The sequence below is a fragment of the Magnolia sinica genome, chromosome 19 (assembly GCF_029962835.1).
Source record: "Magnolia sinica isolate HGM2019 chromosome 19, MsV1, whole genome shotgun sequence".
NCBI lineage: Eukaryota > Viridiplantae > Streptophyta > Magnoliopsida > Magnoliales > Magnoliaceae > Magnolia > Magnolia sinica.
The window spans coordinates 13,675,867-13,747,955 of NC_080591.1; the positions used below are offsets into that span (position 1 = coordinate 13,675,867).

The 72,089-nt window shown below is 40.5% G+C and overlaps 3 protein-coding genes across 9 annotated transcripts in view; 2 read left to right on the forward strand and 1 right to left on the reverse strand.

Moving 5' to 3' along the window:
- The first annotated feature begins 15,353 nt into the window (after nt 1-15,353).
- Nucleotides 15,354-44,614, forward strand: LOC131234790 (O-fucosyltransferase 10-like). Of its 3 annotated transcripts, none has more exons than XM_058231745.1 (11): nt 15,354-15,954; nt 28,342-28,417; nt 32,988-33,055; nt 33,827-33,919; nt 38,231-38,424; nt 40,870-41,074; nt 41,186-41,353; nt 42,792-42,959; nt 43,069-43,170; nt 43,287-43,477; nt 43,946-44,106. In XM_058231745.1, the coding sequence occupies exons 1-11, from the start codon at nt 15,598-15,600 to the stop codon at nt 43,956-43,958; spliced, it is 1,635 nt and encodes a 544-aa protein (XP_058087728.1). In that variant the 5' UTR covers nt 15,354-15,597; the 3' UTR covers nt 43,959-44,106. The 3 variants fall into 3 exon arrangements, with proteins under 3 accessions (XP_058087728.1, XP_058087726.1, XP_058087727.1); XM_058231743.1 differs by having other exon boundaries at nt 15,362-15,954; nt 43,938-44,614; XM_058231744.1 differs by lacking the exon at nt 43,069-43,170 and having other exon boundaries at nt 15,371-15,954; nt 43,938-44,614.
- Nucleotides 44,615-53,132: 8,518 nt separating this feature from the next.
- On the forward strand, nt 53,133-58,233 carry LOC131235101 (pentatricopeptide repeat-containing protein At4g08210). 5 transcript variants are annotated; one of them, XM_058232216.1, is made up of 4 exons: nt 53,133-55,835; nt 55,978-56,135; nt 56,244-56,620; nt 57,613-58,233. In XM_058232216.1, the coding sequence occupies exon 1, from the start codon at nt 53,274-53,276 to the stop codon at nt 55,347-55,349; it is 2,076 nt and encodes a 691-aa protein (XP_058088199.1). In that variant the 5' UTR covers nt 53,133-53,273; the 3' UTR covers nt 55,350-55,835; nt 55,978-56,135; nt 56,244-56,620; nt 57,613-58,233. The 5 variants fall into 5 exon arrangements, with proteins under 5 accessions (XP_058088199.1, XP_058088201.1, XP_058088198.1 ...); XM_058232218.1 differs by having other exon boundaries at nt 56,244-56,287; XM_058232215.1 differs by lacking the exon at nt 57,613-58,233 and having other exon boundaries at nt 56,244-56,287; nt 56,407-56,755.
- Nucleotides 58,234-70,495: 12,262 nt separating this feature from the next.
- LOC131235167 (uncharacterized) overlaps nt 70,496-72,089 on the reverse strand; it is a 3,077-nt gene continuing 1,483 nt past the window's right edge. Inside the window, exon 2 of the mRNA XM_058232307.1 lies at nt 70,496-71,147. Coding sequence (XP_058088290.1) covers nt 70,546-71,147 — 602 coding nt within the window. The 3' untranslated portion in view covers nt 70,496-70,545. The remainder of the gene's footprint in view (nt 71,148-72,089) is intronic.

Sequence of the window (72,089 nt, forward strand, 5' to 3'; positions counted from 1 at the left end):
TCATGAGCCTAAAAGGAAGCAGATCCATATCTCAGGTCGACCCACTACAAGAAAAATGGTGATTAACCATTAAAATTTTATTGTGGACCACAAATTTTTTGGATCAAGCTGATATTTGTTTTTTCTCTCTCTTCATCCACGCCTATGTGACGTTATCAACAAGTTGGATGGGAAATAAACTTTACGATGGGCCCTAGGAATTTTTTAATGGTAGAGGTTCAATCACTGTTATTTCTTGTATTATGGTCCACTTGAGCTTTGGATACCCTTCATTTTTGGTTTCACACTCTAAAATGATCTGGAAAAATGAATGGATGGCGTGGATACACTACACATACATCAAAGTGGGCCCCACGGTTAGGGGTGCACTTAATCCGCTCCCAAAGAAATAAGGTCGGGCATCTCCGGCTTCATCGTTGCTTGTTAGTCCGCAGGTTCAAAGTAGTGGACCACACCTACATCTTTTCTCGTGGTCCGCAATACCCATCCCCATCAGTTCGAAAGCAATGGAAATGATAGTGGTTAGGAAATTACTAAATTGCCCTTAAGCAGTCCCTGGCTCTGCGCTATGAAACCCCTTTAGCATGTACAGGTTTTTGCAATTGGGCCTTCTTCTTTTTTTTTTTAAACACACATGCACTCACGCCGTAGCGGGCTTTCACCACCCATGGATACTTGAACCCTTGACCGGGTGTTGAAACTCCCAAGAGTCTACCACCCTACCAAGAACTGTCATTGAGGTCCACTATCTGGGCTAAGGCTTGAGTATTAAGGCTGATAACTTATTGGGTTTGACCTGGGCATTGTTTCATACCGTCGTGTGAATGCCCTCCCACGCGCAAAATGGGCACGGCATAAAGATGCCCTCATTTTATTTTATTTTTTTGGCTTTTTTAGTATGTTGGTTCTGATTTAATTTGACTGAATGTAAGGTTGACACCGAGGTAAACTTGGAGTTGTCATTAGTCAAATGAAACTTCAGAATTTATAATTAGCTGGAAACCATAGATTTTAGCTTGTATATCTTTTTTTTTGCTCATGCAATGCACAGTCTCTAATTTACAGAACTGTACGCTTTTAAAAAAATTTAAAGTAACTTTTAACATAATAGAATTAAGCCCTACTATGTTAGGCAGTGGGATAAGGGTAAGCAAGGTTAAGTTAAAAAATAATAATAATAATAACCCTACAAATGACATTATTAACCTTCTATCTTATTAGAAACCAAGGTTCAAATACCCAACGGGTATGGTCAATTTCGGGTATTAAAAGGTGAACATATTTGAAAGGACCCGAACCCGACCCCCAGCTAGACCCGTCTGCCTATGAATAATCATCAAAGCCAGGTCCTTCCTTACCTTTCATTTTGGTGCGGGACCACTAAATTACATGCTCTGGCAGGCATTCAAGGAATACATGTGGGATTAATGGCTGTTGTACGGTGGGGCCTTCGTGTCTCACATGGAAGGTCTTGCAACACCATTGATGGGCGCTTCTTTTAATCTGTGAGCTTTTGACCACGTCATTTTCGACCTTTTTCTGCTAAAAAGAAACTTCTACTCTGGCAGAGCGTGATGGATGATACGCGGGGCCCTTGGAAAATAATTTAGAAATTGTGTGCTCGGCGTATACGTAATTCAAATCTAGCTGTTCAGATTGAGAATCCCAGTTTAGATATTTCATTAACTAAAAGTTACACTCATTTGATTGTTTAACCATCCGGTTGGTGGACATTTATTGGACGGTTAAAAATGCAAAAATATCCAGTGGTCCTGTTTAATAATAAAAAGCTCAGCTACTCTGATTTTGGGACTGTGAATCAGCAACAGTGGGGCCTACAGTTTAGTAATTTAACCTGAGTTAAGGAATGCCACGTGTATAATTTATGAGTGAAAGGCGTATCAAGCGTCACCTCAGCCAAAGTATCAAATAACTACCCCATGCTAAACGACAATGATCACCTACCATGGTATATTTTATGCCAGCATGCCAAAAATAGGTGGGGCCCACTGTGATGTTTATGAGAAATCCACCCCGTCTATCCGTTTTTTCAGCTCATATTAGGGCACGAGCTTAAAATCGAGGCAGACCCAAAGCTCAAGTGGGCCACATTACAGGAAAAAAAGATGGGGGAGGGAAATGCCTACCATTGAAACCTTCCAGGGGTCCACTGTGATGTTTATATGCCATCCAAACCGTTGATAAGTTCATTCTCACTGGGATGAACTGAACGAAGAAATATTATCCTGATCCAGAACTTTCGTGGCCCCATGAATGTTTCAACGGTGGACATTCAATCCAACTGTTTTCTGTCATGTGGGTCACTTGAGTTTTGGATCTGCCTCATTTTCTACCTCATACCCTAGCATGATCTAAAAAATTGGGTTGGATTTCTCACAAACATCAAAGTGGGCCCCTCCTAGCGTCCAACGCAGATCGTAGGCAATTCGCTTCCTCCGCACGAGCACTTGTGCATGACATATACACACCATAAAGATCACCTGCCACAAAAATCAGGCCACTTTCCCTATCTTCGTGGGGCCCACAATGGATGGTAAATCCAGAAAAAAAAAAAAAAAAAAAAAAAAATCTTTACAGGAGGAATCTGATCAACAAATCCACAAAGAGATTAAATAAACCAATGGTCAACATTCAACAATGAAAACGGATAAATATCCTACGTCTGGGATCTTCCAATTTAGAGTAAATCAGGTGCATTAGGCCATCCACAGCAAATCCTGTTAAATCTATGGTTTGGATCGTCGAACCATGTGGCCCACTTGCACAAAGTGACGACATAATCTAAATCTACAATCTTTTAATTTGTCCGGAGCGTTGCACTGTAAAACGTGGTTGTTGAATGACCATTGAAATGTACCTGGATTCGTTGGCCATTAAATGGCGTATCTAATTTCTGGATGTCTACCCACCGTCCGCATTTATAGCAACTGATCTTCACTCATCTACGAATTTAGTTGATTGGATGACCTTCACCATTTGATCGATGAGGAAATTCAAAAATTCAACAGCTTGGATTCTCCTGTTCGTATGATTTTGGAATCGTGGCCAGATACTGCCATTATACCCAATACATGATCAGTTCGGATAACCAAAATTTTATTGGATTGATTCTATTTTTATGTATATATAAATATAGATAATTGGTTTTCTTTAGATGGGGTGATACAGTAATCAAGATGGTTGATTTGGAGGGTCCACCAAAATTCAGTGGACCATGGCTCAAACTCTTGTAGGTGGCCAGGTCTAACCCGGATTGCTAATGAGTCTTAGGAAAATAAATGCAGTAGCACTCCACATACAAACAAAAGATACCAATAGCCAGGATAGTCTGATTTCAAGAAATTGGGTGGGAATGGCCCATTCATTGTGTGACCACATTCAATCATGTGTGTATTTATAAAGATGGGTACGTAACAACATCAAACTAGCATTAATTGAATGGCTGTGATCTTGGTTTTAGACCCTGATGAGTCATGCAACTCATCCTAATTAATTCGGACTTAGTTGGTCTTGAACTTGTTTGACCTCACAAGTCACCCACATGAGTCACGTTGGATGAGTAATGCATTGGGCGATGAACACATCCGATTCACCAATAACTTGGGCAAGTTACAATTAAGATTTAAGGCCTGTTTTGTTATAAAATTATAATGGTAAATGGTTGTAAATAAGCTATGATTATTTACTCTTGTAACTGTGCTGTGACCTAACCTACATTTCATTGCAATAATAATTTTATTATATTGTTTATTTCACAAAAAAGAAATCAAGATAAAACTGGTAGTTTCGTAATGTAATGATTATAATTTATTTTACCTACTTTAAAAGTGAATTTGATTCTTTATTTAGGGACTATAATTCGTGCTTGAATAAACATTTGGAAATGATGATGGCTCATTTACTTTGCATTTATTTGGGAATTAAAAAAAAACTAATGTTTGAATTACAAATTACATTGATAATGTAATGTAAAAGCACAATCATTACTAGATTATCATGATTAATTAAGTTCATGATTTGGTGGTCAAATGTTAAATGTAGATGCACTAAGAGGTATGTCTTGTAATTTATAATTATTATAATTTTACATTGAATTAGAGTGGAATTTTTTTAACCAAACGCACATTGGCATATTTTTCCGTGAAAAAGCACCATTATTACTATTTTACTATGATAAACTAAATATGGTAATTGCTGGTCAAATTACATTTTTTAGAAGATATGTATTATAATTCATGATCATTCCGCTTTTCCAGCATGGATGTAATTCGCAATCTGATGAACCCTTAACATCGAACATGAAAATCTAAACTATTGAGTTCTTAAGTATGACGGAGTGATAGAAACCTTCTGAAAAACATATTTTCTTTATTGCATTTGGATCGATGGAAGAAATTTGTCGAATCATAAGTTTATATATATATATATATATATATATATATATATATATATAGATTGAAAGAAAGAAAAGAAAGGACCCGTGGCGTGGGGATACCTACATTGGCAATCCCATGGATTCAAAATACCTTGGATTTAAGAGTACTCCAATTATATATGGCACCCTCCAATCGAAATCCCCAATAATAAAAAATAATGATTATTTAAATTATTTAATATTTTAAGAGTTGGAATTTAATTACTAAATTAACTTTAATATCCTTAAATAGTGTACATACGTCCTATTTAACACAATGATTATGATAAGCACATCGAAATATATACCTTTGAAAAAAATAGGAGATTTCACATCTTAAATGGCCACAATTACAACCGAACAACTAACTAATTGTTTTAACCATTAATTTACATGGTTAATATTTGGACTGCTCAAATCATTCCATTAACATAGCTTTAGTAATGTAATTGATAGTATAATTGTTTTGGTATATCATTAGTGGGCCACATGTATAATATATTAGTGCACCGGGATGATGGGATCGGGCAGGTTTTTGGTCCAAACTTCAAACGGTCCAAAATAGGTTAGCGGTTATTTTCTAAATGTGAGTGATTTAATTTATTTATTTATGACATCATGGTGATGGTATGATAGTGTGGTTCATCCGATTCGACCGGTCGAACCGGTCTTGTACCGGATCTTTAAAAAAAGGCGGGTAACATAAAGGAAAAGAAAGGGTATTTTAGTAAATTTAAAGTCACCAGCTGTATATTGTGGCGCTGATAGCGGAGGTTCTTCCGTTGAGATTTCATGAGAAAGCGAGTCCAAAGATCGAGGAATAGAAACTCGACCTGAGTATATCGATAGTATCCTTGGCTCATCAGTTTTCACTCGTGGGCTCACGTTAGGGTGATCCGGACCGTTGGTTCTGAGGTTTCTTTCAGCTATGATCCACCCTCTGTGGGAGCAATCAGTAAACGAGCTGGATTACTAGACCATCAGCGGCCTCAGTTGAAACTAAAAAAACCGAGGATGATATGCAGATCTCTCGGTCGAGGATGGTTTTTTTACTCGTGTGGTTTTCCTTCTGCAAGTTAAATCCCGTTCCCGCCGAATTGTACGGCTCGGCTCAGCAGTCGGCCACGGTAGCAGCTCTACAGTTTTTTCTGTTATCCAGCTAGATGCTGACCGTGTGTCCGATGGACACAAAATACGTTTGTATTCTCGATCTGGAACCGCATGTTTGGAGGCACGTGTATGAGATATGGACCGTTCATCCACTCGTCCTCATCGAGAATGAGTGATGGAGTGAAATTATTATAGATTGGCTGATCTTAAACGAACGATTAGATGAATTTTGTTTAAACTATTAGTATCGTCCGATTAAATTAATTTTGGACGTAGGACATCTCCATGGTGGGTCACATTGGATGAAGGTGGGACGCATGATATGCAATTCTCGTGTACTGTAAACTCCGATCAACGGTGGGGTGGTGGGCCACATCTACACAATCATGTATGCCACTTGAAGAAGAGGAAAAAAGCTGATCCAGCGTTGCTAAACCCGGATGCGTGTGCAATAAGGCTCTGATGCCACACACGTACGCGGATTAGCCGTTGAGCAGCCAGATTGGCTACTGAAGTGACGTCACCTAGTTATGTGGGTCCCACTATGATGTATTTTTTTGTATCCACACCGTCCATCCATTTGGAGAGATCATTTTAGGGCATGAGATAGAATTAATCAGATCCAAATATCAAGTGGACCCCACCACATAAAACAGTGGAGAGAGTGATGTCTACCATTAAAAACTTCTATGGGCCACAAAAGTTTTCGATCAAGCTGATATTTGTGTTTTCCCTTCTATAATGTCTGTGTTAACTTATGGACAGTTTGGATCTCAAATAAACATCACAGTGGTCCTTATGAAGGTTTCAATGGTGGGCGTCACTCTCCCCACTATGTTTTCTGTGATGGTGTCCACTCCAGTTTTGGATCTGCCTTATTCTTTTGGTCATGCCCGAAAATGATATCTCTAAATGGATGGAGTAAGGGTACATTCCAGCTTTGGATCTGCCTCATTCTTTTGGTCATGCCTGAAAATGATCTTTTTAAATGGATGAACAGTGGGGATACCGTGGCAAGATAGTTCCAAGGCCCCATCTATCTGACCCTACTCGCACGTGAGCCACATGAAGTTCCTGTGGTGGTAACCTACGTGGGTCCCACAGATATGCCCATGACAAATTCACTCCGTCCATCAGCTTCGAAAGACAAGAATATGACAGTAGATCCAAAACTTAGATGGCCATACAACACAAAAAATGGAGATTGAATGCCTATCATTGGAAACTTTGTGCAGGCCATTGAAGTGTTGTATCATAATGATATTTCTAACTATATTTTATCTGAGTGATAATAACCCTATAAACGGTTTGGATGGTATATCAACATCATGGTTGGCTCTTAAAAGGTTTAATTATATGGTGTGGGCCACTTGAGTTTTGGTTATGTGAAACGGATGGACAAAACATGTGGGTCTCACATAGCTCTCGACCACATGAGTTCCAATGGCAGTGGGGCATAGGCAAGACGCGTCCAAATCCATCCACTGCATAAAGGGCTCCAATTGTGCAGTATAGAACACAAGACCGACATGGATACTTTATACATTGGTAAAACCATGTATGCTCCACCATCACGTATGTCATATACATATATTTTATTTACAATATTCATTCATTTTGTCGTATCATTTCATGACATGTCATAAAAAAGATATGTAAATCTAAAGCTCAAGTTGAATATATCACATGAAGCAGTAATCAGGATAATAATTATGACCAGAGCCTTTCGCGACGTTTATTTGCCATCCAACCTATTCATAAGGTTATATAGACATGTTAAATGAAAAACACAAATACCAGCTTATTCCTTTAAAGACCTTTCCCTTTAAACATGAATATTATATCGACCCCTAAAGACCTCTTTTTTAAGCTTTATTGGAGCTTATTGATTATCATAATGGTTATTTGCCATCTAACCTGCTCACCAGGTCACACAAAAAGGGAAAACACAAATACTAGCTTGACCCTTTAAGAGCTTTTCGCTGAAGTCTTATGGCAACCTATTATGATGTTTATTTGCCATCCAACCTGTTCATAAAGTTACATAAATATGGACAAAGTAAAAACATAAATGCCAGCTTGATTCCCTTGAGACATTTTTCATTAATGCCTTGATAGAGCCTATCATAATGTTTATTTATTTGCCATGTAATCTATTGATGAGGTTATACAGACATGGATAAAGGAAAAACATAAATACTGGCCTCAAGACCTTTTCATTGAAGCATTGCTAAAGCCCATGTTTATTTGCCATCCAGCTTGTTCATATACAAACATGGATGAAGGAAAAAACACAAATACTAGTTTAATCCCCTCGAAACCTTTTCATTGGTATGCCTTCCATCAATGTTGCTTCCTGTGTATTGGTCCACTTAAGATTGGAATTTGCCTCTCATTTTTTACCTCATGCCCTAATTAAAATGACTCTGGCAAAATGAATGGACAGCGTGAATAAAATAGATCACATCAGGGTAGGATCCATTGAGTTTTGCCACATATACACAGTGCGAAGCAATCTGACTCCATTTATTGATGCCCCGTCCTAAAAGTCAGGTTGATCTACTGGTCGGGTGGGCCACTGGCAAAACAAATGTATAGATGTGGAAAACATGGCTGAAGTTTTCCAGCCTGTCCACTTATTCCCAATATTGGAGCTAATATGCAGAATGGACCAAATTTATTCTTGAGAAAACATGTCTAAGGTCAAACCGACTTGATGGACGGATTAGATCTTACACCCATTTGCCATGCTGACCCTTATGTAGTGTGTGCATGATCTTTTATCATACACGTGTGGGGATGATGGGTGTGGATTTGCAGGTTCACTTTTTATAAAACTAAAAAAGAAAAAAAAATAAAAAAAAATAAAAGAATAAAGAAATCAGAAAAATCAAGGAAAAGAAAATTAATTAATTAATTAATTAAATATTTTTTTTTTTAAAAAAGACTGCGTAATGAATCAAATAAGCACATAGTGGACCAGTCTGCAAATATTATGCCTAAAAATCAATTGCAGGTTTATTATCTATCCAAGTCAACGAGCATATACCAAAACATAGTCCGAACTCATATACATTAAATAACCCTATTTTGAGTTCATGACTATCTAATTAAAGTGAAAGGATCAGATCAGATAAGGGGTGGCTCCAAGTATTAATTTAATGGGCCCACACCGCCATTATCAAAAGGCCCACTTAATTTATGTGAAATGATGCTGTTGTACGAAGGGATAGTTGGTAGAATAGGCATTTTCATCTTCTAAAAATACAAAAAGAAACTAAATAACTAAATAACAATGGCCTGAGATGCTAAGGTTAATGCCTTTATTACATCATAATTAAGAGTTATTTTAATTAATTTTCTCACCCCTAACCTGGAGCGGATTAGGGATAACACCTTATCAGGTGTTACCTTAACCATGTGGGGCCTACCTTAATGTATGTTTTATATATCTATGCTGTCAATCTGCTTTTCCATCTCATTTTAGGATGAGATCCCAAACTACAAGGAGAACCAAATCTCATACCATTGGAAATAGTGGTGAATGATCATTGAAAACTTTTTCTAGGCTACAAAAGTTTTTGGATCCGACTGATCTTTGTATTTTCCCTTCATCTATATCTTCTTTCACATTATCAAAAGGTTGGATGGAAAATAAACATTACAAAAACCTTAGGATGGGCCCTTTAAGTTTTTAATGGTGGGACATTCAATCATCACTATTTCCTGTGGTGTCGTCCACTTAGATTTGAATCTGCTTAATTTTTAGAATCACGCCCTAAGATGGACTAAAGAAATGGATGGACGGCTGGATATACAACACATCATTGAGGTGGGCCCCACAGTAAAAGCAATACCCAATAAGGTCGCTTCCTAACTTAGTGTCGTTTAAGTTGAGTTATAGCTTGTGTACTATTCCCAAGGGGAGCAGATTAGGTGAGACCCTGGATCCACTAAGGTTGGTGAGACCCCGGCTGTGAAGCTTATCATGCATCTTACATCGACCTAGTCCAACTGTTTTGATAGCTCATTTCAGGGGCATGATTCAAAAAATGAAGAAGATCCAAATCTTATATGGACCATGCCACAAAAAATAGCAGTAATTGAATCTCCACCATTAAAACTTTATGGGGGCCATTGGAATGTTTATTTGTCATCCAACATGTTAATAAGATCACAAAGATCTAGATGAAGAGACCACACAAATATCAGCTTGATCTAAAACTTTTGTGACCCATGAAAAGTTTTTAATGGTTGATTACCATTGTTTCCTATATTATGGTCCATTTGAGATTTGCAACTGCTTCATTTTTTATTTTTTTTAGCATCATGCCCTAAAATGAACTTTCAATGTGGATGGACGACATGGATGTAGTCGCATACATCACAGTGGGCCCCATAGTCAGGGGTCTCACCTACCTCGGTGGATCCGGGTCTCACCTAATCCACTCCCATTTCCAAGTGCCTACGTTTCAAGCCTCGAAGGCAACCGGATATAGTATTGAATAATTTCCTCGTGTGTAAAAATGAACTCAGATTATTTTAAACCGAGTACAATGATTCAACGAGAGTCGTGGAGTGAGAGATACATGCGGACAACGCTCGTATTAGGGATCTCGGTCATACATCAGGTTGGGTTAGAGCTGTACACGAACTGAATTAGATCGATTAGCTCACTCATCTTGACTTGAAAAAGCTCGATTCAGCTTGGTTCGAAACTGAGTTCGAGCCAAGTCGAGCTGATTTTTTGAGCTCGAAAAAATATCGAGCCGAGTTCGAGCTTGCCCGTGCTTAACTTGACTTGGATGGAACCCCAACTTGATTCGAACTCGGATCGGACTAGTTTGGTGACTCAGGTATTTTGATATTTATGTTGTTCGTGAAATGCTTAATGAAATGACTTGATGAAGTGCCAGTGGGTGGTGAAGAAGGTATGGATATGAAATAAATACATTTGTATCTTGATTTTGATGTTACCTATCGAGTGTTAAAAGAAATACTTGTGAACTGTTGCTGCTGTCTTACATACCGTGAGAAATTGAAGGTACACTCAATGTGTTTGAAAAAATGTTGTATACGCTCGATCTCAACTTGAACGGGCCCCTGTTACTGACCAAATTGAGCAGGGCTAGCCAGTCAGGCTCAAGGACTGAGCCAAGCCAAGTTCCAGTTGGGATCAACTAGTGGCCGAGCCGAGACTCATGTATAGCTCTAGGTTGGGTACACTTAAAAATGATGAACGGTGATGAGTAGGTTAACCTTGTAAGATGAAGAAATTCAAAACAGTCCAGATTCAACCGACATGCATGGGTCACTTGACAAGTCCACCACTCAGATTTTCGGTACATCCAATGTTTACAGCGCCTGTACTTTCTGGCACTGTCCGGCCAGGATTTCTGACATGTGTCACCTGGCCTGGATCTCTGACACCTGTTCTGCCATCTCCTCAAGGGGTCCTTCGATCACGACAGTCCAAATTGAACAGTGGGCATTTGTAGCAGGGAGGGTGTAAATATCAATTCCAGATTAAAAAAAAGAAAAAAAGAAAAAAGTAAAGATGTCTGATGGCTAGGATATTATCAAAGGTCTAGATATATAATGAATGAAATGATGCTTTGTTCACCGTTCATCAAAATATCATTCTTGCTGCCTGGCCACCACGCTGGAACTATTACACTTTATCAATTTTCTGACTGGTTGATTGATGGAGATACGATCGACCGTTCAAACGAAAAGTTGTCCACGGTCCAAAATCAACAAACAAAATGTTCATTAGTCGAACGCTAGGATCATCCAATCAATTTCAATTTTAGAGTTATGACCTATCTAATTGGGCCCACTTGCGTGGGAATGGATTAGGTGAGAACTTAGGTCCATTGAGGTGGGTGGGACCCTTGACTGTGGGGCTCACAGTGATCTATGTTTCTTAGATCCACACTGTTTAACCATTTTGAAAGCTTATTTTAGGGCATGAATCCAAAAATGAAATTGACTCAAATCTTAGGTGGACCATACCACAAGAATCAGTCGTGATTGAATCCTCCCCATTAAAAACTTCATGAATTCCACGGGAGTATTTATTTGTCATCCAACCCGTTAATAATGTCACAAACACCTAGATGAAGCTTTTAAATCCAAAGCTTTTGTTGCCCACAAGATGAAGTTATTAAATCCAAAGCTTTTGTGGCCCATAAGAAGTTTTAATGGTCAATTACCACTGTTTTCTCTATTATGTCCATCTGAAATTTGGATCTACTTTTTTTTTTGGGTGATGCTCTAAAATGAACTTTCAATAAACAACAACAGCATGGATTTAGCTAAATACATTACAATTGACCCTACAGTTAGGGGTCCCACGCACCTTGGTGGATCCATGGTCTCACTTAAGCTGTTCAGTTGCTAAAGACTCGAAGTTGCACGACGCGGATCTCCTGCTAAAGTATTTCTTAGTGAGTTCCTAAGCTCGGATGATATGTGGGGCCCAACGTGATGTTTGTGAGGAATCCACCCGTTCATTCTTATTTTTCAAGTTCATTTAGGACATAACACAAAAAACAAGACGTATCTAGAACTCAAGTAGGCACATGAGAGGAAACAATGGGGATTCAATGACCATTGTTGAAACCTTTGTATAGATAGAAGTTTCATATCAGGCTAAGATTTTTATGTTTTCACTTCACTCCAATGAGAACGGCCTTATAAATGGTTTAGTAGCATATAAACATTAAGTGGAGCCCAAGAAGGTTTCAACGGTATGAAACTCTTTACCAATTTTCCCTTTCGGGTGGCTAGACTAATTTAGCTTGCTTGGCTTGGCTTGACTTGAAAAAGTTCGATTCAACTTGGTTTGAAATTGAGTTCAAGCCGAGTCAAGCTGATTTTTAAGCTCAAAAAGATTTCAAGTCAAGTTTGATCTTGCCTAATCTCAACTCAACTTAGATTGGACCACAACTCCAATCGAACTCAGATCAAACCAGTTTGATGACTTGGTTATTTTACTATTGATGTTTTTGACTAAGTGTTTGATAAAATGACTCAATGAAGTGATGATTAGTGGCAAGGAATGTATAGATATGAAACAAATACCCTTGTATTTTGATTTTAATTTACCCATTGAGTGTCTAATGAAATACATTTTAATTACTCAGTGCTGTCTTACATATCATAAGAAATTGAAGGTGCACTCCATGCGTTTGAGAAAATGCTACATACGCTCGATGTTTGCACGAACTTGGCTCAAACCGGCTCGATCTAGCTGACTGAACCAAGACGAGCTGAATTTGAACCGGCATAAGCTAGTGGCCGAGCTGAGTCGAGCAGTGCCAAGCTCGACTCCATTCGACTAGTGTACGATCAATGTATGACTTATTTGAATTTTGGATCGACTTGAATTTTTGTTTCGTGTCTTTGAGATGTTTCTCTAAAACTGGTATGCATAGTGGATTTCTCTCATCAAGGGGGCTCCACATGTCATTACAGGTGAGGAACCTCTTGGGAAAGGCTTTAACGGGAAATCCACGTCCTGCTGACGGTAGTTGTACGACTCAATGCTACTCGCGTACACTCAACTGCATATTCAAACGTGGCGCATTTTTGTGGAAGCGAATTTCATATGACCCATTCATAGCTAACCACTGTGATACTAAGTTCCGTGGGATCCACCAAGACATCTGTGTTAGATCCACTCCGTCCATCAGTTCCCTCCAATCATGTTAGGTCCTGAATCCAAAAATCAAGAGGATTTAAATCTCAAGTGGGGCACACCACAAGAAACAATATGAATGAAATGCTCACCATTAAAACCTCCTTGGCATTCTCATTCTACTTTTACATGTGGTGTGGCCCACCTAAGTTTTAAATCTGTTTGAATTTTCCGTTTACATCCTAAAATGATCAGGCTCAACTGATGGACGGAGTGAATGTCACGTGGACATTGTGGTGGCCCCACAGAGCTTTTTCGGTGCACGGACTTCATACAACCATACAACTAGTAGGAAATTGGGTCCAGCCTAAAAATCTAAAATCCATGGGAGTCCACCGATCCTGTGCATGAATGTTGGATTACAGATAAGTTTGTCTAACTACCCCTTATTTTCGTGATACGTGGCGAGATGAGAATCTTGATTGGGTCCATCTGTTGAACGGCTAAGATCTAAGGGGTGTCGTTATAGACTTGTAGTGCTAGCGCCGCAGGTCCACTGACAATCTCACGCGTGCTCCTCTGCAAGCATGTCTGCCAATGAGGAGAGAAAAGGCTGTAGCTATCAACCATTGACATCAATGCTATGTAAATAAATCGATTCAAGCCAACCCAAACCAGGCCGCAGATGTACTCACTCTCCTTTGAAAAATTGCCTTCACACACACACACACATATATATATATATATATATATATATATATATCATATATATATATATATATATATATATATATATATATATATATATATATATATATATATATATATATATAGGTAGATAGGTTTAACGAGGTTCTACTTCACATGACGTACAATGAATTCTCAAAAACGTTTGCACAAGCCTCTTAGAACGGGTGCGCTGTGGATCAGTGCCCAGTGGATCATAACATTTAAAAATCATGTGAAGACATGCTTAAAACATATAAAAATAATTTGTGGTGCCTACTTGAGTTTTGAATGCGGCTGAATCTTGGTTTGACCCCTCATCCAAGTAAGTCACAATTGATAGTTTGAATTTTTAAACTACATCTTGGTGGGCCCAATAAAATAATAATGAATGTTTTAATGGGAAGTAACCCCTCTCAACTGTTGTATACGGTGTAGCCCACCCAAGTTATTTATTAATTTGATTTTTAAGCCAGTAGCACATGATGGAATGGTGCATTTGACTAATGGAGTAGATGTGATACACATCACAATGGGGCCCACACAGCTCGACCTCGTAAGAAATTCGCATGACCTCACACACACACTTCAGAAGAGGCTACGAAATATTCCAAAAATCAGTATTATAAGGAGCTCACATGAGTCATATTATCTAAAGACATGCTTAAAACTTATAAAGGTCCTTGGTGAGGCCCATATGAGTATTGGATGTGGCTGAAACTTGGTCTTAGCTCTCATTTAAGTGGGACACACAATGGATGGTCTGAATTTATGAACAAAATCTTGGTGGGCCCAATAAATGATAATGAATATTTTAATGGGAGGATAATCCCTCTCAACTGTTGTATGTGGTGTGGCCCACCTAAGTTATAGATTGACTTAATTTTTAAGCAAGTGGCTCACCATAGAATGGTGCATCTGACAGATGGAATAGATATTATACACACATCACAGTGGGGCCCACACAGCTCCTGTGAGATGGACGTCATATTACCATTTCCCTCTGTATATACACCAAAAAATAAAAATGTAATGACTAAGCCACGATCTCTCAATTCCTTTTTAACCGCTCTTTCTCTCGTCTCGAGTAACAACCTTTTATTCTCTCTCTCCACTTAGTTTCCCGAAAATACCAGAACAAAATCTCAGCCATTAATATATAAGGCTCCATCCCAATCCTACTCTACTTTCCTGAAAACTCTCTCTCTCTCTCTCTCTCTCTGTCTCCCTCTCTCTCGAAAACACCGATACAAAATCTCTCTCTCTCTCTCTCTCTCTCTCTCTCTCTCTCCCTCCTGAAAACACCAATACAAAATCTCACGAGCAGTCTCTCTCTCTCTCTCTCTCTCTCTCTCTCTCACACACACACACACACACACACACACACAACTCAAAACCAAAACCCACATTGAAGAAAAACCAGACCTTTCTCTCTCAAACATTCTGAAAACCAAAACCAAAACCCAAATTCAAAATAACCGAACAAGCTCTCTCTCTCTCTCTCTCTCTCTCATGTGCATTTCAACAACCTTTTTCAGCTCCTAAGAACAAAACCCATATACAAATCCCCTTGAAAAAGACAACGAAAAAAGATAAAAAACAGACACGCTCTCTCTCTCTCTCTCTCTCTCTCTCTCTCTCTCTCTCTCTCTCTCTCGCACGGACTAGAAAAGCTTTCTCAGCCATGAAAACCAAAACCTACCAAAATCATCTTACCAATGGCTCCAGCAGCGAAAGCAGCTCTCCCAGTCCCAGTCCACCTTCCTCCCCTCACCGCCCGTCGCGGGCCCCGCAATGCCGTCGCCGGCATCGGAGCAAGGCCCATGCAACTTTGGATATCCTCGTCGGGTTCCTTTTCCGGCGGCGTATCCGGGTTTTTGTCCTCTTGCCACTCTTCTACATTTCCGGCATCCTAATGTGCGCTGGGACATTTTCCATCATCGGCCGTCCCCAGTACCTCCCTGGTTCTCTGTACCGCAGCGGCAAAGTCTTCCAGGAGCTCTGGCCCAAAATGCAGTTGGATAATGCCTCTGCTATTCAGGTTTTCACAATTTTCTTTGAATTTCGATTCTGTTATGAAATGGGTCGTAACAATTTTTCTGAATTCTGCTCTTAATTTCTATTTTATCTTTGATTATTGTGAAATCAGTTGATGGGGTCATAACAGTTTTCCTGAATTCTAAACTCTCAATTTCTATTTTGTCTGTGATTCTTGTGAAATGGGTTGATGAGTTTCTTTGTTTTGTGAATTATCATGCATGATTGTGGATTTTTGCACTGAAGATTGTTTTTATCATCACCCACTTGTAAAGGTTGCAAGAGTGCGAAGAGCTGTTCGCTGATCACGGCAATCCCACCATGGATGTCTAAGAGTATTGAGGAGCTTTTTAGAGAGGATTTGTTCCGTACCTCTCAAGGTGACAGGGGTCCTTCTTTTATAGCTACTGGGGCGTGTGTCGCACGAGGATTCTCTTCCTGATATTGAGCGCGGGGTCTTCTCCTGGGATCACGGGGATAGGATCGTGCCCATCTTGAGCCTTCATCCGATCCCGTGAGCTTCGGGGTCGGAGATCTTATCCCAAGATATCCGGGATGAGGCTCGTCCTAGCGATGGTCGGTCTGGCAGGGTGGTCCGCCCGACGCATGCCCGGGACGCTGATGAGTCGTCCGAACAGACTCAACCTTTGTCTCGGTTTAGCGAACCATGCCTCGGACTTGACACATCCTTTTGTGATCCGAGGCATTAAGTCCGAGTCTGCGGACTTGTGTTTTTTATCCCCAACAGTAAGCCCCCCCTACTCCGTGTGTTTCATATGACACTTAGGAGTAGCGAGTTTTGAGTCGGTTCATAACTCAGTCCGAGACAGTAGGTGGTCGTTTAATGCGTTCCATGTCGCCTTTGACGGGAGGCGGTTCGGTTCCTGACATCGCATGCGCCGTCAGCCGTCAAGTCGCTCATCCTGCCAATGAGGATTGGACACGTAGCAAGGGCATTATTGTCGTCAGTCAACGAGCGCCACGTGTCGAGTGGGGGAATCGATGCAGGCGTCGAATCATTTCCTCATTAATTACTCCCGCCGTATGGCAATCTTATAAATTGGTGGGGGTCCCGCATTTTGAACTTCTATTGCCATTCCTACTTTTCATTCCCTTTGGAGCCTTCTCAGTCTTTCATCTTCTTCCTTTCCTCTCTCTTAACCGTCAGCGCTTCCTTCCGCCATTTCCGTTTTCCTTTCTCCCTCCGGTGAGTTTCTCCTCCCTCTCTATTAGATAATAATGGCGGATAGGGGTTCTCGAAGTCCCCAGGGGGGAGCTTCCGGAGACGAAGGCGAAGCGCAACGTTTTACTGACGGAGATAGCAGTGGATGTCAACGCTGCTTTTCTATCCGAGAGAGTCACTGAAGCTCCGGCGGAGCGCCCTGCTTCTGTTGTTCCTTCTCGTGGTGGGTCGTCTTTATTAACCCGCCCGGGAAGGCCTAACTTCCCAAGGGGCATGGAGGAAGATGAGGAGGAAGAAGATGAAATGTTGATTGCCGAGGGAACCTCCGATCCAGTTCCTGTCGATGAACCGGCGCATGCCGAGTCTGAAGGAGAAGGATAGGGGAAGATTTAAGCGGTCCAGTTCCCTCAGTTTTAACTGAGGCGGACTTAGACAGAATCCGAATCGGGTATCACATCCCCGAATCGGTCATCACCTATCTCCCCCGTCCAAATGACTTGCCGGATCACCCTCCTGCTGGGGCGGTCGCCATTTACCAAGTGTCAATGCAATGCGGCTTGCGTCTGCCCCTTCAGGCCATCGTCCGGGGAGTATTGTCTCGCATTCAGATTGCCCCGGGGCAGATAGTCCCGAATGGGTGGAGGAACTTATTCGGGTGTGCGGTGTTGTGGGCCGAGATGGAACAGCCACCGCTCACAGTAATTTCTCCACCTGTACCAAGTGCGGGTGAATCCGAACTACCCGGGCTTCTACGTCTTCGCTGCTTGGCGAGGCGGTTCCTTGATAACTGACCCTCCCACTTCCAACAAACATTGGAGAGAGCGTTGGTTTTGGGCATGTGGTCGCTGGGAGACTGATGACTCCGGGTCTTACGAGGCTCGTGTTCCTCGGACATTCCAGAGAGCAGGTGACTTGGGTCTTCTCTCTCTCGCCCTTTTTCATTTTTTATAATATTCTGAGTCTGAAGGACTTCTGGGAGATATCCCGAAGAAGCGGCGGAAGCTCCGTGCCTCGGCTCGGATCAAAGAGTTGAGGACGTTGGATCCAGGAGTCTTGGAAGGTGCTTCTACAAACGCCTTCATCTTGCAGTTCTAGACTCGGACACAGGTAATTGAAAATGTGTCTTCTGAGTTTTAATTTCCCCCGACTTACTTCGTTTTTTTTTTTTTTTTTTTTAAGACCGAAAAGGTCCCCAAAAGGGACTCTGCACAACCGGCTCCCTCAGAAATGACTGGAGCTTGTCCTCCTCTTAGGGTCACGAAGTTGAAGGCTCCTCCGCGGTCTGTTTCGGAGCCTCGGCCACTGAAGAGGCAAAGGGTGGCGCGGAAGGAGAAAGAGCCAGCGCTGCCCCCCCCCCGTCGTCGTAATTCCCGACCCGAAAGAAAGGGCGGAAGAGACGGCGGTCGCTAACCTCAGGCGGCACCCGACTCGGCAAACGTTGAAACGGACGTTCCGAGACGGGAGGAAGAGACCAGGGCCGCGTCTTCCAGAGGGGAAGGTGAGACGAGGACCGCATCCTCCAGAGGGGAGGAGACGAACCAGGAAGGGCCGTCTGTCCTGCAGCAAGTGGTATCGGGGATGGTTCCCTGGGCCTTAGCCCACGGTGGCGAAAGAGAGTTCGTGAGGCTCTATAACGCCCCGTCATCCCAAACCGTCAGCCATGCAGCGAGGATGCTTTTCGAACTCGCTCCCTGCTTGATAGGCCAACAAGGAGCTATCCTCAACTCATCGACTGCAGGTGTCGGAGGCCGAAGGGCGACGCGAGGAGGCCGAAATCCGGGTCCGTGACAAGCGAGGCGGCTCTTGCCCGGAAGGCTGCCGAAGATGCGGGAGGAGGCGGCTTCCTCCAGAAGAGCCTTGGATGAAGCGAGAGCGGAGGTTGCCGGGTACTGGCTCTGCTCTCCGAGGCTGAAGAAGAGAACCGAATTCTCGCAGTTCATGCTTCGTGCGCAGATGACTTAGCTCGGGCTAAGCTTGAGGAGCACATTCGTCAAGCCGACGAGAAGGCTCGGGAGGCTGAGAAGGCCAGGGACCAAGCCGTCCAAGCTTTCCTTGAGTCGGCAGAGTTCGAGGACGAGAGGGACCGCTTGTTCCAAAGCGGATATCTGGAATGCGTCAAGGATATAAAGGAATCTTTTCCCGACCTTGACCTTTCGGAAATCGAGGGTGGAGCAGCCCCGGAACTCGAGAACCCGGACGCCGCTGCCGAAGACACTGCTGCTGGGGGTGAGGCCGGTGCATGAGGACAGTTACCAGGGCCCTTTGATTTTTTTTTATTCACTTTGATGTAGTCACACATTGTATTTGTACGTGCTTTGATGAATGAAAGAAAAATACTTAGCTTTATTCATTTGATTTGGCTTTAATCTTTCTTAGTTCAGAGTCTTTAAACATTGAGTACCGAGCTAGGGATAGTAGACCTTGAGGTGTTCAGCGTTCCAAGGGTGAGGCAATGGTTGTCCGTTTAGGTCTTCTAGCCGATACGTTCCTGGTCGTATGGTGCCCGAGACGATATAGGGTCCTTCCCAATTGGGTCCCAGCGTACCCGATCCAAATTCCTTGGTGTTGGAGAAGACTTTCCGGAGAACCATATCTCCCATTCGAAACCTTCTAACCTTAACTCGGGTATTGTAGAACCGAGCCACTTGTCGTTGCCGCGCCTCCGTGCGCAGCCGCGCCACTTCCCTTTGTTCGTCCAAAAGGTCGAGTCCGAGTGCAAGGAGTTCTTCATTCTCTTCTGCATTGAATGAGGTGATTCGAGCCGAAGGTAATCCGACTTCAACGGGAGTGACGGCTTCCGAGCCATAAGCTAGTGAAAACGGAGTCTCTCCTGTGGCTGTTCGAGCTGTAGTTCGGTAAGCCCAAAGAATCTTCGGGAGCTCTTCGGCCCATGCGCCTTTGGCCCGGCCAAGCTTGGTCCGAAGATGTTGCTTGATAATCTTGTTAACCGCCTCAACTTGTCCGTTGGTTTGAGGGTGATGAGGTGAAGAATAAACGTTTCTGATTCTGAGGTTGTCGCACATCTCGCGAAAGCTCCTATTATCAAATTGCCTTCCATTGTCTGTGACAATGGTACGGGGCACTCCGAATCGGCAGATAATATTTTTCCACACAAACTCGGTGATCTTCTGCTCGGTTATTTTAGCTAATGGCTCCGCCTCGGCCCACTTCGTGAAATAGTCCACTGCTACCACAGTAAACTTGGTCTGACCTTTTCCCATAGGGAGCGGGCCTATGATGTCGACACCCCACTGTGCGAAGGGCCAGGGACCGGTCATCGGCGTCAGTGCCTCGGGGGCTTGCCTCGGAATTGCCGCGAACCGTTGACATTTGTCGCATTTTTGGACGAGCTGGCGAGCGTCGTGTTGGATAGTGGGCCAGTAATATCCCTGTCGTAGGACCTTATGGGCGAGAGATCGCCCTCCAGAGTGGTTTCCGCAGATTCCTTCATGGATTTCCCGTAATACATAGTCTGCCTCGCTGGGTTTGAGGCACCGCAGCAACGGGGCGTAGTAACCTTTCTTATAGAGGGTTCCGTTGAGTATGGTGTAACGGGAGGCTCGGATCTTAATTCGTCGAGCCTCGGCGCGATCCTCAGGCAACTTCCCTTCGTCAAGGTATTGGCGGATTGGATCGATCCAGGATGGTTCCGAGTTGATTGTATTGACGGCCTCGCTAATTGGTTCATCTATACTCGGCTTATCGACGTATTCGACAGGGACGGACCTAGGTATTTCATCTTCATCGGCTGAGGCGAGCTTTGCTAACAAATCGTTTTCCGTACGAGGGATCCGAGTGACACGACAGAGTTGAAATCCGTTGATAAGTTCTTTCGCTTTCTGCATGTACGCCCTTAACTGGTCTTTTCGTGTCTGGTATACACCGGTAACTTGATTAACAACCAACTGAGAGTCGCTGAAAACACTGAGGTGCGTGACCTCCAAGCTAGCGGCGAGACGGAGGCCGAGTAACAATGCTTCATATTCCGCCGTATTGTTCGACGCTTGGAATCCAAGTCGTAAGGCATACTGTATATAGGTATGATCGGGGGTTTCCAGCACAACCCCAGCCCCACTTGCCTTCGAGTTGGAAGAACCGTCGACAAATAGTTTCCAGGGAATAGGGTAGGTAAGGGTCGGGGGAGCGGTTGTTGTTGGAACTGCAACATCCTTTGGCATATCGTTGACCGGGAGCTCGAATGGTGGAGTTCCTTCGGCGATAAAATCAGCTACTGCTTGCCCTTTGATTGCTGCCTTCGGTTTATATTGAATGTCAAATTCACTCAATTCGATGGCCCATTTCGTGAGTCGGCGGCGAAGCGGAAGATCGGTCATTACGATGATGGTATGGGCATGGAAGTACGGCCTGAGTCGGCGAGAGGAAGTGATTAAAGCCAAGGCCATTTTTTTCAGGCTTGAGTATCTTGTTTCCGCTGGCAATAATGCTTTGCTGACGTAGTAAACCGGCAGTTGCTTTCCTTCGGATTCTCGTATCAAGGCCGAGCTAACCGCTGCCTCGGACACCGCTAGGTAAAGGAGCAGAGACTCCCCCGATTCGGGTTTTGATAAGAGAGGTGGAGAACCGAGACATGATTTTAATTGTTGGAATGCCGCTTCACATTCTTCCGTCCAACCCATTGTTTGTCTTCCTTTCAATTGTTTGAAGAAAGGGAGACATTTATCCGCTGGACAGGAACCGATTAAGTGTTGCGACTCGTCCAGTCAACCTTTGTATGTCCTTTATGGTTTTAGGGGATTTCATATCAATCAAAGCCTTTATCTTCTCAGGGTTTGCCTCTATTCCTCGCTGACTAACCAAGAAACCGAGGAACTTTCCAGAGCGCACCCCAAAAGCGCATTTATTTGGATTCAGCTTCATCCGAAACTTTCGTAGGGTGAGAAACATTTCTTCCAAATCGTTCACATGATCTGCCGCGTGTATACTTTTGACGAGCATGTCATCAATATATACTTCCATGGTTCGGCCTATAAGCCGAGCAAAAATTTTATTAACTAATCTTTGATAGGTTGCTGCATTCTTCAGAAAATGGCATCACTCGGTAACAATAAAGGCCTTTGTCGGTGACAAAGGTAGTTTTTGATTTATCTGTCTTATGCATTGCAATTTGATTATATCCTGAATAAGCGTCCATAAAGCTAAGGAGCTCATGTCCGGCGGTACTATCTACTAGTTGGTCTATCCTTGGAAGTGGAAAGCTATCCTTTGGGCAGGCTTTATTTAAGTCAGTATAGTCAATACAGACTCGCCACTTCCCGTTGGATTTCTTTACGAGCACGACATTCGCGACCCACTCTGGATAGTATATTCTATGAAATTAGCCTGGAGGAGTTTGTTGACTTCTTCTTCAATGATAGCGTATCGTTCAGGGCCGAGCGGTCGCCGCTTCTGTTGGATCGGTCGATACGACGGATCGATGTTGAGTCGGTGAGTTACCACAGAGGGGTCGATCCCGGGCATATCTTCATGACTCCAGGCAAAGACGTCGGCGTACCTACGGAGCAGGGCTGTCAGCTTTTCTTTCAAAGGGGACTGCAGAGACGAGCCAATTCGTACCGTCTTGGATCCATCTGTCTCGACCAAGGGGACCGAGACAAGATCCTCGACCGGCTGTCATAATTCTCGCCCCGAGGGTCCAATGATTCAATCGTTAATATGTTGGTCGGACTTTTGTCGGCGGCTCCTTTTACGGCTATCATGTAACATCGCCTTGCATCCTGGTCTCCTTTGACAATTCCGACTCCCAACTCGGTGGGAACTTCATTGAAAGGTGGTATGTGGATACCACGGCGGAGGAGACTCAATGAAGGTCGGCCGAGTATTGCGTTGTTTTCCGAGGGTTGATCGACGACCAGAAGTCAACCATCATCGCGCCCGACATGGGGCACTACCGAGTGAGTGGAACGAGACAATCCCTTCGCAGACTGTCCTCGGAAAAACGATCAATGGGGTCCGAATCGGGCGTAGTGTGGACCGTTCGATCCCCATTTTGTCGAACGCCCGGGTAAACAACACTGAAGATGACCCCGTATCGACGAGTATCCGAAACACCTTTCGTTAGCGATAGCCAGGGTGACAATCAATGCGTCATCGTGGGGGTGATAGATGCCTCGGGCATCTTCCTCCGTGAAAGAGATGCAATATCTTTCTCTTTTCTTCTCCTTTGGTGGCCGATCTACGATCATGAGCTCGGACTGAGGCTGAGTAAGTTTTCTTGCATGATTCCTTCGTGCATTGTTTGAGTCGCCCCCCCCTTGTGGACCGCCGATAATCGTTCGGATTTCTTCCATAGGCTGATTCTCGGTCGGGCGTGACTCAGCTGCCTCAGCTTTAACCATATGTTCTCTGAGTCGGACGTCTTTAATTAGTCGTTCGATCTCTTCTTTTAGGTGATCACTTGTGTTATGTCCGTGATCACGGTGATAATGGCAGTATTTATCTTTGTCCCGCCGATTAGGATTACTCCTGAGCTTACTGGGCCAGTTAACAAAGCTTTCGTTTTTTATTTCCATCAATACTTCTTCCCGAGTCTTGTTTAGGAGAGTATATGTGGAAAACTTTCGATCCGGCCGTTTGCCTGACCTTCGCTCATCACGTGCTTGATCATCCTTGCGTTTCCTTCCTCCGGCCGAGTCGGCTTCCTTTTTGGCCGACTCTTTTGCCAAAGTTTTAGTTTCACGCAGGATTCGCGCTTCCTTGGCATTCGCATACTTATCCGACCGTGCCATAAATTCTGCCAGAGTATCGGGTGGAGTTTTGTCTAGAGAGGCCAAGAATGGCTTATCTCTAACTCCTTGCATGAGCGCATTGAGAGCCGTTTCTTCTGAATGTTTTCTTGGAGCATTCGAAATTAAAACGCTTGATATAATCTTTCAGTAGCTCTCCCTGCTTTTGAACTACGTTGTTCAGATGTGCCGGGGGCTTCAATTTCTTCTTTCCGCCGATGAAGTTGGTGAGGAAGGCGTCGCTCAGCTCAACGAATGAACTGATGGTTTCAACTGTTTGAACCACAGTTGAGCTACATCGGTCAATGTAAGAGAAAAGGCCCGGCACATTACTGCATCCGAGGCATCGTGGAGCTCCATATAGGTTCTGAAGCATTCAATTGCTCGGTTGGGTCGGTCTTGCCGGTGAAAGGAGTGATTTGAGGTAATCGAAACCTCTCGGGCAACCAGGCCTTCAGTACCGAGTCCACAAAGGGGGACGTCTTCGCTTCGGACCCGGTTGAATATACATTCCGGCCGTGCTTTATGTCCGCCATCTCTTTCCCCATTTCTTCCCGCACTTCTCTTTTAAAATTTTGAATATCGGCTTTCCAAGGTTCACTGCTCTCTGCCGTGCCTTCCATGGATGGGCGATTGCGCCTTCTTCGCTCTATCTCGTGCCGAAGATCAGTCGGGGGTAGGGAAGCGTTGGCTGACTGCGCTGGAGATGGTTCTGATCCGCCTTGGGGTTGGCTCGGCCGGAAAGACTGCGGCGCGGAAGGTTGAGGATCAACCGCCGCCGTCGGTACGTGCGCTGTCTCCCCTTGAGGATGCGGGAGTGGCTGCATTTGCTGCTGATACATTCGTTCCAGCATCTGCTTCATCATATTCATATCGGAGCGGATTTCTTGAACCTCCTTGTCCAACCGCCCATCGTCGCGACCCCGCTGATTGTTGCTTGTTCCGGTCGCCCCTCGTCGGCGGTTGTTAGGTGGGTTCTGGGCTGCGGGAACCGCGATTGGACCCGCTGGCCCTGTAATCGCATTCTCATTCAAATCTTCTTCTGGGACCGTCCTTCTAGTCATCACCATTGAAATCGGTATAGAGATACGAGATGACTTTTTGTACGGATCCCACAGACGGCGCCAAGCTGTTGATGCAAATGTCCGATTCCTCCTCTTGGACCTTCGTGTACCTGCACAAAAAGAAAAAGGGACAAAGGAGACCCTGGCTTGAGCAGGGGACCCTCCGATGCCAAAGTCAGGCCTGGATTCTAGGTCTAAGAGTATTGAGGAGCTTTTTAGAGAGGATTTGTTCCGTACCTCTCAAGGTGACAGGGGTCCTTCTTTTATAGCTACTGGGGCGTGTGTCGCACGAGGATTCTCTTCCTGATATTGAGCGCGGGATCTTCTCCTGGGATCACGGGGATAGGATCGTGCCCATCTTGAACCTTCATCCGATCCCGTGGGCTTCGGGGTCGGAGATCTTATCCCAAGATATCCGGAATGAGGCTTGATCTTGCGATTATCTTTGATTATTGTGAAATCAGTTGATGGGGTCATAACAGTTTTCCTGAATTCTAAACTCTCAATTTCTATTTTGTCTGTGATTCTTGTGAAATGGGTTGATGAGTTTCTTTGTTTTGTGAATTATCATGCATGATTGTGGATTTTTGCACTGAAGATTGTTTTTATCATCACCCACTTGTAAAGGTTGCAAGAGTGCGAAGAGCTGTTCGCTGATCACGGCAATCCCACCATGGATGTGCTCTGATCGAAAAACCGGCCAGTTTGGACAATCCTAACCACTGTATTTAAGGAAAAAGATGGATGGTGGAAAAGAAGTGTTGACTGATGGTCCACAGTCAAAACTAAAATCCAGCTGTTCAGCTTCATGGCTGGCCTGATTTTTTTGCAGTGGCTCTTCCTTGGTGAGGCTTGCCTGGCCAGTGGACTGAATCTCTAAAATTCTCACTCTATCACATGTCAATGTGGTGCATGTGTGCAAGATCTGGGTAGTTCATCAGGTGGTCCTCATTGTGTATGTGTCATGGGCCTCATAGCCCAATAGTCAGGCCAATCCAGTCAGCAGGTGGGGGACACGTATTGAGTGTGGATTGTTTGTCAACATCTTTAACCTTCCATTCTTTTCATGTTCATGTGGCCCATGTTTCATGTGTGTTGCCATGTTAACACGTGCAGGAGAATTGGATTCAAGATCCTAGTCTCATGAGTAGTTATCACATTTCTTGTTTAATGATATTTTCTTATGCTGTTCTGTTTGTGTCATTGAGTCATTGAGTCATTAAAGAAGACGCTTTCATGCTTTGGGTTGTATTTAGTCACGACAACCACTCATTCATCGATCATATAACTATTTTGTTTTCCTTATATACTACATTGGTGTTTCTAGATCAAGACCATATCAATAGCGCATGGTAATCCAGCGACAGTTCCTCATTAATGCTGATCCTCCATCGTTCGTTTGGTCCATTAGGAGATATTACCAAATTTCAAGATTCTCTAGCAATTGTATATTTCTCAGAGGTTGTGAGCCACACTTGTAGCCTTTCGAATCACCTCTTTACTTGCAACACATATGCCAACCTTGGGGAGCTTGTGGGACACCTGACCGGTGCCCCCACTGAATATGACCATATGCAAAGTTCAGGCTGGTATCTATAGATCCAGTTCTATGAGTGTCTTCCTTTTTTACATATGGCATTGCCATTCCCTTTAGTAGCATCAATTAATTCACAACTTAATTTGAAATCCATCTTTTGACCCAGACGTTTTCTAGAAGCCCCTAATAACCAATGAATGGCAAGTGCTTTTTCTCGTGCATGCGCAACTATCTATATTTTTGTATGTTATAAAGTATTAGTATCAAGAGATGCTCCAATGCTCTCATAGCACTATTAGGTTGTGATGTAGGACAATTAACCATTTGCTTTAAAAGCTTGAACTGATAGAGCATGGCAAGTTGATCCGTTTATCTCATAGCCCAGGTCCCACATCGCATGGGTTAGGACCTCGGCCAAACCCCTCTCTTGGGCCTCACTTCACATGGGTTCTGCTTCACACAAGCCACCCGCTTCAAACGGATGGGGTCTGCCTCACACGAGCCACCCGCCTCACACAGGACGCCCACCCCGAGTGTGCCTCTGCATCTCAAAGGCTACCTTACTCGAGCCCAGTGTGAAAATGCCCCTGCATTAGGTTGTAGTGCTCCTAGTTGCATTGAGACACTTACACAGTTTGATTCATTGATCCAAATTGTTCATTAGGTCCAACACACTTTTTATGGGCTATCATGCAAACATCATGCAATTTGACCAATCCTTATCACTTGATCAATGGTCTTCAATATGGATGGTCCAGATCATTCTCACAAAAATAGGCTCAATCAACAATTTGATCCATCTATTTGTTAGGGACTATCATGGATTGCTTTTGCTTTAAAGAATTACTTTTGTTAGACAATCATAACCATTCCAGCCATGGCTTGGAAAAAGGATGGCTGTAGAAAATAAGTCCAAAGATAGGATGGGTTGGATAATCCGATCAATGCTATTTTTGCTTAGTAGCCCATGAAAAGTGTCGTGGGTTTGATGGACTTTGATTGGACTGTCCATGTGAACCAATGCAACCAGGAGCACTAATAGTGCTCTGACATCGCTGGAGCATTTTTCATAAGTATCAACTACGGAATAAATATAGATAATGAATAACAAGGATGATCCATTTTGAAAAATACATGTTTGGTTTCAATAATTTTCCCAATGGCCACACTCAAAGTACATGTTTGAACCTCCTGATTGGGTTAGTGACCGGACTGCTTTTTTTTTTTTAAACATACAATCATCTTCATGGTAGAGGCCACCTTATGCACAAGTTAGCTGTCTTACAGACTTTGCCAGCATGGCACATGCGCTGAATGTAAAGGTGCATTTCTCATATGTTGTTTTCACTTTCATGGTGTATTATTGCTTCATCCCATTTGGCTGGTGACTATTGATGTGCTTGTTTTAATTCTCAATTTCATGTCATAAGCTGTTCTTTGATTTCCCTTTTATCCTTTGGTGTGATTGTGACAAGGTTGTACTTGGTGGCAATCTCATCCACAACTGACATGCATGCCAATCGAAACCATCAAAATCTTGGGCCGCATTGTTGGTGGAACTTAGCATGAAAATTAAACACTTCACATGATCAACCATCTGATTTTGTTTGTCACCATTTTTATCGAATGCCCACCAACTGGCCAGCTAGGATCTCGATTGCTGGGATTTCGGGCTACGATCCATCCATGATATGTCCATGATTTTGATGGTCTGCAATGGTGCATCCATGTATGCCACATGAGCTGTGGATAAGTAGCAACAAAGTAATAATTTGTGGGTGCTTGTTTTTCTCCTATCTTGCTTACTTTTTCTTTAGTTTAAAAGAACGCCAGTTGAGAGATTGCACTTCTTTTCCCTCTGCAGTTATCAACAGTGTGGAAACACGGCCGAAGATTGAAAGAGCAGATACGATGTACCAATAGTACAGATAAACCTGTTGGTATGGACTGATCTAGAGCTGCTTTTTTCTTCACCATTTAACTTTCTATCCAGAACGGATTTCCTGAAGATCTCGACATAAACAATAAAGATTCACCAAGATTATGATTCAATTAGACATATTCCAAAATATACTGAAAATTGTTAGCAATTGTTTTGGAAGGATTTCTCACAAGAAGTTAAAAAGATCAAATGATGCTGGTCTGATTTGTTCTGGAACTAATCTGTTGTTAAAGGAAACCAGTCACTTGATTTGGTGATCTTGGACCAGAAGGACTTGATTGAGTTTGCATTTTAGTGAAAAAAAAGCTATTAAGTGGGCCCCATTGATGCCAGTATCAGGCAACTAGACTGAGAGCATACCCACAGAAGAAAAGAAAAGGGAAAAAAAAATGGAAACACTTTTTTGAGTTTGACACAAAATCTTGAAAGTGCAAAATTGGTTTCTTGAAGATAGGTCTCCGAAAAACTAGAAACCACATCCTAAGTTTGTGAATTTTTTCTCTTCCTTTCATATAAATCTATTCCGTTAGAAACCATAATTCTGTCGTGTCATTCGGTTCATTATTGGAAAGTCTAGAGTATCAGTCATAAAACATTAAATCAGCACTATTATAGATAGATAAATGTACGCCATAGATGGTTGGATAGGGGAAGGTCTGATTGAATTGGATAGAACAACCCCAATCTGTTTTGTTTCTGGTTGGAGATGAAAGGAAAATGATTAAAAAGCTGCGACTTTTTGAGCCCCTTATAGGCTTCTGTTCCGGAAGATTTGGAGAAACCATATCCCCCCTTTGGTGAAAATCCCAAAACTGTAGAGATTTACCCTGCCGCTGAAACAGGACCTGTACATGTTTAAGTATTGCTATGTATGTATTATATGATTTTTGTAGTAGTATACATGTAAATTATGTTTCATCATCATCATCGTCATCAACTAAGCCTTATCCCAATTAATTGGGGTTGGCTACTTGGATCCTATTCCACCAATTCCATTCTATCAAGGGCCACATTATCTTTCTCCAGTAAAATTTGACTGAGAGAGAGAGAGAGAGAGAGAGAGAGAGAGAGAGAGAGAGAGAGAGAGAGAGAGAGAGAGAGAGAGAGAGAGAGAGAGAGAGAGAGAGAGAGAGAGAGAGAGAGAGAGTCACATGAAATACTTATGATTTTGAATTTTATTGCAAGAGAACTTGTTTCGCAAAACAGAGTCAAGAAGAATCACTGGAATGGTTATTAAAACACATAGATATACGGTGGTAGAAGTGCACCAGCATGGCAGCGGCAAATTTTTGGGCTTTTTCAAATCCCACATGCACCTCTATATGTGGAACTTGCATGTGGAGTGTGCCCACTGTATAGAAGACCTGGTCCGAACATGAGGCTGGTATTATTCATTCACAACATATGAATACCGAAGTAATAGAAGTGCAACAGCATGGCAGCAGCAAAATTTTGGGCTTTTCAAATCCCACATGCACCTCTACACGTGGAGCTTGTGTGTGGGGTGTGCCCACTGTATAGATGACCTAGCCTGAACATGAGGCTGGTATTATTAATTCACAACATAGGAATACTGAAGTAATAGAAGTGCAACAGCATGGCAGCAGCTATTTTCTGAGCTTTGGAAAGCCCGCATGCATCTCTATGCGTGGAACTCGTGTGTGGGATGGCCTCCATTGTATAGGTTATCTGGTCCGAACATCAAGCAAGTAAATTCATTATGGGGGAGGACGTGTGGAATCTGCAAAACAGGGCTCCGAAAGGCTTCTTTGCGGGTTCCAGGGGGGTTCGGCAAGGCCACCCCTGTCTACCTTTCTCTTTGTGATTGTAATGGAGGCAAGTTAAATTCTCTAATCTTAAAAAAAAGAAGAAGTTAAATTCTCTAGAAGGCTTGAGAGGAGGGTCTTGCTGGAGGATTATATATGGGTAGAAATGGGCAGATCGTCATGCACCTACAGTAGGCAGGCGACAGGATTATTTTTATTTATTTTTTATTTTTTTAAAGCTAAGAGAGAGCAGCTGTCTCATCTTTGGTGCATGCTGAGTTGTTTTGAGGCAGTGTCAGGTTTAAAGATTGATTTGTCTAAGAGCAAATTGTTCAGCATTCAGCTGGGAGATAGGGCAGTTATTGAACTTGCAGCTATGTTGGAGTGTAGACCAGGGTCTCTCCTGTCTTCTTACCTGAAGTTGCCCTTTGGTGTTGGTACTCCAAAAACCTTATGTGATCCTGTAATTTCTAGTCTGGAAAGAAGACTAGCAAGCCGGAAAAGGAGATATCTGCTGCCATTTGGATGCCGTATTGTGCTAATTAAATTGGCATTTGCAGCAATTCTGGCCAATTATTTGTCATTTTTTCGATGATGCCCAACAAGCATCATAGCCGCCAAAAAAAATAAAAATAAAAAATCCAATGAGACTTCCTCTGGCAAGGCTCAAATTCAAAGCATAGATTTCATCTCTTGGATTGGAAAGAGGTATGTAAACCTACTGCTCAGGGTGGAGGAAGCATTAGATCAGTGAAAGTGGCGAATAAAGCCCCACTTGGGAAGTGGATATGGAGAGTTAAATTGGAAAGTACAGCCCTGTGGAGAAGTGTTGTAGTGGGCCTGGTACAAATATTCCTATTGTTGGAAGGCAATCTTGACTCTGGAGCTGGTTGCACTTCAAGGGCATTCCTTTGAGGTGGGTGATGGGTCTTCAATCAATTTCTGGAATTATCAACGGTGTGGCAATGGCTTGCTACGGGATCAATTTGGATGGCTATTCTCGATAACATCCAATAAGGAAGCAAAAATCACCAGCTATTTGGATGGCCTGGAATCATATGGTATGCCCCGGTTTTTAGACGAAATCTGAGATAGAGGAGGTGAGCTCTTACATTTTCTCCTACTAGTTGATGAGGTGAATGTGGATCAGATGAGGGAAGACAGGTTGCATTGGTGGTGGGGTCCTTCCAGTATATTCTTGGTTAAATAGTTTTTTAAGCATCTAGAAGTGGGACGAAGGGCCTGCTGCTCCCGCAGGTTGGCTATAGAAATCAAAAGCTCCACCTTGAGCCATTGCTTTTGCTTGACTAGCTGGATGGTATTGCAATTTGACAATAGATTGCCTTCAGTGGAGAATATGATATGGTGAATGGGATTTTAACGTGCCTCAATGATGACGAAAATGTTAATCATCTCCTCATCCACTGTTCCTATGTCAGTGTGGTTTGGGAGTTGTGCCTTCAGTAATTTCAAGTGGCATGGTCGGTGCCTTTCTCTCTCTTCCAGTTAGAGGATGCTTGGAGATTCTGTTGCTCTCGGCGGAAGGGTTCTTCCATTTTGGTGCTCTGTTTTGTTTCTGTCATTTGGGTTATTTGGGGTGGAGGAACAATCGAACCTTTAATGGTGTTGGAGTTTGGATATCATCTACCATTAAAATGTGTTGTTTGCTCATGGTCCGTGGGTGGTAGCTGTGGGCCTAATGGTCCCCTCTAATCTGGGTTTTTTCATCTTGTTCTTGGTCAGTTATCGTCTCTAGTGTTCTAGTCATGTAATGGCCTTTTGGGCCCCCTCTTTTCTTTTGATAAATGATAGAGGGTTTTGCTAACATCCCCACCTTCATGGGGATGTTATCAATGTCCCCAAACCTTTTAACTGGCACATGGGGTGACCTATTGTCGATATGAACTGTTCATTCATTCATTCAAGTAGGAGCATGCCGTGGTATAAAAATCATGCCGATCGGGTGATTCTAAGCTTCCAATCAATAGCATGAAAATGGATAGTTAAGATTGACTGGAGAAACAAAATAGGTCTAATCATCACATTGAAACACTTAGTAGATGAATCCTCCTTTGTATTTCTTATGATGCTAAAGTAACACTTTCATTTGATGATTCTAACCATGTGTTTATGGCTCATAAATAGCGGACAATTGTAACAAATTGGCTCCATTCAAAGGGTTGGGATCATCTGATTGGCATGACTCTTGTGCCATGTCTTTCTCCTAGTTTTATGAATGAATGAATGGTTTAGATCAACAATTGGTCACCCTGTGTGCTGTTTAAAAGGTTTGGGGATGTTGCTAACATCCCCATGAAAGTGGGGACATTAGAAAAACTCTAAGATATATTATTGATATAAGAAAAAACTCACTACATGAGCAATGGGCAACACATTCACGTAAACAAATGGATGGTTTAAATATAATTGTCAAACATCGACATTCAAAATAAATTTGTGGCCTTCCTGAACAGTGGGCTGATGTGATCTTTTGGGCTAGGTCATCTATATGGTGTGGTCCATCTGATGCATGGCTCAAATGCCCCGCAAATCTTCCAAGCTCTCATGTGTGGAGGTTGTGTGGGCTTCATAATACTCGATTTTTTATTTTTTTATCTTGCATTAGTTTTTATTGCCAACTATCGTGCCTAACACAATAAGGTAATAAAGAAGCTATATTTTATGGTGAACATTAGTTACCACGGACCAGTTCCAGGTTGAGTCTATGTTGCTGACATGGCTCCATATCTGAATCTTGGTCTGGAAATTGTGTAGAGGACTAACGTTTTAATCAACCTTCAGGGTCACAAGCTCCAAGTGGCTACCTAGTTGTTGAGGCTAATGGTGGTCTTAACCAACAACGCTCATCGGTATGTTACTTCTTCTTGAATAAGTATGATACTTGTTGAATAAATCACCAAATCTTCAACTCAATAGTTCTCTCTGCATTCTCATTGGGCGGTTTTATCATCTCCTGTTTTTCAATTTTGTTGGAGGTATATCTGTAAATATCGCAGTTGTTGTTTTTCAAGCTGAGAAACGTGATGGCTACTTGCGAGAGTATGATCTTGTATTCCATTCTCCGTATATTCCAATGTGATATGTGTGTGATTCAAGTTATTCGTCTGCTAGGCCCTATCGTGTATGTGTCGTTGCCCAAAAATCAGGTTGATCTGTCATTACTCATTAGGTGCGTCATAGTGTATTAAAATAATGGATTACTAACAATGGTTGACCAAATGTTTGCATTCATTGTATGTGCGTGGCTTGCTTGATGGTTGAATCAGCCTGATTTTCAACCTGCCATTGCATATACACAGTGGGGCCCAACTGATGATCCCGTACCTCGCATGTGTGTCACACTGGCACATGCAAGGAGTTTCGGATTCAAAATCCCACTCTTGTGAGTAGCCACAGGAGGGTTCTTAAAGCATGCTGTACACAACTGTATTTTGTGGTGCCACAAAGCCATATCGAGTTTCTCATTGTAAAATTCTATATTCGCACACAGTTTGAACTTAGGCCAGTAACTTGAAATTCATTTGTTTGAATTTTCCTTGCATGATGCCAAACATTCTCACTGCATGCATTGCCTTATCGATGAATCCCATTTATTATACTATGATAAATGTTCCTGGCAGATATGCAATGCAGTGGCTGTGGCTGGGCTTCTAAATGCAATACTTGTCATACCCCAGTTCAATTTCCACAGTATTTGGAAGGATCCAAGGCAAGTACTAAGCTCCATGTTTTTTTCAATTGTCATCCTGTCATCATAACATCTTGAGAATCTATCCAAGATCTAGAACAGAAATAAGGAAAAGGGTTAAACTACTACGGCAATTTTGACCATTTCTTAATTGGTGGTGATACATTCACTGCACAACACATGAAATACATGTACGTCAGTGCAGACCGTCCAGATCATATGTCACTTCACATGGATCATATCCTGAAAATCACCCTCACTGGATGATCCCAAGTGTCTGGTACCAACTACTGAATTTTGGTCTGCTGACCACTTTCTTTTAACCGTCCATTCGATGGCCGCCAACTAGATGGTTAGGACCATCCTGTGAATGTGGTTTTTATGACATGCTCCATTCTCATTCGGGCTTTTGATTTTGGATGGTCTGGATTGATGTACATGAATATGCGTATGGTGGATTAGTCCTTGCGATTTGAGAAAAGATGGAAAATACACATACTTTCTTGCTCCTTAATAATATTAGTCATATTCTTTGTTAGTTTGACAGCTGAAGAATTAGAAAATGGGCAACACGTATCAAGTCATGAATGGCAGCAAACTGTACGTATACATATCTTCAAGATAAGTTCTATCTTATCTATAAGATACTAATCTTGGATAACGCTAATCTACCCTAACAACTTTAACAATGAACAAAATGCTGCTCTTTTTTAAAGACTCAATAAAATTCCCAAACAATTCACAAAATTGGATTCATGCATTAGTTTTTTTTATTGAGAAATCCATCAATCAACAACTTGTTGAGGATTCGTTTAGTAATTCTCCTCACCTGATTTCTTATGGTAGAGTGTTCAGCAATATTATTTATTATGATTTGTCACATTTGGGGGGCATCTGAGCCATGACCCACTCATCAAGTGGGCCACACCATTGAAATCAATGTTAGACCAACAATCTGATTCAGTGCATCGGTGCGGCCTATTGATGTGTGGATTGCCCTTTTTTTATGTCAGGTGATCTTCATGATGGTTGCCACCTTTTGCAACATGCTAAAGCTTAGCATGATGGAGTATGCGATTATTCCTTTCTTGTGTTTAGAGTTGCAGAAGGATCTATTGCTAGATGCTCGTATCTGAGTTAGTAATGAAGCCCTGATTCTCTGTAAATATTCACCAGTCAAATGTTGGGACCTCCCTCGGATGGGCCATATGCCAAAAATCAGACTCGTCAAATGATCCTATCCATGGAGTAGTGAAAATTTGTCTTATTGGTTGTTGACCATTGCTCGCATTTCTCTAACCAACCATTTACAATCATCAATGGTCACCTAATCAGTGGCTATTATCACCTAAAAATTGTGAGTTTTGGGGCCATCCCATCCTTCGAAATGCTGAAACTGATGAAAGGTTTGGATTCTGTACATGTAATGTATGCGATGTAAAATGAGTTTGACATCCATACCATTTTCATGGAACTTTAACATGACCCATCTCAAGGATTGGCTGATTGAGTGACTATACATACACAAACATGTGGGTCAACTGAAATTTCCCCTTTTGGAAAGCTGTTGACCAATTTTTTCGAGCTAAAAGATCACTTGAAAACCTTGTAGGATTGAAAGGGATGTTTTGATGTGCCCTAAATCTATGTAAGAGAAAGAGTCCCTTTTTTCTCTTTTTGGTGAAAGCTTTTGTGTTTTAATTTGATATGGGTTCCGCCGTTCCAGGAATCCTGAGTATTGCACTACTTTTGGGGTTATAGTTATGCTAAGTGAGAGCCACCAATACAAAAATGTTTTGCAACTATCTCTGTGGGCAAAATTTACTGTAAGGAATGCATGATGGGCCCACTGTGGTTTGCATTCCTTACCGTCTGTTAACAACACATCTACCTTGTAAAAGTACTTCAAACCAGATCCCCTAGACTGTGAGTCTGAATGCAGTGTTGACTGAAAATCACGCTGATTGGATGGCCTTGCCCATGTGATTTCACCCATCACCTTGGACAGTTGAACATCTTTTAAAACCTTTGATTTGATAGTAACTGGTTGAACAGTTTGATCCAAGTTACAAATGTGCATATGTTATTAGGGAGTGCATGTGGATGGGAGTATGGTGGACATCACACTTGAGATGAGTGGCTCAGAAAGTTGATCTGTTCGTAGTCTATTAAAGGAAGGCAAATTTGTAAAACATTAAATATACAATTGTAACAGCATCTACAAGTTCCATCAGCTTGTCTTGACTGAATTTAACGTCAGGAGGGAGTTTGCACAAATACCTAAATGGCAGTGGTGCATTTACAAATATGGAAGGGAGGGGTTTGTTTCTAGTATAGCAAAAATGGAGGGGGGTATATGCAAAAAACTCTATATACTTGAGAAATCCACTTTTATTTCCCAAAACTTTTCTTAACTGTAATTGGGGTGTTGATCATTTTAGTTCTGAATCTGATTTTTTTTTTTTTCTGAATTTATTGACAATGCCTAGCTTTGAGACTTTGTCACATCCTCTCCATGATTATTAGAAAGGAACAAGATCTGTTGTGAACCGATTCATCCCTGACAATGGCATTGTTGCCTCAAGCCCTACCTTGCCCACATGGATGCAATGCAACCTCTCTCTTGAATTCCTGAAACTGTATTTTCTATTCCCTAATCAGATTTTAGACTCGCTTTGCTAGACGCTTTTTGTGAAATCCAATAAAATGACACATGCTAAATACAAGAATTTGAACAATATGACATTCCGAACTCATGCTTGGGTGTTGTTACGAACCTTGGTAGAGTGGAATGGCAGAACAGGATTCATGTAGCCAACCCCAATTAATTGGGATAAGGCTTAGACGACGACGGTGATACTAGATACAAGAACTAAAGGAAATATAAGCCTTTTAACCCCTTCTTTGGCATGCGTTGCCAAAACAATTACTAAAAAATAAGTCTATTGACACTAACTTGTATCTGCCCTTATTTTATTTCATAGGCCGAGTTCCCTATTTGTTCTGAACAGGGAAATTCCCTGTTCGGAATTTAGTTTGTAGACGAGGGTTTGATGGTAATGTAGAAGCATTTTCACACCGGGCTCGAGTGGGGTCGCCTGTGGAATGCATGGGCACACTCGGGGTGGGTGACCCATATGATTTGGGGCCCACGGGGGAGTTTTCGTGTTCGAGACTCCTCACCGGGGGTGATTAATGCGCATTTCACATCGGGCTCGAGTGGGGTAGCTTGTGGGATGCGGGGACACATTCGGGGTGGGCGGCCCGTGTGAGGTGGTACCCATGTGATTTGGGGCCCACGAGGGGGGTTTGGTCGAGGTCCTAACCCGTGCGATGTGGGGCCTGGGCTATGAGATAAAGGGATTAATTCGCCATACTCTAACAGTTCGAGCTTTTAGAGCAAGTGGTTAATTTTCCTACATCAAATTGGTATCAGAGCGGGAAGTCTCGTGTTCGAGACTCCTCACTGTGGGTGATTAATGTAGGGGCGTCGCCTGTAGGATGCAAGGGCAAACTCGGGGTGGGTGACCCATGTGATTTGGGGCCTACGGGGGAGGTCTCATGTTCGAGACTCCTCATTGGGGGTGCTTAATGCACATTTCACACAGGGCTCGAGTGGGGTAACCTGTGGGATGCGGGGACACACTTGAGGTGGGCAGCCCGTGTGAAGCAGTACCTATGTGATTTGGGGCTCACGAGGGGAGTTCGGCTGAGGTCCTAACCCATGCGATGTGGGGACTGGGCTATGAGATAAATGGATTGATTCACCATACTCTAATAGTTTGAGCTTTTAGAGCAAGTGGTTAATTGTCCTGCGTCAGATGGTTGGTCTGATGCTCCCCCATAATGGATGGACTATTTCCCCCAAATCTCACAAACTGGAAGATCCTAGCCATCAAATCTTTCATCTTTTCTCCATTGAATGTGGTTTATTATGCATTTCTTTTAAACCCTGTATTTGCATGCCAACAATGGGAAGGTTAGAGTCAACCAATTGAGAGCATATTCTGGGAATTGTCCACCCATGATGAGGGCTGTCAGATTAATGGCTTTGGATAGACCAACCATGGGCCTCACGTCTACAAACTAAGTTTTGAGCAGGGAAGTTCCTTGTTAGGAACGAATACCTCGTTTCTTTATATTTTATTTTTATTTTTAATTTCATGACCTTTCAAGTTCTCTTTGGCTGGATTAGACTTGGCCTGACAAAGTAGTTATTGAGCAGACACATGTCGATGATGCTACGCCAATAATCACCGTTTTCATTGGTTATTTTCTGTGATTATGCTTGATAATTTGTGGTAATGGTACTAACTATATTGCCCCTTGCAGCAAGTTTGAAGATATTTACGATGAAGATCATTTCATAAAGACTCTCCAGGGCCATGTGAGGGTGGTCAGGGAGCTACCTGAGATATTGATGGAAAGATATGGTTACAACATTAGCAACATACCAAACTTCAGAGTAAATGCCTGGGCTTCCGCTGGTTATTACTTGGGATCAATTTATCCTGTTTTGCGGGCACAGGGGTATGGACTTCATATATCCTCTTCTTGCATGATTGATTACATACTATACAAGGCAACAAACTGAAAGAATTACTATTCTAAAAAAATTATTATCTACACCTATGGACATTCATTTGCAATGCAGATTGCGATCAGCTGCAAGAGTTTTATTTATTCTTTATTCTTTATTTTTTTGCTTGAATGCCATTAGCATCTATTGCTAACTACTTTTTTTTTTTCCAAGTGTTTTGATTGTAATTCTTATATTTTGTTATGGAATCTAAACTCTAAAGGCTTCTATGTTATGCTAGCTACCGTATTTGATGATAAAAATGTCTTAGATGTTACAGTGTTTGCTGTAAATTTATTTTATTTTCACATGTAAATTGCATTTTCCCCTCATCATGAAACTTTACCTTAACAATGTAAGCTGGATACATATACAGGTGCAGTGTGGATCCATGTGTTGGACTCTCTTGACCCCAAATCTCTAGGTAGGAGATGTGGCAATGCCATTGTTATTTTAATGGACTGTAATATTCCAAACATAATTTTTTTAAGTTTAAACAATTTATCCATAATATTTAATTATATATTTTTTAAATGAAAGGCAAGGAAGAGCCATACTGACATGGATTCCACACCAGTGTGCTGTATCTAACATGGGTATGTGGATGATTTGAAGAATCTGGGTTTCATAGTGCCCTTCAGATACCGGGAAAAAAAAAAAAAAAACCACTTACAGGATTTTTTGTCGTAACTCTGAATTAGTCCTCAGTTTTATTTATTTAATGGAGGAATTTATGAATTTTCAGATCAACATCTAGTGGTTGTTGGGGTTATATGCTATCAACATTGTACTTCAGGCTGAATATCGGCCTTTCTGATTTAAAAATTATGCACTCTAGTTTCTTCTGCGGATCTGTTACCAAACTATAATTTCTCTACATCCTGTTGTGACTTTTGACACGTCCTATCTTTACTAAGTGTGATAAACTGTTCCCCCCCTTCCAAGTTCTCTCCCTCTGTGAAGCCTTAGTCAAAATTCAACTGCTTCAGCATTTTGGGTTCTCTAGAACAACTATCAAGAATCTCTCTGAATTTTATAATGAGCGTAACACCTTATGTTAAATATTAGAAAGGGTCTCCAAGAAAGGTTGTGAACAAATGAAGAGTTGGTGATGGAATTTGATTATTGATCTGATTACTAAGTTTCAAAGGGAAATTCATTGATGAATTCATGTTGAAACTCAAAAGAGTAATGGTAGACACCAAAACAAGTCAATGGCAGCAATAAGCAAAGTGACTAGATTAAAAGGCCTCTAAAATTTCAATGCGAAAGAAGGTAGAAAATTGGGATGGGTTTAATGCCTTAACCCCTATACATAGAATCATCTAGAAGTAGGTGAGGGAAAAAGATACATGAATCCCTTAATTACAACATCTTTCCAGAGAAAAAGAGAAAAAGGGCACATTAATGCTTGAAAGCTTCATTCCACAATGAAGTAGATACAAGTACAACAGCCCCACAACCTGCACAATATAGGTCTTAGGACATCTTCTCAACAAGAAAAGATGTCATCTCCTAGTTGTAGATGTTGTAGAAGCTTCTGCAAGCCTAGGAGAAGAGGAAGCACGAGGGAGTGGAATGATTGCATCGAACCGGAAATCTTTGTTGACATGTTATTTTATTTTTATCTCAGTTATGAAACATATAATTGAATGCAATTTGAGTGTCATTCACATAATATCCATAGTTGGACAGTTTTGAGTGCCGTCTGATAATTTATTATTAATTTTTCTGTTAGAGTACACAGCTCTGTGTGTACGTGCAGAGCACCATACTGATGGTGTATACAGTCTTGTGTGTTCCTGATGAACAACATATTGATGTATGTCTAATCCTTCATTTATCTTTTCGATAATTTTTTGGTTATTTGATTTGTTTTGGTAAATATCTCTTTGTAAAAAGAAGATAACCTTTATGATAAGGAGATTATAAATAAAAGATTCCAGAGGAGCAGAAAACAAATGTTCTCTGTTCTCTTCTTTTCCCTATTTCTACATTTTTAAACGAAGTGACATGATATGTTTTCTACTGATATTTATCTTTAATTGGTAAAAATAGGCTGTACCAACATATGCAGTATGCATCATCCTAGCATATTGGTTTTGAGCTGGATGTACATGCTTTAATGCTGATATTCCAAACCTTTCAAAGGAGGCGAGAAACCAAGTGGTGTGCAGATGACATGGGCTAATAGCTCTATTTCTTTTTATAGAAAGAGGAAGAGCAGGCTTGTCAATGAGGCATGGAAATATGGTGTTTGATGACAATCAAATGGAATTTCTTTATATGTTTTCTCGTATGTCATGCTAGGCGTAGAATTTGTATCCTACCTACGTCAAATGTGTATCCTGGTTGGGTTGCATTTATTTCAATGTTTTGTACTTCATCTGATGCAGGGTCATCAGAATATCCCCTTTCGCAAATAGATTGGCCATGAAAGTTCCATCTAACATTCAATGCCTGAGATGCTTAGCCAATTATCAAGCACTGAGGTTTTCTACTCTGATTACCACACTTGCAAAGGAGTTAGTGAGTCGCATGATTAAAAAAAGTTCAGGAACAGGTGGGAAGTATGTATCAGTCCATCTTCGCTTTGAGGAGGTATTAATGCTATTTTTTTTGTAGTCATCTTCTAACTGAGCTTAGAAATCTTCAAACGCATGGCTCAGTGTTAATGGATTCCTGAATCACTCGGTTCTATTCAACTTGCAGGATATGGTGGCCTTTTCATGCTGTGAATATGATGGAGGTGAGACTGAAAAGAAAGAGATGAAATCTGCTCGTGAAAGAGGGTGGAAGGGAAAGTTTAATCGCCAGGACCGAATTATTAGGCCTGGGTTGAATCGTTTGAATGGAAGATGCCCTCTATCACCATTGGAGGTAACCCCCCATTCTTTTCAATCTCAAAAGAGTTTATAACTATAATGATCTTGATTTCTCATCAATATAATAAATGGAATTGATATCTACCTTCTCTGATTCATAGAGACACCTTTTCTTTTCTACTCATGCAGGTCATCCAGCAGTGGATGTTCTGAATGATCTTTCATCTGAATGGTCTGAATGGCCAGCTAGGCATTGAATAAAAATCATGTGTTTTGTTCACATATTTCTAGTCCTGCATGCACCTCTACATGCAGATACATGTCCAAACGTGGCATGTGTGTAAGACATCCAAGCCACATATCAGGTGGGAGACACTGTTGCATATGAACTGAACAAAAAATAAGGCTGTTCAACCATCAGGCAGGCATCACATCTATGGAAAAACGGACTGTGAAGAAAGACTTGCAATTTGTTTTTCTGGTATCTATGGCCCTACCAGAGAGTTCAGTGACCTGAGCTTTTTGGGTAAATGACCAATACAGTTTCCCACCTGAGTTTTTATACTGTCCATTGGTTGTATGTACGGCCTACCAGACTCAAACGGCCTGAGGGGATGAATGATTTCAAACCCAATATATGGATCCAATATCCTACATGCACCAGCTTGGCACATGTGCCTGCATGTAGAGGTGGATATGGAGCTCGCAAACCTCTGTACACACACGCACATGCATGCATATCATATAGATGCTTATGTAGAAGGTCAGGCCATTTAAAACCATTTGTATCATTATCCTATATGAGCTTTGCTAACTCATATGCGAGTGCAATGAAGCTCATGTAAACACCACACATGTGCCAGCATGGCATGATAGGTACAAAGATCAAATCTATCCATCAGAACGGCACTGCTATATTGATGCCCTTGTGCATGAATTAGGTTGATCCACTCCTCAGCTGGGCTACATTAGCAAAGCAGATTTATGGCTCTGAAAAACTTGGCTGAAGTTTTCTAATCCATAACCCGTTTCCAGTAGTGGGGCCCACATTCTGAGTGGACTAGATTTATTTTTGGGAAAAGATGTGCAAGGTTGGACCAACCTGATGGAAGGATTGGATCTCGTACATATGTGCCTTGCTGGCACATGTGTGGCATTTACATGAGCTTTATTGCACACACGTGTGCACCTAGCAAAGCTCATCGTATATAATCCAGTATTCCAGTTACATGTATGCAGTTTGGTCTGATGGTTCTATTCTTTTCTCTTGTTTCTTTTCTTCTTTCGTTCCTTTTATTTATTTATTTATTTTTTTTATGCACACACCCTCACACCCACACGCACCACAATGGGTACTTGAACCCATGAGCTTAGTGTTGGAACTCTTGTGAGTCTACCACTAAGCCATGACTTCTAATATAGAAGTCTTATGTTGCCAGTGATTTCCTTATTTTTGCAATATAACTTGTTCTTCTTTTTCCTTGTCAGCATAGGTGGGGATGATGCTAAGGGGTATGGGTTTCGATAACAATACGTCAATCTATTTGGCATCTGGTAAAATATACCATGCCGAAAGAAACTTAGCTCCTCTGTTGCAGATGTTTCCCCATCTTCAGACCAAAGAGTCACTCGCCACTGCAGAGGAGCTCTCTTCTTTCAAGGTACATACCACCAATTCTTGTCCCACACAATGTGGCACATTTGTGGAGATCTAGGCCATTTGTTAGGCAGGCCCTGGTCTGAAATTCAGGTTGGTTGGTCATTTCGCAGGGTATTCTTGTGAAAAATTGGACAGGTCTGTGTAGCCAATGGTCCACGACATATGGCCTGGATCTCTCACACACGCGCTACACTAGCATATGTTTCCCACATGTAGGATTCTAATCATACCTGTGCTAGTAATCTTTGCATTACTCTTCTTAGGTTTGTACTTTTGCTTTGCCAGTTCTGTTGGAAATGTGAAATATTGCATCATGTGCATTATACAGGGTTATTCTTCGAGGTTGGCTGCATTGGATTATACAGTATGCCTGTTTAGTGAAGTATTTGTAACAACTCAAGGTGGCAATTTCCCACATTTTCTGATGGGCCATAGGCGGCACCTTTATGATGGACACGCTAAGACCATAAAGCCAGACAAGCGCAAGATGGTACTTCTACTTCATAACACCAGTCTCAGGTCCTCTCTCTCTCTCTCTCTCTCTCTCTCTCTCTCTCTCTCATGTCATTGCTGTACATGGGGCCCATGGTTAAACCATCTAGAGTGTCTATCAGAAGGGCCCGTTGTGGACCAATGACCCAAAGATCCCCAGTATTGGAAGATCCACCACTTCGATCCTTGGTCTTTTTTCGTTGAACTTTGAAAGTTGCAGTATTTTTCTTTTCTTAATCATCTATTTATTGGCCACCGATCAAAGGGTTGGGATCTTCCAATCTGGGAGATTTTTGGGGCATCCCCGGTCACAATGGAACCCCACCAGATTAATGGTCTGGATCACCATACCATGGGACCCATGTGTATGGAATTGGGTTGCCTCATATAAACTCTTTCATTTGCCAAGGCCGAGGACCCTATAATTCCTGGTATGTATCCTACCATGGGCATGTGACTAACTCAGCACTGTTTGTTGGTTTTGTAGTTGGGAAGTTTTCAAGCATGAGATGGAAGCCATGCTCGACGAGAGTGACCGGAAGGGGATTGCACTTAGAAAGCCCAAGGGATCAATCTACGCACATCCTTCACCAGAATGCACATGTTGTCGGGGTTCAATTAACTTGGCCCACCTGTCTGGCCATCCTCTCCATTCAATTCACTTGCCATAATAGATCATTCACCATTAAACACAAACCAGCAGCGGTTTTGCTCACTTTGGGATTGTAAATGCGTGCCTTGCCATGGTTGGCCTTGAGCTTTTCTCATGAGCTATGCTCCCTGTTTTTCCCTACTACTGTGGAGCCTGCCAAGCTCATGTTGCTAGTGAGATGGATTTCCAGAACGATGGCCGCTCGGAGGTTATTCAACAGCATTGCTTTGTTTCAAACCGGTTCGTGTTTTGTCATGGGCATTGCTTGAATTCATCAAATGCGGAACTTGGGAGTGCTTGCAGGTCCAGAAAAAGATGCTGTTTCGGGGATATGGACTGCCGTTACCAGCATGGTTGGCTGATACGTGCGGATACTGATAGTTAAAGACTTTAGAACCATGTTTTCTAGTGTGGGAATTCTTTATCATTCGAAGCAATTTTTAGAAAGACATACCGGTATGTGCTACAGTAATTGTGGAGGTTTCTAATTCTATATGTGATCTACACGCCGACCTACATGTTCTGATGTGGCACATGTCTATGATGTACATCAGGTGGACCCACCATGTGGGTCCCCTGGTCCAAAATTCAGGCAGGTCTAACCATCAGGTCAACCCAACATGTATGTTGAATCTAGAGCACTAGAGGGGTTTTAATAGTTCATTCTTTTTTGATATGTTGCGCACCTGATGGTTAGGTAATGCAGGGAAGGACGCGTAGAGGTCGAGCACTGTCTTCCTCTAGGATAACTACTCGCTTCTGTGGACTCCTCACAGAGATGCCTTAAAGCCATGAGGAAAAATAAAAATAGAAATTAATTCTAGAAAATTCGAAATAAGTTTATTAAAACAACTCTTTAAATGAATCTACGAACCGTAGAGAGAAGTTTTGTAATTAAACTACAACTAAAACTCCTAGAAATTGGGACTTATTATAAATGGCAAACTTACTATTCATAGATGGTCGTGATTCCTACTAGTCATCAAGGTTTTCGGCTAGGGTTGTATGCCGAGTCAACCTGGCCTCAGCTCGACTCGGCTCGGCCACTAACTGACCCAGCTTGAACTCGGCTCGGCTCAGCCTTCAAGCCTGACTGGCCGGCTCAGTTCAGTCAGCAGCTCGGGCCGGTTCGAGCCAAATTTGAGATTCTGTGGCATTTTCATCAAACACCTTAAGTATTTCATCAAACACCTTGTAGGCAACATCAAAATAAAGAAAAATTATAATTTTTGTTTCATATACATACCTTCCTTGCCACTAGCCGACACTTCGTTGAGTCATTTCATCAAACACTTGGCGAGCAACATCAATATCAAAGTAATCGAGTCACCGAACTACTTCGATCCGAGTTTGATTCGAGTCGAGTTGAGCTCGGGCAAGCTCGAACTCGGTTCGAAATTTTTTCGAGCTCAAAAAATTAGCTCGACTCAGCTCGAACTCAGCTTCAAACCGAGTCGAATCGAGCATTTTCGAGTCGAGTCAAGCAAGCTAACCAAGCTCAGTTCGCATACCTATTTTCAGCCAAAAATAGTAAGTGTCCTATTTGGCTTGACTATGCTATTCTCCTGATTATTCTAAGCACTTTTCATGTTGGATGCAAATCTTAAAGCCCCACCAATGAAGAGTTGTAATCAAGCTAAAACTTATTATAAATACTAAAAATGAAAATAAATAGCGATCCGATGGAATTTTGCAAATTTGGGGTGGGCAACCCAGCATAGCAGGTTAGGTGGCTAAAGCAGCCTGTCCTACCCCAAAATCATATATGGTAAGTCTGATAACTCATTCTGGTTTGAAAGATACGTCTGTTTTAAGTTTTGCCGGTCCGAATCACCTCCATCTCCCATTCAGCCTTTTCTAGTCTATCTTGGCCATGAAATTATCCACGGCCCGCTCTACATCATTAGGCCAACCTGAATAGTTTGGCCAGGGTATCTACAGGGTGGGGTCCACTTTATGCACGGCTCAAATGAGGCGCTCCTGCGATGTATTGTCGTTTTTAGCTCATGTGTTGTTGTCCATGTACTGCTGGCACATACCTCATTTGGCTATAATAATAAGGGTTGATTTGATATATCAGTGATTCTAATTTAATCATAGCAAGGAAAGATACAGTGTAACCAACAATGCCATCTGATCTTTTGATTGGACGGTTGTCATTTGGTTTAGATCACTTGCACTAAAAATCAATTTCAAATGATCACACATTTCATGATTCCTCAATTTACTGTGAATTTTTATATAGTTGATTTTTGCTGTGTTCCACCAATCTAGCAGTTGATCTCAATGCTTCAGTAGTTAGATTGCTCACATTACCCACAGTAGAATGGTGGGGGCCATTATATTCTCACTTTTAATGGGTTTTCAGCTTACCTGACCTGGGGTTTGTGTGGCCCAGATTTTGAAATGGTTGTTCTGAGCCTTTTGGATACATGACATGAATAAATGTCCATCAATTTGGACCGTCAGATAATCAAATAAATGAGATTTTTGGTTCGTGATATGTGTGACTGGATGCCAAACTTTGGCCTGGTGAATTGTTTACTTGTATGCTGCAATGCAATTTCTAAATAATTTTTAAGTGCCTGTGTATCATCTATCATACATTGCCAGAGTATCAAAGTTTTTTCTCTTAAAAACCAGGCTGATATGATAATGAGTGGGCCACATGTGAACAAAACAAATGACTCGTTAAGAGAGTGAGTGTGTCCCACCTAAGTAATTAGCCTGATTTTTGTGACAAGTTGTGTAAATAGAGGGAGCGGATTAGGTGTTACCCTTACCAGGGGGCCCACCTGATGATGTGTTGTATATCCACTCTGTCCATCCGTTTTTCCTGCCCATATTAGGATGTTGTCCAAAAAATTAAGCAGATCCAAATCTCATGTGGACCACGCCAAAGGAAACGGTGGTGATTGAACGTCCACCATTAAAAACTTCCCAGGGCCCACTGCAAGCAGATTCGTAATGTTTATTAGCCATCCAACCCGTTAATAAGGTCAATCATACCTGGATAAAGGGATAATTCAAATATCAGCTTGATCCAAAACTTTTGTGGTCTACAAAAGGGTTTTAACGGTCATTTACCACTTTTTCCAATGGTGTGGTCCACTGGAGACTGGGATCTACTTAAATTATTAAGATAGCGTCTAAAATGATCTGTAGAAACGGATGGACGGCGTGGATATACAACACATTCATCAAGGTAGGCCCCATACGGTAAGGGTAAGTGTCACCCGGGTAACACCTAATCTGCTCCCCCCAAATGGGGAGAAATCTTTTGATGAAAGGGTATGGTTCATTACACGTGCTCCTGGTAACCACGTGTGAGGTGAGTGAACTTTCAAACTGCATGTCACCAGCCAATGATGCTTTCTTATTTTGACGGTGGAGATCCATTCAGCAGGCCCTCATTTGATTGGTGGAGTACGTGTCAAGGATCCATGCATACTGCACACATGTTAGAAATCTGGTTCATTGATCAGATAGTGTGTGCATAGTGATATGTGGGGCCCATTTTTTAATATTTGCCCTTTTTTTATCACACAAGTTTTGAGTTGCCTGGTCAGCAGAATAACATTATTTATTTATTTATTTATATCCATCGCATGTTTATATATGGAGTAACCTTCCAGATGAATGGCCCACTGTTTCTGTAGGCGGAGGATATGTGGGGCCCATGTGATGTGCGTCTTATAATCTAATCCGTCCATCAGGTTTGCCAACTCATGTTAGGATTTCAATCCTAAAATGAGGCAGATCCATCAGGTTTGCCAACTCATGTAACTCTCGAGTGATCTATGTAAGGAGGCCATGAATAAAGGGAATTATTGTATTTTGTGAATTATCTTATGGGATATTATTTTCGTGTGAGAAGTTTTGTACCGATGGAACATAGATAAGTTTTATATTTTTATTTCTTTTGGTTTTTGTGAAGAAGAAAGTTTGTGTTATTATCTCTTATAGTAGACATATACAAAGCCACGTAACTGTATTTCTTAATGTCTTTTGTTTTGATTTGGCATCTTTTACTTTTCTTCTGTATTTTGGCATCGCTTATATTAATCTTATGTCTATGTTTTTTGGCAACAATTTGTATCAGAGTTAAAATTTGAGAAACCTCTTAACATAAGATCACTGTTAGGATTTGTTTTGCAATTGTGTTTCAAACGGTTGGATTGAGTTCTACCAGATTCAAGGTGTCAAAGTTCGATGAATCCAATTATACTTTAAGAAAACTCAAAATGAATGTGGTGTTGGTAAAAGAATGATGTGCCATTGTGATTCAAGGAAAATGAAAGAAACCTAGAGAGATGAAATATAATGTATTTGATGAGAAAAATTAAGTAATCATAGTGGACTTTCTTATTGTACTAGATGATTCAATTTTATTCAACTTGTTTGATTAAACCATTGCAAAAAGTTTGTGGGATAGATTATGAAACCTATACGAAGAGAAATTGATGTTAAACAAGATCTTCCTCTAACAACAATTGTATAACTTGGAAGATGAATACTCCTTTTTTTTCAAGAACAACTTAATGAGTTTAATATCATGATTAGTATACTTAAGGTGATTAATGATAAAGAAAAGGTCATACTTTTAAAATATTTGATGAACATTTGTGGGATTGTTTGATCATGAATCTTAGTAATAGCTGGATCTCAATGTGGAGTTAGTCGCGTCCACATTACTTACTGAAGAAAAAATACATGGAAAATCTGCTGATGATGTTATGATAGTCAGAGAAAGGTCTACTGAGAAGAGTATTGGTGAAAGAGATCAGATGAGATTCAAGTCAAAAGGGTACAAGATAGATAAGTGTTTGAATTGCGGAAAGAATAGTCACTTGCATAAAAATTGTAGACTTAAGAAAATAAATTAGAAAAATTACCAACTCGATTCGCATAATCAATCATCAGATTCAAATGATTCTTATGAAACTCTAATTAAGAAAGATAATTCATCCGAAGACGAATAAGTGTTGTCGACAATGATTTCATGAGAGAAACTGGGCCATCAATGGATCTTAGATTTGGACGTTTCATTCCATTTAACTCCATGTTGAGATTATTTCTATACATATCAATCATGTGATGGTGTCACAATTTACATGAGTGATGATAGTATGTATAAAATTGTGAAGATTGGATATGCCAGAATAACTATATTTGATAGTATCACACGTATAGTTCCTGGTGTGTGGCACGTACCAAACTTGCAGAAGAGTCTTCTGTTATCAGGAAAGTTTAATGAAAATGGCTATAAATTTTCTGATGAAAAGAGTCAATTGAAAATTATTAGAGGCGATGGTGGTAACAAAAAGAGAGTTAACAAACGGTTTACATTATTTGATTGGAGATACCATGATTTGGCAATGCTATTGTTGTTAATGTCGTGATAGACTTTGCTACTATCTAACATAGGCTGTTTGGCCATATAAGCAAATAAAGAATAAAAGTACTTCTTAATCGAAATTTATTTCTTGGTTTAAAGTCTGTCAATTTAGATATTTATGAGGATTGCTTGTTTGGAAGGCTCCATAGAGGTCGTTTTCTCTCATCCACTACTAAAAGTAAGGATGTTTTGAATTTAATTTATTATTATAGTTAGGAAGCTCCGGTTGAATCCTTAGGAGGAGGTTCAAAGTACTTTGTTTTCTTTATTTATGATTTATGTAAGAAGATATGTGTTTACATGTTGAAAATGAAAAATGATGCTTTTAATTTTATTTATTAAGTTTAAAATATTAGTTAAAAATAAGAAGGGGAAAAAAAACTAAGTGTTTGAGAACTGATAATGGAGTAGAGTACATCTCAAAAGAATTCGATAATTTTTACAGTAAGTGTAGCATTAAAAGGCACTACACGGTCCCTAGTAGTTCATACTAGAACAGGTCACTTTATGGTTTACAGTAAGCGCGAATATGTTAGTACAAGTAGTTTAATTCTTTCATCGCGAGTTTTGAATTTCAGACATGTGAGGCAGACCATTATGCCTTTGTTCATAGCTATAGTAATGGTGACTTTATTATCTTGTTACTGTATATGAAAGACATGCTAGTTATAAGTACTAGTAGAGATACTATTGCAACATTAAAATCTTGTTTGACTAGAGAATTTGATATAAATGATTTGAGTGTCATTACTCAGGTTCTTGGGATGATCGCACTTAGAGACAAGAAGAATAAGAAAGTCTGAATAACCCAAAAGAGTTTTATTGAAAGAGTTTCGCGCTGCTTTAACATGAAGAATTTTAACCCAGTTAGTACTCCATTCCCTAATAATTGCAGATTATGTTTAAATTAGTGTCCTAGTATAAAAGTAAAGAAAGTCAATGTCTCAAGTGCCATATTTATTAGTGGTAGGGAGCCTTATGTTTGTTATGGTGTGCATCATACCAGATATTGTGCAAATAGTGATAGCAGTTAATAAATACATGACAAACCCGGGAAGAGATCATTGTATTATTATAAAGTTGATTATTTGTTATTTGAATGATACTTCTGAAGCGGCTATTTATTATAGTAGTCAAAATTTAGAGTTAAGTTTGTGAATATAGATTATACAGGAGATTATGATTAAAAAAAGATCTACTACATGTTATGTTTTCTCTTTCACCGGTGGTGTGGTTAGTTGGATGTCAAGATTGCAGTCAGAGGTGGCCTTGTCCACTACAGAAGCAGAGTACATGTCAACTACACAAGTATACAAGTAAGTTATTTAGTTGAAGATGTTGTTAGGAGCATTGAAATTCAAGTAAAAAGCAATGGTGATTCATTATGACAGTAGGAGCGTATTACACCTGGCAAAGAATTTGGTATTTCATGCTCAGACCAAGCACATCGACGTTCAATATCATTTTGTTCACATTGTGGTTGGAGACAGTCAAATTTCATTGCAGAAGATTCACACCAATAACAATGTAGCAGATCTGCTAACAAAACCTATTGTAAGGGGAAAAGTTTGATTGGTGCGGAACTTTTCCTAAGCTTTTTGTTACTTGGCGATCGGTGACGTTTGGATAATCTGTTATTGGGAGTGTTTTTCACACTATTAGATAAACTAGTCTTCAAGTGAGAGAATGTTGAGTTGGTGGAGCGCTGACATCTCCTAATAAGATACGTCCTCCACTCATGTATCATGTCTACTTGTGGAGACGTGCTTTATCTTCCAGGTATGTACAAATGTATGGTGTGGGTGAAGCTTACTTTCTCTAGACTTTGTGATATGCACTCTTATGTGATTTATGTAAAGAGGGCTATAGCTAGAGATATTGTATTCCATTAATTTATTTTCTCAAGTATTCTTTCGCATGAGGATATAAGATTTGTATTCTTGTTTCTCTTGTTTCTTATGAAGAAGAAAACAATATATTATTGTCCCTTGGAGTAGGCATATTACCAAACTATATAAATTTTTGTTCTTCTTATTTCTTCTTTGGTTTAAGGTATGTTTGACTTCCAAATTATATTATAAATGTAGTGTAGAAGAGTCATCATTATTTTCTTTTATATTTACAGCTCTTAATAACGATCGGCCCACATTGAAGATGTAAATCAGTGCCACATGTGAAGATGATGAGTCACCACAATTGAAAAACTAACATAGGAGTAGCATATGGTAGAACAATTGTGGATGGAGATACCAATAGGTGCTAAAATTCTATGTAAATTGTTTGACTTGGCCCGACTCAGCTCGGATTGACTTAGCTTGAAAGGCCGACTCAAGGCGAGTCAAGCTTGTTTACTAAACCTTGAGTTGAGTTCAAGCCAAGTTCGACCATGGTGTATTTCAACTCGACTCGACTCGACTCGAAGCTCGACTCGGCTCGAGTAATATATTTTAATAATATATATTATATATATATATATATATATATATATATATATATATATATATATATATATATATATATATATATATTTATATAAAACTTAAAAAGAAGTCAAAACTTAAAAGTTTTTATTAAAAACCCTACCCAACCCTACCCTCCCCATTCCCTCTTTTCTTTATATTTACAGCTCTTAATAACGATCGGCCCACATTGAAGATGTAAATCAGTGCCACATGTGAAGATGATGAGTCACCACAATTGAAAAACTAACATAGGAGTAGCATATGGTAGAACAATTGTGGATGGAGATACCAATAGGTGCTAAAATTCTATGTAAATTGTTTGGGGGAGAAAAGTTATTTTGTTAAGCTTAGTAAGAGTACCCTTTCAAAAAATAACTTCTAACTCAAATTTACTAATAGCCATACAAAACACTACTGCATTTGTGTTTTTTGACTTTTCTGGTCTATCCTCTCCTGCATAATATGCAATGGACAATCCATATAAACAATAGCCCATCATGATAGGGAGTGGACATTGAAGGCGGGCCCCACATGAGATGGACAATTAACATTGGTGGTAGGTCCACATGATGGATGACCCACATCTAGGCCTCACATAATGGGTTGTAGTCCACATCAAAGGTCAGCCTTTAATGATGAATGGCACACATTGAAGGTGGGGCTAATATAATGGCCGGTCCACAGTAATGGTAAGCTTCATAACATGAGTAGACATTGAAGGTGGGGCCATGATGAACTGTCCAGGTCAAAGTTGAGCTCCACATGATGGGTGTGGATATTGAAGGCAGGCCCTATATGATGGACAATTACATTGATGATCAGCCCCATATGATTAATGACCCATATCAAGTTGAGCCCCACGTGAAGACAGTTCGCATGGAAGGTTAACCCTAATGATGAATAAGGCACATCCAAGGCGGGACCCTACATAATAGACAGCCCACCTCAAAGTTGGGTCACGCATGATAGACTGTCCACATTAAAGGTGGGCCTCTTACAATGGACAACCCACATCTAAGGTGGGCCCCACATGATGGTAGCCCATCACAGGTGGGCCTGGTAGGGTGGATGATCCACATGGAAGGTAGGCCCACTGATGGGTGGTCTGCTTAAAAGACAGAGCCAAGGTGGGCCCAACATAATGAATGGTCCACATCAAAAGTTGGTCCAACATGATGGACGGTGGATGCTAAGGGTAGACCAAACACAATTGAAGTATACGTACTTACGTAATGTTTGAAACCAACGTACTTTTCTATTTTAGGGACCATTGTACTGACTAAGAAGGGAGAGATTCCCTCATTTCGGGTCATGGATTTCAATGTGATGGCCCAATCTTTACGCCATTGCCGCCAGATCCAAGCTATCGAATATGGAAAATCACTCCATTCTCATTTGATAAAATCTGGCCTTTTGAATTATGTATTCCTCGCCAACAATGTGATTGCCATGTATGGTGATTTTGTGTATCCGGGTGATGCACACCAACTGTTTGATGAAATTCCTGAAAGAAATATAGTTTCTTGGACTACCTTAATTTCAGCATACACGCGTGCCGGGCAACCCACCGATGCTCTCCGTGTGTTTACACGGATGTCGGAGCTTGAATTGGAGACACCCAATAGCTTTACGTATTCCGTTGCTCTTAAGGCATGTGCGCTCGCGAAGAATATCGAACTGGGAAAGTCAATACATCGATGGGTTTCAAGATCTCAGTTCCGATCTGATACCGTTCTAATGAACACGGTTCTGGATATGTATGTAAAATGTGGTTGTTTGGATGATGCCCAAAAGGTTTTTGATGAAATGTCTCCTGCGAATTTGACTTCTTGGAATACAATAATTGATGGGTATTGCAGGGAAGGTCTGATGGAGGAGGCAATGAATTTATTTAATCGAATGCCTGAACCTGATGCTGTTTCATGGAACACCATCATTGCGGGCCATGCCTGTAAAGAAAGCCCAAAAACATTAGAATTTGTGAGGATCATGCATGGTGAAGACCTTAAGCTCGACCAGTTCACGTTTCCTTGTGCTCTAAAAATCTGTGGTTGTTTTGGATTTGTGAGGATGGGAGAACAGATTCATTGCTATGTGGTCAAATCTGGTTTCAAATTAGGTTGTTTTATTGGCTCTGCTCTTATCGATATGTATGCAAAGTGTGGAAGAGTAAATGAAGCCATAAATCTGTTTCATGAATGTTTGAGCTATGAAGGACGGTCCGTCTATAATCAGTTGGCACTTTGGAATTCAATGATATCTGGGTTTGCTTCCAACGAACACAGTGGTGCTGCTTTTGATTTTGTTTCACGGGTCCACAGATCAGGAGCAGTGCTTGACTCCTACACTTTTAGCAGTGTTCTGAAGGTTTGCGTCAACTTACTCGATCTAAGAGTTGGTATTCAAGTTCATGGTTTGATTGTAACTTGTGGGTATCAGTTAGATTCCATTGTTGGAAGCATGCTTATTGATTTGTACGTGAAATGTGGAGATATCGAACAAGCGTTGCGACTGTTCCGGATGCTCCCGGAGAAAGATGTAGTCACATGGTCTGGATTGATTGCAGGTTGTGCTCAGCAACATTGCAACTCATTAGCATTTTCTCTGTTTAGAGAGATGGTTTGTTTGAATCTTGGAGTCGATCAGTTTGTTGTTTCGAGCTTACTCAAAGCCTTTTCCAGTCAAGCAGGACTTGAAGGTGGCAAACAGGTTCATGCATACTGTGTTAAGAGTGGATATGAATCAGAACTTGTCACGGTTACATCTCTCATCGACATGTATTCAAAGTCCGGTGAAATTGAGGATGGCTTGACTGTCTTTAAGAGTGCGGTGGAGAGGGATGCTGTTTGTTGGACAGGGATTATTGTGGGGTGTGGGCAGAATGGAAGAGCAAAGGAGGCTATTGGGTTCTTTGAGGAGATGCTAAAATCGGGGGTGGAGCCGAATGAGATCACGTTCTTAGGCGTTCTTTCTGCTTGTAGACATGCTGGTTTAGTCCACGAAGCATCTGCATTTTTTGGGTCAATGGCAGCAGACCATGGATTGGTACCTTGTTTAGAGCACTACTGTTGCATGGTTGATCTTCTTGGTCGAGCTGGATGTTTCGAAGAGGCAGAGAGGTTGATTACCAATATGCCGTATGAGCCTGATGAAACCATATTGGGTTCCTTGCTTGGGGCCTGTGGAATTCATAAGAATTTCAAACTTGGAAAATGGATCGCAGAACGTCTTCTTGCAGTCACGCCAGGCGATGTGTCCATATATGTTACACTCTCGAATGTTTGTGCTGGTTTGGGTATGTGGGATGATTTGACCAAGTTGAGGGAAGTGGTCAGAGAAGTGGGTATGAAGGATGCTGGAAGAAGCTGGATTGAGGTCCGGAATTGAGAAATGCCATGATGGTACAATGAAACAGTTTGAAAACCCAGCATTCAACTGTCTGACACAAGCAAGGCATCAGCTTAAAGTGTCAAAGGGCCCCTTTCAGTGCTTCTGCTTTTGGGCAGATGGGTTGCATTTCGCACAGTTCACCATCCAGATGACTTAAAAGTCAACATGGCGTCTGTGCTGAGAATGTGGTTTGAGAAAAAAGGAACCACCCTAAATGAAGGGCGAAAAAAGAGAGAATGTTAGCCTGTTTCACCTTGGATATCCGATCCAAATGCGATTTGGGGTACTTCCAAACAGGCCCTAACAGGACATAATTCACATGAAAATCTTACTTTTCAACAGTATTGGTGATCTGAGTTGATGGAAGCACACCTTGGTGCAATTTTACTATTGTTTTCCAACGATTGGGAAAGAATTAAAGATTGATCTCCACAATCGACTCTTAATCCCATTTCTTCACAAGTACCGCAAGGAAGTTGACAGGTACTCCCATGCCAATGCCCTTTTATTTTCTGGCTAATGCATCTTCTTTATCTTCTTTCCGCTGCTAATCTACTTCTACATTATGATACCCATTCCCATGATAGATTTTATTTGTGTAAATAATCACCTATCATTGTCACAGTTTTATGAAAATTGCCACTGGTCCACATTCAACTGGTGTGGCTTGCCTCATGCCTCGACAAACCTGATTCTTGAGCCATGCCATCTGCATGGACTGCACCTGATGCATGGTCAGATGTCCCATCCACATGTCAGTTTCACATGTAGCCACATGAGAAGGTGCGTGTGAACTTACCGAAACTCGTCATTATAATACCTGTTGCCATGATAGATTTATTTACATGAACAATCTCCAATAATTATAGTAACTGTTTTCCCTTCTCTCAGAAGATTTGCACTGTTTGATAGACTTGCAATATTGACTCAAACATGTGAGAGCCCTCTTCTAATCTCATTATAAAAATATAAAGGTTTCTTTCATCAAAGATGAATATCTTTAGCCTATCTTGAGGAATTATATGATACATGACACGTCTTTGCACCCGTACAGGTTTCCAGTTCTGACAAGTTGAGGCTCGATATTCAAAGTTCTGTTGTGTGCTACAGTGGATGGACGTAAGTACCCCAGATTGGAAGATCCCAGAAACCTATCTGGATACTTTTTTCAGTTGAATGTGGTCCGTTCTTGTACCTCTCAACTTTGGCCACATGGAATGGTTAAGATTGTCCTATTGAGGAGGTTCCCATGGCATGGATGATTGATGGTGTGACCTTTGTTCAAAGTATCCCCGATATTATTGAAATATTCTTGATATTATCCGTATCTCCAGCTCGGTGATACCGATAACACTGCTAGTGATACTGATACAATAACACTGGTAGTCTAAAAAATTCTAGGTATCGGCGGTATAAGACTGCTAGTGATACTGATACTGATACATTGCTAAGTATGGCCAATGTATTGATATCACCAATATTTTCTGCTGTGTAAATTCCAGGTGTCACTTGTATAGCCAATATTTTCAACTATGTAAATTCCAGGCGTCACTTTTATCGCTAGTGTATCGATAATATTGCCAATGTATCAATACCGCCAATAATTTGTTTATTAAGAAAATTTCCATTTCAATTTTTTTATGGGCACATGGTTGTATGCAATGTTCAAACTGTTGATATTGAGACCATAGTCTTTTGTTTCATTTTCAGTTGTCGACGATTTCTCGGCAAATATCATGTATTGTCGATATTCTGAAATATCAATGGATGTTCAGATGGAAGGATAGATGAGATGGAGTATGGGATGGTCGGATTGGTTTCTTACAACAGCACATGCTTTTAGCCCCCATTAAATGGATATTTATTATGCATGCATTCTTTGCAATTTTTTAATTCCTAACTATGCAAATGTGTATTGAGCATCTTTTGAAGTTTCAATGAAAAATTCCACCGCTTTTCTCATGTTTCCCCACATTTTCGGCTATTGTCGATATCGATATTGTTTCCATATCTCCACTCAGCGAAACTTGTAACGATACCGGTACAACATTGGGTATGACGTAACAAACCAATCATCTAGACTACCATACCAGGGGCCTGATATGTCAGAATTAGAAACCTGTGTAAACTATAAAAAAGAATTAGGTCATTCATTTTCATACAATTCCTCGTCGCTACAACTTAGATGAATATTTTTGGTATAAATCTATGTCAAATTTTCATACCATTTGATGGTTCCATTTCATGTTTGTCTTGACAGCTTTGGCAACGCCAAGAAAACAAAGCATTTTGTTCATCAAGATTCACTTCACATGTACAGAGGTGCTCTCCTGCTCTACTTTCAAGCTTATTTTTGGCAGATTGAAGGTAGAACATTCATTTCAAACAAAAGAAACATGTATTAACAAATCAATGGTCTCATAATGAGTAGTTTTCTGATGAGGCATCCTAATGGGGAAGATATTCACAAGGGCGGTTGTCAGCATCAACGACAAAGTGCTCCAGGCCCCGATGGCTTTTTAGCATGATTTCATTTTACTTAGTGGGAAATCATAAAATTGGAGTGTTTCCAGTGTAGTTAGTGAATTTTCCATGGTGGCTTGCTTCCAAGAGATTTTTACTTCCCTCTTATATACAAGGTAGATGCTACATCAAATGTTAATGAATTTCACCCCACAAGACTATGCGTCTTAAAAATTATGTGTAAAATGTAGGAATATTTATGAAAATATCTCAGCAATGGCTGAGGAGATGGTTCATGAACTTGAAGAGATTGGTAAGGGAGAGTAACTTCTTGATGAAGTTGGTTCACGATGTTTGGATTGTGTCAATTTCTAAAATGTTGTCTGATTGTTGGTTTTATGAAGTGGGAGATGGATTTTTATTTTTTATGTTTTGGATTTAAAAAAAATAATAATAATCATACGGAGGTTTAAGATAAGGGGATTCACTTTCTCCTTTGTTATTTTATTTCTAATCGAAAAGGTGCTTAAAAGAGGTTTGAGAAAGGTCTCAGTGACACCATCTTTTTTTTTTTGAGTCGTAATAAAAAATTGTTATATGAAATCTTATCTTTGAATTTTTATTTTTTATTTTTTATATTTTTTTAATACATATGAACAGTTCTATGGTCAATTAATTGAGAAGGAGAAAAGTTGTTTTATGGTGTCATCGAGGACGTGACCTTCAAGAGTTTCCATGATTGAAAATATTTTGGTTTATGTTTATATGTCATCCAAACTGTTTTTAAGGTCATTTCCACTGGGATGAACTGTCCTGAGTGTGCCCCTGTATCCCATAGGCCACCCTACTCGAGTCCGGTATGAAAATAACCTTGCATTAATCATCCTCGATGAGGACTCTCGAACACATTACCAACTTAGCTCTGAAAGCTCGAATTGATAGAGCATGATGAATTAATCCCTTTATCTCATTGCCCAGGTCCTAAATCCATGGGTTAGGTACTCGGCCAAACCTTCCTCGTGGGTCCCAAATCCATGAGTTCCGCCCCCTTGTGGACGCTAAATTTATGGGCTCTACCTCACACGGGCCCCAAGTCCATTGGTTCTACAGGCCACCCACCCCAACCACCCTACTCGAGCCCGGTGTGAAAATGCCCCCACATTAGAAGATCTCACCATATATGGCTCATGTTGAATAAAAAAAATAACAGTCACCTGCAATCTCATCATCCACAGAATTTCAGTTTCTGACTCACCTTAAGCAGAAACGATGATGCCATGATGGGCTCTGATCCGTGAGATTCTTTCCATGCTGTCAGTACACTGTAGGAGCTTCTATATGAACAGTGTGGGTGGTGGGCAGAAGGGGCCAATGTAAAAACCAAATACCAACCTTATCAGAAACTTCAGCGGCCCTGATAACGTTTCAGTTGTAGAGGTCCCATCCTCACTTTTCCCACTGGCGTGGCCCACATTATTTTTCAATGGACCTGATTTCTGGCCTCTAGTTTTAAAGATGACATGGCCCAAATGATTTACAGCATGGATTTCACCTTCACACTAAAGGTGGCTCCAATGAGCTTTTTCTTACATGAGCTCCCATGGTGAGCATACCTCGTGCCTGCTACTCAGCATCAATAATTTAATAATTTAAAAGGTAAAAAATGTAAAGGAGATGAGATCAGACACTAAGCTTTTTATTTTTTGTTTTTTTATATTGTTTTGGATTTAGCCATACATTTCTACATTTGAATCTTATCTACATCCAATATTAACAGTACATTTCTACATTTGAATCTTATCTACATCCAATATTAACCATACATTTCTACATTTGAATCTTATCTACATCCAATGTTAACCGTACATTTCTACATTTGAATCTTATCTACATCCAATAGTAACCGTAAATTTCTACCTTTGAATCTTATCTACATCCAATATTAACCGTACATTTCTAATTTGAATCTTATCTACATCCAATATAAAGCCCTTTTGTAGGCACTCCTACCTAATGGCAGCATTCACATGTTTCCTCCATCAAATGTGGATCTTTGTTGACTCGTGTAATTATCCAAAATATTTCAAAATAAAAGGAAAGGAAAGAAATAAGGTGTGTTGAACTAAATTTAAAATAATTTTATATGAGTTATGGAAAGATAGAAAACCTAATATAAGTTATTTTAGAGTTTAGGATTGTCTTCCCATGGTAGGCTAACTGAATTCAAAAGATAAGATCTATACTTCCATGTGTGTACTTGTAGAGTATGCATCTTTTAACAAAGTTTTCAAATTCTTGAATGTTAGTAAAAATATCATAATCGAATATAGAAATGCCGAGTTTCGTAAAAATATATTTCTTATAGACTAATGAACAGTGGGGTCACTCTTCTGTGAATGTAGATGAACCTTCTAATTAACTCCCACCCTAAATACTCGAAGGATCTTTAGTCAGAACCTGAAATAAGAAGTAAACGGCTTAGAATTGCCAATGATTACCGTCCTGATTTTCATTTATTTTTAACCCAATTAGATGGTGACCGTTTGACATTTGAGGAGGCGATATCCTTACCTGATGCTATCTTTTGGAAAGAAGCAGTTGCAGATGAGATGAAGTCTATTAGGATTAATAACAGGTAGAAATTAGTAGACTTATCTCATGGGTCAAAAACCTTAATTAGGATGTAAATGGGTATTTAAAAGTAAACGTATAACAAATTGCTGTATTGAAAAACATAATGTTAGATTACTAATCAAAAATTTTAAATAAATGGAAGTTATTTATCACTTTGATACATATTCCCCTGTATATAAAATGGCATTTATTCATATTTTGATTGTCGATGCTTCTATTAAAAATCTTTTGATTCACAAAATGGGCATTGAAGTTACATTTAAATAGTGGTTTGGATGAAGAAATATACATGAAACACTTAAAGAATTTGTTAATTCTAAAAAAACATGAAATATTTAGATTTTTAAAGTCTTTATATGAACATGCTCCTAAATAGTAGTATAAAAAATTTAATAAGTGATAATGTCTAATAAATTTATGTTCAATGTGAATAAAAGATGCTTTTATTTCAAGGTGTCTATCAGCTCTGGTGTTATGATATATCTATACGTAGATGATCTTTTAATCTTTGGTACAAGCTTAGAGATTATAAATGAAATTAAAATGTTCTTATCTACTCACTTTGATATGAAAGACTTTGGAGATGCCGATGTAATATTAGGGATTAAAATTATCTAGAGTGAAGTATGAAATTAACCCAATCACATTAAATAGAAAAGATTTTCAAAAAATATAACCACTATAATAATAAACATGAATATACACCTTCAACCCTAACATTAAACTAAAAAATAATATTAATAGAGTATCATAGATGGAATATGTTGGTGTCATTGATACTCTAGCTTATGTTATGAATTGCAACAAGTCGGATATTACCTTTGTAATAAGCAAAGTAGATATTCCAATAATCATATTTACATGCATTAAAATAATATCTATTGGGTTTTTAGATATCAAGATCTTGGTATTCAATGCTAAAGATTCCCTGTCATTATAGAAGTTATAGCAATGTAGATTGGAATTCAGGGTCAAAGGATTCCAAGTCTACTAGTGGTTTCATATTTACCATGTCAAGCAGACTTGTTTCACAATTTATTTATTTATATATTTTTCTGTAAAAAAAAACAAACTTGTATAACTTACTCCACTATGAAATTTGAACTAGTTGCTCTTACTGTAGCTGGTGAGGATGCAGAATTGATTAAAACTCTAGTAATAATATACCCTTCTAGGAGAAACCGATACCGCCTATATCCATTCACTGTGATAATCTAGATACTATAGGAGGAGCTAATCAAGTGCTATAATAAAAAGTTTAAACAAATTTGTTTGAAGCATGGTTGTGTAAGACAATTATTGAAAATTGATATTATAACTCTAGACTTTGTATGATTGATAAAAACGGAGCAAATCTATTACCTAAAGGTATAGCTATAGAGAAAATTTGGAAAATATTGAGAGAGATAAGACTTTAACCCATAGAAAAATGAGTCACGAGAAATAATAATCCAATTTAAGGATTAAAGATTTTAAAAATTAGGTTTAATGGCAAAAGTAAATTTTTATATGATTCTTTATTGAAATGCATTACATGAATTGATGAAAAATGTAATTTTTTTCAAGTACTTCTATATGATATAACTAATGTTGTTCTCTTTAATAAGTTAAGGTTTGGTTTTATTCTTTAATGAGTTTATAGCCTATAAGGTGGGGTTATAATTGTTACAGAGACATCCTTGATTAACTCGATGTGGAAGTGACTGCTTCTTATGAGAAATTGGTTGACTCTAAAGTGCTCATGAAATCATAATTTTACACATGTCCATAAAGCGCGGCTCTAAATACCATTTTTAATAGTATAAAACTACCATGTATTTCATATATGGTCTATGCTAAAGAAATTCAATTCAAAACTCAATTTGCTATTTTCTTGTAGCCCAAACACATTTCACTAAGTAGGATTCAAGATAATTTTGTCAGCTTCATTTATGTATAGTAAAGCTTTGTTTGCCTAAACTTTTTGTTTTGTATAAGCAAGGGATTGATAAAAGTATTTTAAAATAAAAGAAAATGAAATGAAAAAGGTGTGTTGGTTTTGTTTTGCATTTTTAATTAATATTTTTAATTCAAATTCAATTTTAAATTTTAAAGTTTTCTTAAATGTCTTGAATGTTTCTAATCAATTTTCTTTTGTTTTGATAAAGCTCATTAATGATTGAACTATTTTCATTGTGAAAACATGTCCAATAATAGCTAATTGTTCTTGAATAAGTCTCTTATAACACTCAATCCATGGTAACTTATATAAGAGTCATGGTTGGGTCTTCTGAAAGACATGCTCATCAATACAATCTCTATTAAGAAAAGACAAGAAAAAAAACATCCAACTCTTTCATTTTTTTAATATATATTTATATATATATATATATATATATATATATATATATATATATATATATATATATATATATATATATATATATATATTCTTTCTTTTCTTTGAAATTGGGGCATTTTTTGATGATCTGATGTTGGTTTTTCTTTGGTTTGTGCAAGTTTGGGGAAATTGTATTCTAGAGATAGTGTGCTGGAAAATCTATCACACCGTCAAATCATCCAAGAGTATGAAATATTTCAAAGAGAGCTACGTCATGAACATGTCTTAGCAATAATTTATATTCAGCCACTTTGATTGATTCTTCCAAATGGATTTGAGGTTTCAATTATTATTGATTCATTCTATCAGCTGCATTCCAGTAACAAAAGGATTGCACGTTTCAGAAGGACTTTTGAGGAATTCCCCCTCCACAGTGGGGCCCACCAGACTGGATAAAATCCTTGGCCCATGTTCATGTAATTCCTCCCTGGAGAAAGCATGCACCATAAATTCCGTGTATGTACTATTCAGGGGCCCACGGCCCACCGTAGCACATGCACACCTGGTGGAGTTGGTGACCTGTTCCAATCACTGCCATTCAACGCCATTCAATGCTGGTAAATATCACATTTTATGCACGGCTACCAATTTCGTGACCCTTCTGTTACCGGACGCGGATTGCGTCCTACCCCCGCCCGGTCGGTAATCCGTCCGGGCAGGCCTCTGTGGGGCCGACATGATGTAAGTGTTTTATCCACGCCATTTATCGCTTTTCTAAGATCATTTTAAGGTATGATCTTAAAAATGAAGCATTTCTACAGATCCAGCGGACCACACCAAAGGAAGTTGCATTGATAACGACACCTACGTTGAAACCTTTCTGAGGGCTACCGTGATTTTTTTTTTGGCCATTCAAACTATTCATAAGGTCACGTAGACGTGGTTGAAGTGAAAAACAAATATAAGCTTGATCCGAAACTTTTCAGCTCCCAAGAAGTTTTTAATTGTGGAAGTTCAATCCCCACTCTGTGGTCCATTTAAGCCTGTACCCGTCTCATTTTTTGGATCATATCTTAAAATGACCTTAAAATAATATGAGAAAAATGATGAACGTTGTGGATAAAATAATTACATCACAGTGAGCCCCACAGAGGGCGGGGGTAGGACGCAATCCGCGTCCTCTGTCACCCTAGTAGGGGAGTTATTTGATACTCTGGTAGTGTGTGATTCTTGCTACGTTGGCACGCAGATATTGTACACTTTCCATATGCTAATTCAATTCAAACCAACTAAATTGTGGAACCCACCGTCGCTAAGTCAAAAGTCCGAAAATCAGATTGGTTGAAATACGAACGTTGGTTTCTTTTCATCTTAACCGTTCAATTAATGTCCACGAATCTAATTTTTGTTCATGATACATCTAAATTGTGACCCGTAATTGGGTTATTCTATGCTACTTATTCAATTCTGGGTAATTTTTAAGTGCCTGTGTATCATCCACCACATCGGCCAGAGTGTTAAAGTTTTTCTTTTAGGCATTATATTTCTACAACTAGTGTCCATGGATAAGTGATCCAGACCGTTAGATTGCTGGGCCGTACGTGGACAGACTACGCGTCAAGACGTCTCCTCGAGAGGACGACTCAGAGCTTTCAATCTGTGTCCTGCTACAGCTACCGTCCAAATTTAAATGAAAAAGGTTTGGGGATTGGTGCCTAGGAACTCCGAATCTAGCTAATTTTTGGGACCTTGTCTATCCATGATGGCTACCATCACACCAGCTACCTGGATTTTTGAAACATGGTTCCACGTGTAGTATATCGGGCGATTCGGTCGGAAGCGATTGCATGTGACCAGGGCCACCGGGATATACCTGTGCCCGGGGCTGTGTGGGCCCACAGAGATGTCCGTGATAAATCCACTCCGTGCATCTGTTTTTAAGGATCGTAATAGGACAGGATTCTAAAAATCAGGCATATAAAAAGCTCATATGGACCACAGCAATTAAACATTGGGAATGGAAACGTCCACATTTGAAACTTTCCTGGAGCTTATCATGATATTTATATTCCATCCAAACCGTTCATAGCGTTATTAACACTCCGATAAACTATATGAATAAATATCATCCTGATACAAAACTTCTGTCACTACCGGCGTTCAATCCCCACTTTTTCGGGTGAGATGGCCCACATGAGTTTTGGATCCGGCTGGTTTTTAGAATTATTCGCTATTGTGGTCTTCCAAAACAGATGGACGGAGTGGATTTTTACGTACATCTCTGTGGGACCCACAGGTCACAGGCAATCTGCTTCCAATTCGGTGGGACTCTGATTGCGTAGAGAGAACACATCACCGAGGTGGGTAATGTGTTGACGTGGCAAAGCCCTGTGGACCCACTATGATGTATTTGTTATATCCACACCGTCCACCCATTTTTTTCAGGTCATTTTATGAAAAGGATCCAAAAAATGAGGCAGGAAACAGTGAGGATCGACTACATTGAATACTTCTCAGGGTCACAGAAGCTTTGGATTAAGCTTATATTCGTGTTTTCCCTTCATCCATGTATACGTGATCTTATGAACAGATTGGTGGGCTCCAGGAAGGTTTTAAAGTGGGCATCAGGTCCCCACTACTATATGTGGTATGGTACACTTAATCTTTGGATCTGTCTAATTCGTGGGTAATGCCCTTTAATGGTCTGTCAAAATGGATGGATGGTGGGGATATAACACATACGTAATGGTGGGCCTACGGAGCTTTGCCACGTCAACACACTACCGATCCAGGTGCTGTGTTCTATAGGCGAGCCGAGTAGGTGTTACATTACCGTGCGGGGCCCACTTTGATTATATTTTATGTATCAATACCGTCCATCCGTTTTCTCCTATAATTTTATAACTTGATTTCAAAAATTAAGTCGATCCAATTATTAGGTGGACCGCACCACTGTAAACAGTGGTGAATAACATTAAAAGCATTTTATGGGCCACCAAAGTTTTGGATAAAGGTGATGTTTATATTTTCCCTTCATCCAGGTCTGGTTAACCTTATCAATTGGTTTGATGTAAAGAAACATTACGGTGGGTATTACTGTGGGCCCTAGGAAGTTTTTAATGGTGACCATTCAATCACAACTGTTTCCTACGGTGTGGTCCATCAGGAATTTGGATCTGCTTCATTTTGTGGGAAAACGTTCTAAATTAGGCTGAAAAGCGGATGGATGGCGTGGATATACAACACATCATTAAGGTGGGCCCCACGGTAATGGTAACACCTAAAATTACCTAATCCGCCCTCCTACAGCAAGCAATCTGACTCCCTTTGGTCGAGCAACTTATCTTACCTCGTGGTATGGCTTTATGTGACTTGTAAGCCCCACTTGTCCAGTGGCGTGTAAGATCCGGACCGTTGAACAGGTGGATTCCGGTGTGAATGTCATAGCTCGAAAAGCAACCTGGCACGAGCTCATTCAATTTGGACCGCTGGTCAATTATTTTAACCGTCCATTTATGTTCAGTTGGCCCACTTAATGATCATACCACTCTGATTTCTCGGCTACCGGACGAACATGGAGGGGCTCACTAGATTAACGACCTGGATCTCACACACGTGCCGCATGGATTTTGCCCTCGGAAAATGAAAGGTCCCCATCCGGTCAACCAGGGGAACGGATTGGCTACTGCCCCTATCACCAGCCAATGGCTGATGGTCAGTACTCTGTGGGCCCCAAAATAACGTATGTGTTTCATCCATGCCGTCCATCTATTTTTCCAGATCATTTTATGGTATGAGAAAAAAAATTAGATATATCAAAATCTCAAGTGGACCACATTACAGGAAACAGTGTTGAACGAGCTTCGACCATTAAAAACATTTTGGGGAACCTAAATGTTTTGGATCAAGCTGATCTTTGTTTTTTACCTTCATCTGGGCCTTTATGACCTAATCAACAGATTTGATTTCAAATAAACAGTACAGTGGGCCTTAGGAGTATTTTAATGGTGGATATCCAATCACTATTGTTTTCCTGTGGTGTGGTCCAGCTGAGATTTTTATCCATCTTGTTTTTTGGATCAAGGCCTAAAATGATCTTTAAAAATGGATAAACAGAATGGATGAAACACATACATCATCGTGGGGCCCACAAAGCACCGACCACCAGCCACAGGGCTGGTGGCACGGGGAGTAGCCAATCCGTTTCCGTCGACCAGTGGTCGCTATGCAGCTACAGTGAGCCTGATCTGCCGCCGTGTCAGCTGGCAACCCTGCGAAAGATAACCGTGTATGCTAAACAACACTTTCTTTTTCACAAAATTATAATTATATATAAAATCCAAACTGTTAAAAAGGTGACCCAATATTTAAAGATCATCTTAAGAAAAATTCGAATAAAACACTCATCAATTAAAATACATTCACAAGATGAGTCCGACCATCGTCTGTCCACTGATTTCAAGGATTTAGCCTTTTTAATAACTGGGCCATCTTTATTTTCGTTCTGAGTAACATTTTCGGTAGATCCTACCTTTTTAACAGGTTCGATTTTCAATGAAATGGTAAATCTTCCGGAATGAAGTCGTTGTATTTGAAAGTTCACATACAAGGCTGTACGTGAACTTTTTTTTTGGTATCCGTAGACGTGGTTTCTCGAACAATGCGAAGATCCGGAGGATATTCAGAGAATACTCGGGTTTTCTCTAGGTGGGCCCATGATTCGGTGATCCAGACTGTTGGTTAATGTGACCAACAGTGATGGATCATAGCCACCAATCTCGGCCGTTTTTTCTTGTTGAATGTGGAATGTTCCTGTATTTCTATTCTCGACCGTCTATTTTCACTCTACAAATTGAAAGGCTAGGATCTTTCTGGTCAAGTAGATTTTTGGCTAAAGGCCCATAAACAATGGGGCCCAGCAATCCAACGGTGGGGATCATTAAAGTATGGCCCCCACCTGCACAAACTGAAAACCTGAGTATCCATTGCAAATCCATTGACTCGAGGTTCATAGAATTCCTGTCCCAAGGAACGTGAGCAGGGACCACAAAGTCATCGGACGTGTCCTATCAATGCTGACCCTTCGTTCGTGGGCCCCACGGGCAGGTGGCTCTTGATTTTTAATCCATGCCGCGTAGCTTTCAACATCATCACTCAGCTGAAAGAGAAAAACTTTGATACTCTGGAAGAGTGGGATGGATGATACGCCCGCTGGGATTTAAAAAATTCTTAGATGCAAATAATTTAAAATGAATTGTCCAAATTATCAGTCCTAGCTTAGATGTAGCATGGACCAAAAATTAAGTTTATTTAATTATCTGACCACCCGATCGGTGGAAATTTATTAGACGGCCTATAATGAAAATATCCAATGGTCCTTGTTCAACAAACAAGTGACCATGAATCAGAGGTTTGGATTCTTCAACCGATCTGATTTGGGGACTCTGGTTTAGAGACAGTATGTTCTTCTAACAATTTATTCTGTTTGATTTGAATTTATGTGTGACACGTGTATAATTTCTGATTACCGAGTATCAAGCGTCTTAGGCTACCAGAGTATCAAACAACAACCCGTCTACCCCAGCTGACATTCTCCGTTTTACCCGCTGCAACAAGGAATCACAGTGTCCTGCTCTGCTCATACTTTCACTTTACAATGGTCATTGAATCCGTACATCTCGGGACCATGGTCCGGTGATCCAAACCGTTCATGTCATGAGATGTATCGCTGATATGGGCTACTTCGATTAATGGTCCTCGAAATGATGGATGATGAGAGATTTCACATATCGAAAAAATATTCCAACAATCGAAGGGTTGGAATATATCAATATAAGATATTTTTTGGGTGCCCCATGCACGGTGTGGCCCATCATATTAACGGTTTGGATCGTTGAAACATGTCCTCACAAGCACCAAACATGCACGTCAGCAAACTTCTCTCTCTTTTTTTTTTTTTTTTTTTTTTTTGTTTTGTCAACCAGTAAACAGTTTGCTTACATCTGCAATTTGCTATTATTGGAAGGTGAAAAATGATCTAGTGCTTTCAGAGCACTATAACTTCTAAGTGCTCCTAGTTGCATCGGTTCACTTGGACAGTGCAATGGATTGATCTGAACCGTCGATGAAGTTCAGAACAAATCCCATGAGCTACCATTAGAAAATAAGATTTCTTTTTCTACGGCCATCAATTTTCCAAGGCTTGGATGGGATGGTTTTGATTTCCTGAGAGGAGATTCTTTAGAATCATAAGCAATCTATAATGGTCCCTAAATCATCTTGACTATCTACTTATAGCCATTGATAAAAGGGTTAATATTTGCCGTGTTGGTGTGATGCTTTTATAGTAACCCCTTAGTTGTGTTTTGTACCTAATGAACAGTTTGGATCAGTTTATCAAATTGTCTAAGTACAAAAAAAGAAGAAGCTATTTTTGGTATTGTCAAATAAATCCTCTCCCTTTCTTATATGATTATAAAAGGACTACCTTTAATAGCAATAGATATATTTAAGAAAGTATTGATTATTAAATTTAATTATTGATCATATAAAATAATGATTTTGTCCTTAACTTTTTAGAGATGAAAGAGATTTTATTTTACACAAGATCCAAATAGCTTTGTCATACACAACCTAAATCGTCCAACATGAGGCTATCACTGCATTTGATCTAGATGGGCTAAATGGTAGATAGGAATCATCCAAATGCTGTGGATAAAAATTTCAAATTTACACAAGGGACATAAGGGTTTCTCTCATGTTTACTACACAGAGAAAAATATCGTTTTACGTAGTTAACCATCAAATTTAATAGCCATCGTTTCTGTGTTTATTTTTAACAATCAACTCCAATGAAAATTAAGCATGCGTGTTTTATGATCATTTGTTAAAAAAGGAAGAGTTATTTGGGAATATTGAAAGGGGAGAGTCAGAAAGGTGGGGTAAGATGTGCCCATTTCTCTTGAAAGCCAACTCACAAATTACTAATGGAAATTTGTTGGTTCAGAGGCTCTGCCCTTCCACATGAAGGCACATGTGTCAATGAGTTTGCAACATGTCCAAGATCTGAGATTTCCTGCTGACTGGAAATAAAGATTAATCTATTCTCTCTCAAGATGGAAGGTTGAGATCAGTCAACCATGCATTAAGAGAATATTATCTAAATGCATGTGAAACAGAATTAGCAATAAGCAAGATGAGAAATGCTCTGGTGCTCACAGAGCATTTTAAGTTGATAGTTCTCCCAGTTGGATTGGACACTCTGACTGTCTAATCCATTTATCAGACTGTTCATGAGGCCCAAAGCATATTTCATGGGCCACCATGCCAACATCAAACCAATCTGACAAAATTAACCATTTGATCAATGGCCTTTAGTCAAGATTGTTTACCCAGATGTAGGTCCAATCAACCAATCAATCCATCTATTTATTTGGGCCCATCATCGAGTGCTTATGATTTTAAAGAACCACTTTTGTTGGTCAATCATGGCCATCCCATCCATGGCTTGGTAAAAGGGTGGTTAAAAAATAAGGCCAAATCAAGAATGGAATTTATCATATGATCAGTTCGATTTTTTCATGGTTACACACTAAATGTGTTTTGAACTTAATAGACAGTTCAGATCGACCAATTTAGACTGTCCAAGTGAACCGATGAACTAGGAACACTGTGAGCACTACTCAAGCAAGATTGCATTAGAACAGATATTAATTCAAATAAAAAAGAACCCAAATGCAAAATTCAGATTAGTAGAGAAACACAAAACAAATCACACTAGAAACCTGTGTAGATTACAACAAAACAAGGCAAGATGGCCTTTGGATTAAACACAATGAGCTCATCTAAATTCGAGTAAATTCCCGTTGGACCACCAACAGAATCAAAATCCTCAGCGGCATCTTGGTTCTTCTTCACCCTCCCAGCAATCACCCGACACACCAACATCGCCCTTTTCTCATCTTCTGATGAAATCTGGACATGGTCATGTGCTTTTCCACTAGTAGCAGTAGTGCAAATTCCTCCATTTCCATCTACTTTAAAACCATTTCGTATTATGCTGCAGACATTGCAATTTGGAATCGAATCGCACAGGTTAGAAGACCCGTTTGTTCCGATAGAACAAGCGAATGTCGTGCAGTGGAACCGCAAGAGCTCGTTCCCGTCTGCAACACATCTCGGGTGTTTCTTTGGGAGCTTGTTTGCTTTCACTTTTATGGAGTCCCGGTAATCTTCGAACCTTGTGATGGTTTTCTGGCTGTTGTGGACTTTAAGGATCCTTTCTATCTTGCAGACAGGAGCTTGTTTTTTCAGCCAGCTTGATTGGAATATGATTTCTACTATGTTTCTACTGCTGTCTTCAGGACCCAGTTCCGAAACTGCAGATTTTCACAAGCATAAGAAGAATTAGTTGGAAATGGATTGTGGCTTGTTCTCATATGGCAGTGGAATTTTTTTCACATCCATAGCTAGCGACTAAAGTCAGAGAAGTTCCCAATCTGCAAACATCTACCCATGCAAGATCTGGGCTGTTCATCACAAGGGCCCCATGGTGGATGTGTTCTGGCCAAAATGTAGGCTCGCACACTGTTCGGATGGGCCTAGCATGTGCTTTGAATGTGTACTGGTTGTTCTATTGGAAAAGTCCATTTCTTTGTAAAAGCATTCTCCACCTGAAGGGTGGGGCTCCCTGATTTTTGCACATCCGCACAATCACCATGAGGCCTACCTGATGAACAGCGCAAAGTCACACATGTGCGAGGCGGCTGTGTCTTGCATTTGCAGATGGGCACTCACATGTAGCATTCTCCTATGCTAAACAGAAATCTAGTGAGAAATCAATGAAATTCGACTCTTGGGTTTCACGAACAGAACACTTGGGAATAGATATCGAACTGAAACCAACGAAGGTTGAATTTTCTTCACAAACTTGTCGAATAGTGGAATAACATGAGCATGGTATGAAATGCAAGCAAATGACATTATATATTACAAATCAGACTCCTGTTTGGCTGCATAAAGATTGAACTGCATTAAAACATCACTGCAGGTCATTTTGCAAGCAGATAGGAATAAGCTTAGGTACTTGAATTGAGGTAACTGTAATGTCTATTTGTTTATGAAGCACATGGATCTGAGGATTTCAGATATGAGAAGAAAATTAGTTCTAGCGTCTTATTTCTCCGGTCTCAAGCTTCTTCTTTTTTCTTCTTCCTCTTCTGATTTCCACCGTCTTCCATAAAAAATTTCATGGACCATGTTTGCATCCACTTCTATGACATTATGTATTCTTTTTTACGTAGAATTTTTTATATTCTCTT

What these genes read in the sequence shown, in the direction of transcription:
- LOC131234790 (XM_058231743.1), top strand. Translation starts at nt 15,598, where the DNA reads ATGAAAACCAAAACCTACCAAAATCATCTTACCAATGGCTCCAGCAGC. An exon ending in TAGTACAGATAAACCTGTTG is followed by an intron (nt 28,418 to 32,987) that starts GTATGGACTGAT and finishes ATCAACCTTCAG; the next exon opens with GGTCACAAGCTCCAAGTGGC. An exon ending in GCCCTCTATCACCATTGGAG is followed by an intron (nt 41,354 to 42,791) that starts GTAACCCCCCAT and finishes TTGTCAGCATAG; the next exon opens with GTGGGGATGATGCTAAGGGG.
- LOC131235101 (XM_058232216.1), top strand. Translation starts at nt 53,274, where the DNA reads ATGGATTTCAATGTGATGGCCCAATCTTTACGCCATTGCCGCCAGATC.